This window comes from Glycine soja, chromosome 19, assembly GCF_004193775.1.
Source record: "Glycine soja cultivar W05 chromosome 19, ASM419377v2, whole genome shotgun sequence".
NCBI lineage: Eukaryota > Viridiplantae > Streptophyta > Magnoliopsida > Fabales > Fabaceae > Glycine > Glycine soja.
Genome location: NC_041020.1, coordinates 10,640,601 through 10,712,689, shown reverse-complemented (window position 1 = coordinate 10,712,689; position 72,089 = coordinate 10,640,601). Strand labels below are relative to the sequence as shown.

Below are 72,089 nucleotides of genomic sequence, written 5' to 3'. Positions count from 1 at the left end.
CCTAGCAACGTAACGTAAAGAGTAAAATCATTCGGTTCAGATTCTAAGATTACCTTTTAATCTCACTTAAAAACCAATTCCATGACACTAATGATCAACTAGAATCAAGCACTATGAGTAGAATGAAATTACCAATAATTAATAGAAAAGATTAATACATACATACTATCAAAAGGGGACCCATAAGGGTACAAAGATTACATTCAATCTGATGGAAGCTTGCTTGTGGAGCTTCTATGGAGGCTAGATCTTTGAGCTTCAATGAGGTCCTTCAACGGTGATTTTGCACCATGGAGATGCAGCGGAAGGCAAAGGAGAAGAGGAGAGGGGAGACACCATTCACTAGGGAATAAGCCAAGGAAGAAGGAGCTTCACCACCAAGATGAGCCTTGGATAAGAAGCTTGGAGAGGATGCTTCAATGGAGGAAAAGAAAGAGGGAGAGAAAGAGAGTGGGGGGAGCACGAAATTGAAGGAAGAAAAAGGGAGAGAAGTTGAACTTTGAATTGTGTCTCATAAGACTTTCATTCATCAAAGTTACAACAAGTGTTACACATGCTTCTATTTATAGACTAGGTAGCTTCCTTGAGAAAACTTCCTTGAGAAGCTTCTTTGAGAAAACTTCCTTGAGAAGCTAGAGCTTAACTGCACACACCCCTCTAATAACTAAGCTCACCTCCTTGAGAAGCTTCCTTGAGAAGATTCCTAAAGAAGCTAGAGCTTAGCTACACATACCCCCTATAATAGCTAAGCTCACCCCCATGCCAAAATACATGAAAATATAAAAAAAAAGTCCCTAATACAAAGACTACTCAAAATGCCCTGAAATACAAGGCTAAAACCCTATACTACTAGAATGGCCAAAATACAAGGCCTAAAAAAAGGAAAAATCTATTCTAATATTTACAAAGAAGAGAGGACCCAACCTTGGTCCATGGGCTCAGAAATCTACCCTGGGATTCATGAGAACCCCAAGGCCTTCTTTAGCAACTCTAGCCCAATCCTCTTGGAGTCTTCTATGCAATACCCTTGCGGGGTAGGATTGCATCACAATCCTTAAGAAAAACTAATAAATCGTTGCACAGGGAACAAGACTAACAAGAGAAATGGCAAAGGAAGTGATCCACGGTCACAATTTTGTAGTGCCTCGACTTCGCTTTTCTTTTTCCTCTTCTTCTTCTGCATTTTTTGTCTGTTTCTTAAGCTCCGAACCTCTCTTTTCCTCTTCCCCTGCATGGCTATTTATAGAAAATAACCATGGAGTGCAAGGAAACTCACCCAGGCGAGTGGCTTGCTTAGGGTTGAAGTTAACTCTTAGCCCAAGCGAGCTGGATGCTAGCCTGGGCGAATTTAGGATCATAAATCTTCATGAAAAGACCATTTTGCCCTTCCTTGTGGCTTTATTTCTGGATCTCACATACAACCATCAAAACCCTGAGCGACCCCTTGGCCTTGCGTTGTAACTGGTGCCAAACGCCGTAATTCAATTGGCAATGATAAAAACATTCTACCCGGATGATAAAAGCATTATACCCAGATGAAATTAAGGTCTGACACCCACCTTGTGTTCTCACTATCAAGCATTCAAAAAATAAGTTTTTGAACGAGATTTTACAACTCAAGACTTTTGTTTTCATTTCTTGAAGTTTTCATAGGCAAAAGTGAGTTGTAAACACTTTTGAGATCAAGAGAGGTTCATTCAATCAAGTCTTTTGTTCTTGCATTTGAATAAAAAGGTTTCATCTCTCCTTGACTTTGTTTCATATGGTTTTTACATATGTTTGCTGCATGTGCATGAGTTTTACAACATGCTAGAATAGGCGATTTTGGTTTGAAGCTAATGGTAGGTTTCTCTTAGGCTTAGATTCACAAAGGGGCTCAGATTCACAAATGACCCTAGGGTTGAGTGCCTAAGTTTCATTTTCTAGGTAGAATTTGAAATTTCTTGTAAGACTCACATCGCATAGTGAAAATCTAATTCAAGTTGAATTAGATAATTGGAGTAGTTTCTCTAGAAATAGAGAGTGAACCAAAATAAATCTTGTTGTCTATCTTCTTTAACTCCCATCTATCTCTCTATTGCATTCTTTATCAATTTGTTGAGTTTAAAGATATTTTAAATTGAAGCACTTTAACAAAAGGATATTGTGTACCAGTGATTGATTCAATATTGATTTTAAACAAAAAGTTTGTGATACAATCCTTGTGAAGCAAAAGTTTTTAAAACTGTATTTTTTTATTTGATCTTAAAGCCAATTCACTCCTTCTTCTATTTTTTCAATTTGATCTTAAAACCAATTCACCCCCTCCCCCATACACACACTTCTTGGTTTGGTGAGTCCCATAATCTTTTTCAATGACCCCTGAAGTTTAGGAAGATATTGTTGGCTTATCATCGAAAGACACAATGGCTAATGATAAAGCTCTAAAAGATCTTGGTGTGAAATTCAACAAGGTCCAAAAATACAAGGCCTTGATGAACTATCCCTCTACATTTCATTGCTACTATGTCCAGAGGCAAGGGCAAGGAAAGATTTGGTACAAGCCCTTTGTTGTTAGAACACGGACTTTTGGCTTATGTGATGGCCTGGACCATTACTCCTAGGGGGAGCAATCATACACAACTAACAGAGGAAGATCTTTTTGTCATCAGTCTTATGCAAGGGAGGATGAAGCTAGACTTGGTCAATGTTGTTATTGACAACATGTTCAAGACCAAGAGGATTGGATCCTTCAAGTGTCCTTATGCAATACTAATTTCTAGGATCCTTGATCACATCAAGGTGGATACCTGTGACACCCTCTACCCCGACATATATATAAATAAATAAAAGAAATAAGAGATCAAATTTAATTAAAAAAATTTAAAATGCATTTAAATACAAGCCTTTCAAAAGGGTAAAAGGCTCACATTCACTTTTCTAACCCATAATAAACTTGTTCAAATAATTAATAAATCATTTCGGCTCAAAACTAGGTTGTCCAAGACCTCATACAATTAATATAGCAACTTATACCCTAATGTCACATCCTATCAGAGCATTGTGTCCTGACGTCCTTCAGCACAAGGTTCCTTAAACAAATCCACCTAGTCATCTACTCCCCCGAACACAAAGTTCAAGATCATCACAGGATCCAAACACAAACAACACATAGGGAGTGAGTTATCACATTCCTAACTAATAGAGAAAAATAAGACAACATATAGGTATAAATATTAAATAACAAAATACAATTTACTTAAGCATAGCTCACGTTATTTCACCACACATCTCATTCATTTTCACGACATTCGCATACTCAATAGTCAAAACACAATACCATAAAATCAATCAATATAGAACAATACACAAGCGTTATGCAGTAGATACACTAAGACTCAATCCTATATGCAATGTGGTACTATGTTAGTGAAAAACCTCGTCGGGCGCCTAGGAGTACATGACAAGATAAACCACACACTAGCAAGTCAAGTCACTCTCACTAGGTAATATCATAGGGAGACCAGTCAGGGTCATAGTGTTTTGCGAGAATGCTCTAACCATGTGGGATCGGCACAGGCTTAAAGGAGCACTCAAATCGGGTGACCCCCAAGGCCTACACTCCTAAGAGCCCGTCAGGGCCTTTCCCTCCTAATTCAAGTCCAACCCAGAAAACATTTTAGCACATAGACTCTATCTATGAACTGTACAAAACACACAACTCCTTATTTTTAACTCATCGCCCTTTAAAGGTCTTAGCATTAACTCGTCGCCCTTAAAGGGTCTTAGCTTTAACTCCTCGCCCTTAAAGGGACTTAGCATTAACTTGTCGCCCTTAAAGGATCTTATAGTCGTGTGATTGTATAATCCACAATTTACAACTCAATGCACACAACATCTCAATCACGTGCATACTCAGTTTATCACATACACTCGATCTCAATTACAGTGGTATAATCTCAAAATAGCATGTTATCACACCTCGTGAATCATATTCACTTTACCTATGAACTACGCAACACACACAACTACTCAATTATTTTCAAAATCATTTTAATTGTGATTAAACTCCTCGGGTTCCCACAATGGATCCCATCACAATACTCGTCGCGCAAAACTAGTCGCCCTTAAAGGGTCTTGCTGTTGTGTGATTGCACAATTCATAACTCACAACACAATACACATGTCAATATACATGTATTCCATAATTCATCATATGTTCAATTCACCACATACTCACAATTTGAATCATCATTTCATATCCTCAATATAACAATTTATACAAAAGACTATCACAACCTGGAGACTAAAACCCCTCAAATAATATTACACAATTATATCAAAATCATAGGTCAAAATATACAAATATCATGAGCACAATTTATCAAGCAATTCTCATCAGAACATCAATATTTTATTTATAATCATAAAGGAAAATTTGAAATTTAATAAACATCCCAAAATAAAACCCCAATTTAATCCTCTAAGGATCCCTACACATGTTCTCACTAACCACCAATTGTGAATAACTCATCCCTTACCTCTAAGCGGACTCACGTGTCTTCTGATAGTGATAGCGGCATCTCTAGCGGTTCCCTGAGATTCCTCTAGTTTTTCCTCTGACTGCTCCGATAAAGTTCCCAAATGTTAGAGAGACGGAGAAGGGATTGAAGCCTCCATATGTATTGTCTTCGTGTGATTCCTTTTTCTCTCTCCATGAATATTATCTCGCAAATCCCAAGTTAACGTGTGCAGAATTGAATGTCAAACTACATATCAAAATTTCATGAAAATCCAACGGTTAACAAAACCGAAATAGTAGTTTTACTGAGACCATTTTGGGTTTCTGCGAGAAAAGAGAAAGCTACGGTGCGAAGGGTATTGCTCTTAGCTCCGATATTCTTTTGCAATTCCCAATGGTGAGAATGCGTGGAATTGGGTTGCAAACGTGATGCTCAAATTTCATGATGATCCAACGGTAAATGAGTCCAAAATCGTCAATTTTTTGAGACAGGTTTGGTGGGCTACGGGAAAAAGAAAGGGTTTTGGGGAAGAGGAGAGGGAAATGAAATTGAAAGGATGAACAGTCGTAAAAGCTACCGTCTGACCTAACATATTGTTATTTATACCTAGGATACTCACAACCTATTATTTTATTTATTTTTATTATTTTATAAAAACAAACTCTATTTTATTTGTTATCAAATGCATAAATAAAATACCTTTTTATTTTCTCTCAACTATTATTTTAATACACTTATTTCTCTTTATTTATTTAATTACAAAAACCTTATCATAAAACTCTATTTATTTACAAATAACAACTCCTTTCAAATTAGTCTACGAAAAATAGGATGTTACAATACCCATGATGAGATTTTTCATTTTTAGAGCTAGACTTTGAAGTAAAGTCCAAGGTTCTCAAATAGATGGGCTACATTGAAGCAGATGAAGAAGGAGGAGGTTGGATTGAGAAGCTTAAGGAAGGTGAAGGAACAACAGCAATTGAAGAAAAACCAATGAGTTTTTTTGAGCTGATGATGATGGCAAAGATGGATGAGCTCATGAGGATGCACAAAGAAGACTACAGGGATCTAAAAGAGTGCTTTGAAACAATTTCATAGAGAGGCTAGATGCTATAGGAGCACCCGATGTGGATGATCTCTCCTAGGACCACTTTAGAGTCTAGGATTGTTAGCATCCCAGCTCTCTAGAACATAGTCTAGTTTTTTTTTCAGTTGTGATATTTCATATGTTAGATTTTTTCCCTATTATTTGGTAACTTTGATTAATGATATGTAATGGTTGCTTTTGGCTTTTATGAATGACATTTTCCTTTCTCTACCTAGTGTGCTTCTTTCATTTGTGGTTTTATTATGTTGCACATATATTTTTGGCTTTGTAATGCCAAAACAGGGAGAAAGATATGATTGATTGTGTATGTACCTAACTTCTATGGTTTGAATAGATGCTACTAATAGTTTTATTAAGCATGATGTAGAACAAGTACAATATCAAAGAAAAACACCAATACACATCAATTGGTTTGGCATGATCAAAACCAAAAAGGGGGAGATTGTTGAATCGAAGAGTTTGACAATTTGAAGACTAGTTTTAGGATCTTTTGGTTTTAATAATTTTGCAATGCTAAACAAATTTCTAAATATGTGGCATTTGTGTTGCATGTTTTTAAACTAGGCATGTTGAGTGTTTTAGACTTAGTTTCCTTTATCCATGTTTAGTGGTTATCAAACATGAGAATATATATGTATTGATCTCAAGTTTCTAAGAACCAATAAGTTCAACACTATGCAATAGGTTACCAAGTTTAAGTAATCAATTACAAAGTGTTAGAACAAGTAACAAAACTTACTTCTCTTGAAATATTGGCAAGTTTCATCGAATTAATCAATTACCAAGAATGGTAATCGATTACCCAAGCTAGTTTTAAAAAAGAGTCTTTTGTAGCTCAAGATAACTGATTACCACATATTATAATCGATTAGATTACATCTAAAAACTTAGGAGCTTTGTGTGTGTTTCAAAATAATTGATTACCATATTTGATAATTGATTATTGCATAAACCATAGAAGCTTGAGAAACTCTCTGTGAAACGAGATAATCGACTACCACATTTTGTAATCAATTACCACGTTTCTAGAAATGCAGAACAAAGAGGGACTTGAATGAATTAATTGATTACCCCATTTGTTAATCGATTAAATCTGTTTTATTTGTTAAAACTATATATACCCTCACTTGTTCATTCTCATTAGTGACTCATGATTAGATCCTATCTTTTGAAAAAAAATACTTTCTGAGAGTCATCTAAGGGAACCACTTTGCATTTCAACAAAAGATTCGTGATGATTAAGATTCATCCATTCTTCATCATGGTTTGAGCAAGGAAAGAAAGGCTTGAAGATATTTTGATATGCACATACATTCAAGGTGTATTCAATCATATTTCAATTTCTTTCTACTTTTTGACCTTGATTAGGGTTATCAAGGGTTTATGTGAAGTTGATAGGGACTCAACTCCTAATCCTTCTCTTGTAGGGTTCAAGAAAAGAGTAGAACTTTATGGTATTTGCTTATGCATAGTGTTTGTACTTGATTCTCTATTAGTGGAAGTTCTAAAGGGTCTTAGAACAATTAGATGTATATCCTTCTGGGAATGAAACAATATAAATTTTGTGTGTGATTCTCTATTTCTATACACCTTTGCTTTGATAATCAATCTTAGTAATGGAATTGTTGTAAAAGGGCCATAGTACTTTGTTTTTCATAGAATTGTGTGTTCATTGTTTTCTTTGTTGAAAAAACTTTATTATCTAGTTTTTAAGAAAACCTTGATTACTATGAGGGGTTAGTTTTAATTGAATCTTAAAGAACAAATTTTGAAGAGATTCTATTTAAGCCCCCCCCCCCCCCCCCCTCTTCTAGATTCCCAATTATACCAACAAATACAACATTTAAGAATAAAAAAATAGGATTTTTTTTCCACTCAACTTATCCAAAGGTTGTGGAAGTCTCCCCAATCTTTATGTAACCCTTATTTTGTTACACTGCCACCTCTCTAGAATTGGCCTACGTTTTTCCACCATCGGACTCACACAATTCCTGGCTACATGGCCATATCAATCACACGAAGCACACAACATATGGAGACCCTTGTACTCCACATTGTACCATTCACCATTTAGATAGAAATGTCCCACTACAGGAACATTTAAGTCTATTTCAACACAAACTTGTGCAAAACACCCTCGAGCCATATTCAACATATGAAGGTCCACCTTTATAGGTCCCCCTATAGCCGAAGCTAGGGTCAAGAGGACACTTTCCTCATAAAATACTACACCTAAACTCATGAACCAAACCCAAACTAGGGTTTTATCAACCCTAGTGTTCGTGGTAGAGAAATTAGGAGTCCAAGGTCGGACTATTAGGTAGAGATAAAAAAAAACATCCAAGGCCTTCCATTGATGGCCTTATCTTGATCCTTTCCCATATCCAAATTAACTAGATAATAGCCATTGGTAATATCCATTAGATCAAATCCATCTTCCAACTTCCAGATCGCCTTCAACCTCTCCTTCATGGTGACAAAGGCCACATTCTTGTCAAGTAGTTTTACCAATAAACATTTTTCCAAAGCTAACAAAAGATCAAAAGCATGGGACTAAATAACAAATTTGGGGAAGAGATGATTCCCTCCCTCCTACAAAAGATTTTGCGGTGGACTAGGGTTAGACTATTTCCCTAGCGGTTTCTCCTTAAAATTGAGGCCTCCAACACCTCCATCTGGTGCTTCCAATTGTGAGTTTTCAGGAGAACCTGAGAGAGAATTTTTGTGTTCCATTCGCTAGGGTTTTTGTCCAGACTCAACTAGTATTTTATATTATATTATATTATATTTTATATATATATATATATATATATATATATATATATATATATATATATAAAAGTATACCCTAAACCCTGAAAATAAGAATATATCACAACATAAATTATTTATCATAAATTTAAAATATAATCATATTTTCAAAAATACTACTACATAGATAAAAGTCTAAAATAAAATGGGATATTAAAGGGGTTGAATAAAGAAAATATTGAGATTTTATATGGGATAAATAAAACAAATAATATAATTATATCAGTTTAATTTGATTTTGTTCAATTTTAATAATAGAAACTAAAAAAGTGTTGTTTTTTATTTTTTTATTTATCAATTCGATTAAATTTCAAAAAAAAATTCAATTCATATATAGTAATTTAAAATAGTTTGGTTTGTTTTTTAAGTAACACGTCTGATAAAAGAAATAGTACGATTGCCACAACCCAATTTTTAAAATTAATTTTGGCTTTTAGTTCTATTGTGGAATTTTTTAATAAGTGATAAATGCACAAAATAAATTTCCTACACTACAAAAACCCTATTAAGTTGTTACCCTTCTTATGGAATCAATTTCTGCATATTGAGAGTGTAGCATAGAAAAAATCTCTCTCCCTGCCGTCATTTTCTCTTCTCTAGGCACGATTTCAGTCTCTTGACAATTAAGGTGACTTTTACTTTCATTTTCATTTTTCATTTTCTTAATTTATGATTGGTGCAAAAAATAATACTTTGATATAACTTTTTTCTCAACTCTATTTCTCCGTTGTTACAGAAAAACCACACCCAGGGAATTTTATTTTTTTTTGGTGAAGTACCATGGGAATGTTACTTCCATCTGTTATACTACTTCTTACTATTTATGTTTGAACGCGTTAACTTTTAGATATGTTGAAGGTGTAGTCCCTGATTGAAATACATATACCAATATTTTAATTTATCATGATTTTTTATAAATAATTATATATGATGATTTATTTTGCACGGAACGATAATAATTGGGTGGATATCATGACAATTATTTCTTTGGCATGGAACAATTCAGGTTCAACAATATACGCAACTCAATAAGACCATTGCCTACTAACAAGGTTCCTAATTGACGTTTTTTCCTATTTTATATTTTATTTTTCAATTTATTTTTGAAAACATTTATTACTAAAATACATGATCCGGATGGAAGTGGGAGAACTCATGGAAGTAAGAATAGTAGTGATGCAGGTGGAATGGTGGTGGTGACACTGACAACAATGGTGGGATGAAATAGTGATAATAACGATGGTGGCGGTGGTGGTGAAATGATGATGGTAATGATAATAGCGATAGAATGGTGATGGCAGTATTTTAAAAACCAAATTGACTAACTAGTCAATCGTGATCCATAGGTTTGTCTGAGTTGAGTTGCCTATCGGATCGACCATGCAACTTGGTATGACCTAATCGAATTTGTGGTTGAACTACTAACCCACTTACCCGTGTTGGGTCATACCCAAGGGAGGAAACGTGTTGGGTCATGCAGGTCAATTAAGGTTGGGTATAAAATTTTAATCTTTTTAATAAAGACGAGGTCAGGCGGGTCAATTAGTGACACATTAGTTCAATCATTGATCCAGTGACCCAATGCCTTGATTGGGTCAATCACCGGTTCAATTTTAAAAATTATGGGTGATGGTGGGTGGATTAGTGGTAATGGTGGCGACAATGACAATGGAGGCAACAAAATGGTGGTGGTGATGGCAGTAATAGATGTGGGATAGTGGGGGAGATGGCAACAATGATGGTGGGGTGGAATAATGGTAGTGGTGACAACAACGATAATGGAGGAGATAGAATGGTGGTGGTGGTGGCTGTTCGGCTTCCGACAAGTGCACCGGATCGCACAAGTAGTATAAAATGGTAAGAATCGAGTATCGAACACTCGGGAAACTTGTGTTATTTGGTAAGCTATTTCAGCAAATAGGTGTCTGGTGTGTAAAAGTAAGTGTGAATATGAACAGGTGTATAAACTATCTGTGTAAAAAGAAAGAAAATCACGCAAGAGAAATGATGTGTAAAAACAAGTAGAGAACATGTTGGTCTTCCTAATTGGTGCCTGATGCTAAAAAGATATTCTCTATCTAACAATGCTTATGTGTTCTTATGGTGTCTCCTGAGATACTAAACCTCGATTGCTCATGATAGTTTAGCCTAATCCTGATCAAGCATCATCAACAGATTCCTCTTGTAAGACTAAACTCAACCATGATCACATCAAGACACACATACTCAACTAACTTATCGCACCCCGATTCCTTGTGAAAGCACAACAACTCAGTCCTGCACTATCAAGGACTTCAGAGTTAGACCAGTTTCCACTGTTGAATGACCCTAACAAAGCATGCATCTACGTGATCAAGGTAAAGGCATACTGGAATGCAAAGCAGATAGCACAGAGAACACACAGAACATCATTAAATAGATAGAAATATATTTACATCAGGTACCTACAGGAAAGATCCAACAGAGGATTTAGCTTTCCATACCAGGAAGCCTTCTTAACAACAAAGAGAAGAACAAGATGAAAGATTGCAAAAATACAAGGGGTGAGGATGTCTCCTTCACCTCTAGGATCTCACAATCACTCACAAACTCATCTCAAGCTCTCAAACCGGCTCCTGCTTCAAGCTCTAGTCTCTGCATATCTTCACACAACAAAATCTCTCAAAACTCTCTGAAACTTGGACCTTTCTCTCTCTAGAAACCCTAGACATGCAAAGCTCTGAATCCCAGTCCAAACTCTCTTCACAAAATCTGATTTCAGGCTTAAATAGGTGGCCTTGTTCATGCTCGTGCACTTAGCGCACTTATGGACCGCTTAGCGCACGCTAGTGATTTTTGGCTTAGCGCGCCTTTCTTGCTTAGCGGATGAACTGAAGCGATGCGCTTAGTGAGATGAAGTGGTGCGCTTAGCGAACCAGTACAGCTCATCTTCTTCTGGATTCTTCCTCGCGCTTAGCCCAGGAGTGTTGTGCTTAGCGAACGCTCGCTAAGCCAGCAGATTGGCTTAGCGAGAAGGTGAAAACAACACTTTCCAAAGCTTGCCTAATTAGCCTGAAATTGAGAGAAAATTATTATTAAACACACAAAATGAAAATACTAAGTATTTATTACCTATACTTAACAGAAAATACTTATAACACTACAAAATAACCATAAATTGGGAGATTTTGATACAATTTGTACAAGTTTTATACACAAAAGTTAGTCGTTTTCACCGACTAACAACTCCCCCAAATTTACAGTTTTGCTTGTCCTCAAGCAAAAAGAGAACAACTCACTTGTCCTCAAGTGACAATGACATGCAGTGACTATATACAAAGGTGTATGCTACAAAAGTTACTGATTGCATGATAAGAGAATGGAGTAAAATGCCCTCATCATTTGTCTTTCACAAGATATGCAGTTATCCAAAAAGAAGAATAAAATGTAACTTGAACAATTAGATGGAGCTAATCATAAGACAGATATCAAGAAAAGTAGCTTAAACCACAGTCTCACGGCTACTATTTCACTCAAGCACAAGTGTTTAAGTTATTCATTAATAACAACTAGCAAGAAGTCCAATCTTTGAATTTCATCTCATGCCATCAAGTCAGAAATGTATAAACAGAATCAAAAGGGCTTTCTCAGGCTTGTAGTGAGGCTTGGCTACTAAAATTCATTGGTTTTTCTAGGATTCAAAGGTTTAGATTCTTAGAGAGCACAAATCCCAGATTTATCCCAATGGTCTTTTCAATGCGCTTAGCTTGCTCACTAGCTTTTCACTTTCATTTGCTTTTGACCTTGTTACATCAGCACACTTTATTCTTTTCTTTTCTTCTCTTTTTTTTAACATACAACTTATTTGTTGTGTGTGTTGATGCTTAACCTTTTTCTTTTCATTCTAATTGACTTCCCTCCCCCAAATTTAGAGTAAATTTTCCTTGAACCATATGCTCTCCTAAAATCTAAACAAATTATCAGGAGATAATTACTTAAGTTCAGGGTTCAAATTTTTGACAATATCATTCAGCTCAAAACGGGAGCAAAGGATGCAATTATCATTCAAGGTAAGCTATTTGGTCAAAAGACTTGTGTATGTACAATCATGGCCTTCGTCATGTTCTCATTTATACATTTCATTCTAAAATTCAGAGATTCATGCAAAGATTATTACTCATAGCTAGTCGTTCACTCACAGTTTAAGGTCACACTCTCACCAGTTTTGGTTCAAGCTTTTCTTTCACAATCAATCTATCTACTGACTAACAATTCTAATTACAAATTCACATTCTTGTTCATTCTTTGTCTAACATACACACTTGCTCAAACTCATGATAAGAAACACAAACTTCATCACAATCATGCATTCAATTCAAAATAAAAGCATACAACCATTTTTCACAAAAAGATATAAGTGTTTCACTGCTATATCATTAAAGACCAAGTTAAACTATTCAAAATGCTTCAGGAAGAGCAAACCAACTATTTATAAATAAAACTAACATTGTATATAAATATAAAGGAAATATTGTACGAAAATCATAATTAAAATAATAATAAATCAAAAAGCAAAAAGTATCATCAGGAATCAAAATTCCTGTGACTGGTCATGTGTGTCCTGTGTCTAACCATCCTCCTCATCTGTTAGCTGAAGCACTGGAGTAGTTGGAGGAGAAGTGTCCACAACTAGGACTAGTGTAGTTGGGTCCTTTGGCATTTGTAGAAGAGGAGTGGAGGGGTCTGCTGCAGACTGAGGTGAGGGTAGGTTTACCACTGGTGCATAAGGCTTTGAAGTAGCCTCAAGGGATCGCTCAGGAGTGGTAGCAGCTACCTGTCTCACCTGTGTCTCCTCTGCCTCTTCTCCTATATCAAATGGCTCTGGGATGGTGGCCTCAGATGACTCATCCTCCATATGCTGAGGTACCTGGGCTGTGGGACCTTCGTCTTCCTTATGAAGAGAAGGTTGGGTTCCGGGCCAGGCTACCATCTCATTAAACTGCTCTACTGTAGGAATAGAGTCTGGAGGTTCCATCATCTATAAACTTTGTAGTAAAATTATCTGTCCCTAATGAATGCTTTGGAGCATGGCTTCAAAGTGCTAAGAATTTGTCTGAGTTGGGACAAAAGGGGCTGTTGAAGTGGATGCTGGAGTAGGAGCTGCAATAGTAGAAGGAAGCTCAGCTGGCCTTACCCTTGCCCTCCTAGCCCCTTGGATAGAGACTGTTAGATCCTCAGGGTTCCAACAATTCTTCCTGATATAGGCCAGGTTAATGACTGGGCTCAGGCGCTTGAAGGTAAGGCTGTCAGAGACAACCCCTCTAGCTCTGCATAATGCGGTGATTAGAGCAGGGAACCCAAGTCTAAAGGTGTTAGACTGGGCTATAGAGGTCATCTGGCCAGAGATCAGTACTCCTATGTTCATATCCAAGTGAGAGACTAGGCCAAAGATCAGCCTAGCTCTGTCCACTGTCAAATCATAGGTATGTGATGTGGGGGCCAAGTTGGAGTATAAGAGGACACTCCACACCTGAGCTAGTGTAGTCAGATCCTTCCTAAGAATCTTCCCAGGTTGGCCCTCAGAGTTCAAGATGAACCCTCGACCAAGTATGCATAAGGCAGCCTCTATCTCTCTGAAGTCTGTAGGCAACCTGCAGTATCTAGAGTAGGCGGGTAGAGTCTCTCCCTCAGCTAATACCACAGGTGTCTCCAGGAATGTGTTGTGACTGTCAGCATCAATCTTCACCAAATGACCTCTGACTCTGGACTGCTTTGGTGGATGATCCTCAGAACTGTATAAATTTGCATAGAACTCTTTCACCAAAGCCAGGTCTATGCTCCCATCGACTAAATTGGTGAGGCATTTATGGAAATTACGCCTCTCTAGTTCGGCCTTAAAGTCATTTAGCTCAGTGTGATATAGTTCTAGCTTCCTCTCAGGTAAAATGTTTCTCCCTATAACATTATCAGTGTATTTGGTCCAAGCATCTAATGAAGAGAATCTCTTTGTGTCATACTGAGATGTGGGCCTTGTACTAATGCTCTTTCTCTTTCTAGAAGCCATCTGTAGACAAAGGAACCAAAAAATTAATCAGGACACCAATTATTCAAAATCAAAAACTGGAAAATAAAACTGAAAGGGACACTGGCCGCTTAGCGGGACATGGTCCACTTAGCTGGCCTTTGAAAAAAAAAAACACTACCGCTTAGCGAAATGTGGAGTCGCTTAGCGGAAGTTGCAGAATTTTTAGATTCTGCAGAATTAGCTTAGTGGGAAAGCGCCCGCTAAGCTGAACACCTGCCGCAAGGATATGCGCTAAGCTCCTTAAAGGCTGCGCTTAGCGACACCAACTCTTCAAAAATTCCACTAAGTGTTGGGAGCTTAGCGAGTGAAGCTCACTTAGCTCAGCGGATGCCGCAACCAATTGCACTTGGCTCAGGAAAGCTCGGCTTAGTGCGCGGCTATCAACAAAAAAATTGATTGAGTTACCTGGGCTTAACGATTCAGCCTCGCTTAGCCACAGGTAGATCAGCAAGAGGATGAGTGTTCATCCTCAAAAGATGAACTCGCTTAGCGCGGTAAGCGCGCTTAGCGAGTTCTTTAGAGAAACGCTTACATACAATGAGTATTGATGAACTCACTTAGCGTAGCATGCTCGCTTAGCGAGTTCATCGCGTTTTCTAGAAAACACAGAAAACGTAGTTCGCTTTCTTGCACTTTTTAAGCCTCCAAAAGGCATATTAGACATGCAATGTGTGCCTCATACTCAATTCAGTATACAAGCATATATAGCCCTAATCTTAAACTAAATCTAACAAAACATAAAAACCCTATAAATCTAAAGCTACAGTTGAAGTCTTCTACCCTAAAGTTAAGACAAGAAAAATAGAAAAAGAATCAAGGAACTTACTTGGATAGTGTATGGTTGATGCTTCGAAGTTGAAAATGCACAAAGAAAGCACTGATGCAAAATGTGAAAATTTTTGGAGAGAGAGAATGCAGAGATGAAGTTTCCAGAATCTGGCAAATGTGAGTGTAACTGTTGTTACACTCACTTAAGCAGTTTTTCAATACTCTCGCTTAGTGGACCGCTGCGCTAAGCAAGCAAGAGAGACGTTTGGTTTCTCAACAAGGCTCGCTTAGCGGACCCGTGCGCTTAGCCGGCGTTTCAAATTCAAAATCAGTTTTTTTTTTAACAAAAACTTGGCTTAGCGCGAGGGTACATCCGCTTAGCGAGGTCTGCAGATTAGAAAAGCTACAACTCTCGCTAAGCCAAGCTCTGGCCAACTTAGCTAAAATGATGCATCTTAAGTACAGAGGAGCATGCGCTTAGCTGAGAAGGACTCGCTTAGCGCTCATATTGTCGCAATGAATCTTGCTTAGCTGCCATGACTGGCGCTTAGCTTCATCAACCTCAGTTATGGCTGTAAGGAATTGCGCTTGGCGACAATAGGTCACGCTTAGCCACGGATAAGCTGTCGCTTAGCGATCAGGCTAAAGCTTAGCTGAATTCAGATCAAATTGAAGTTAGCTTAGCTCAATCTTGGCCAGCTTAGCGGACCAAATCAGCCTCAGATGCAAGGGTTGGGCACTAAGCGCTTGAGACTCGCAACTTAGTGCATGAACAAAGATACGCTTAGCGCGAGGCTTGCGCTTAGCGAAAGGACTATTTTTCAGAAAATTTTTCTAAGTTATTTTTCAGTCCTTTTTCCAAGAAATCGAAACCCTTATGTTAAACATTCAAAGATTGGCTGATATACTCCTATCTACAGATTATATAGCAAGTTCCAAATGATTTAAATGCATGAAAAATAAAAATTAAAACTGGGTTGCCTCCCAGGAAGCGCTTCTTTTAACGTCATTAGCTTGACGCTTTTACCTCACTGGGTGATCTTATGTTTTGGTTCCTATTTTCAAAACCTCTTGACCTCCTTCTATTACCTATAAGCAAACATTGTGTTCTAGAGCAGGCTTGTCTTCAACAAACAAATCAAAATCAATTTTCTGATCTTCAAAACCTAGCTCCAACTTCCTCTTCCCCATATTAACTATGCAGCTTGCGGTCAACATGAATGGCCTTCCCAATATTACAAGGATGTCAGTATCTTCAGAGATATCCATTACCACAAAGTCTGCCGGGAAGATAAAATGTTTTACTCTGACCGACACATCTTCAATTACTCCATATGGTCAGGTAATGGAGCAGTCAGCTAATTGTAAAGTCATTCGAGTGGGCATTATTTCCAACTCTCCCAATCTTCTACACATGGAGAGTGGCATCAAATTGATACTGGCTCCCAGGTCAATAAGATCTTTTACCACATTGACTTCTCCAATTGAAAAAGCAATAGTTACACTCCCAGGATCTTTATGCTTGGGTGGAAGGATCTTCTGGATCACAGCACTGCAATTTCCTTCCACTATGATGTTTTCCTGATGAATATATTTATGCTTCCTTGTTAACATATCTTTCAAAAATTTAGAGTAGAGTGGCATCTGCTGCAAAGCCTCTCCGAAGGGCATGGTTATTTCCAGTTTCCTGAAAATATCTAAAAATCTCACCTGATGACGATCTTTTTCTTTCTTGGAAGGTACCACAGGATATGGTACTTCCACACCTTCATCCATAGCTTTTTCACTCCTACTCTTCTTTGCATTCTTATTATTTTTTTCTTCTTTTTCATTTTTTTCATTTTCTATTTCTTTTTCTACTTCTTTTTCTTTTTCTTGGTCCTTCAATTCTTTATTCTTGACCATTATTTGTTCCTCTTTTTCTTGATTACTTTCACCTCTCACCTCATTTTTCTTGCCATCAGTACTTTTTTTGTTAGCAGTTTTCTTCTTATGCACAACACTATCCTCATCCTCAACCTCCACAAACCTTTTACTCCTTTTCATCACAGCTTTGCATTCCTCCTTGGGATTTTGTTCTGTATTTGCCACAAAACTATTGAATGACTTGTCAGCTATTTGCTTGGCTAGTTGTCCCACCTGGACCTCAAGGTTCTTTAGTGCTGACTCAGTGCTTTTATGATTTGACATTGTTACCTGCATAAACTGAGTCAAGGTCTCCTCCAGCTTAGTAGTTCTTTGGAATATGTTAGGTCCTTGTTGGATTGGCTTGTTTGAAGGCCCACTCTGGTCTTTGTTGAACTGATTGTCAGGGTGTGTCCTCCACTGTCCTTGTTGATTATATGAACCCTGCTGGAAGCCTGAAAATCCTCCTTGAGTATACCCTTGTCGCTATTGATTTCCCATATAATGAATTTCTTGAGTTTTTTCTTCAGTGGGAATACATTGGCCTGTTTCATGAGCCTCACCACAGATGGTACAACCTGTAACCTGCAAAACAGAAGAGTGTGTAGGTTGACCCATAGACAACTTAGTTGGCACCTTACCAAGTGTTTCTGTTAAAATCTCAAGTTTCTTTGAAAGCAACTTGTTTTGTGCCAATAAAGCGTCATGTGATGATAACTCTATCATGCTTTTCTTCGTGGGTTGGTGGGTTCTGTCTTGTAGAATGGCATGATCGTTGGCTGACATGTTCTTAATTAGCTCAGTTGCTTCTTCGGGGGTCTTCAGTTCTATCTTTCCCCCTACAAAAGCATCTAACAGTTGCTTGGTTTGTGGTGTCAGCCCATCTATAAACATATTCAATTGGATTGGCTCGGAAAACCCATGAGTGGGAGTTCTTCTCAACAAGCCTCTGAATCTCTCCAATGCTTCACTCAGAGATTCATCAGGAAACTGATGAAATGAAGAGATTGCAGCTTTCCCTTCTGCAATCTTGGACTCCGAGAAGTATTTCTTTAGGAACTTTTCAACAACTTCTTCCCAGGTTTTCAGACTGTTGCCCTTGAATGAGTGGAGCCACCTCTTAGCTTCCCCTGCCAATGAGAATGAGAATAGGCTGAGCCTAATAGCTTCGTCTGGTACATCGACAATCTTAACAGTGTTACATATTTCAATGAATGTTGCCAAGTGTGCATAGGGGTCTTCATTAGGTAATCCTTGAAATAAGTTCCCCTGTATTAAATGAATTAAGGAATATGAATAGTTGATGTTGTTAGCTTGCACTTCAGGACGTGCAATGCTAGTGAAAAATTGTGGTACTGAACTACTTGAATAATCCTCAAGGGTAATCCTCTGGTCATGCTCTTCTGCCATGGTAATGGCTTTAGGTAATTGAGTGGTAGATTCCTTTGATGATGGTGAACCAGGTGATAATAAGTCTCCTCCTCAAGAATGGATGCAACTATTTATGTCTTGCAGAAGTTTCCTTCTCCTCTCGGCCCTGTTCCTTCGCAATGTAGTTTCAATTTCTAAGTCCAAAGGAACTAAATTTCCTATGGGAGATCTATGCATATACAATACTAACAGAACAACAGTTTTCCAATTAAACAAAAAAAGACAAAAAGGAATTAAGAACAAATATTCACGAAAACAATCAAAGAATATCAAATAAAGAATAGACACCTAAAAACGAGCTAACTTCCCAAATAAAAAAAAGTTCCCCAGCAACGGCGCCAAAAACTTGTTCGGCTTCCGGCAAGTGCACCGGATCACACAAGTAGTATAAAACGGTAAGAACCGAGCATCGAACACTCGGGGAACTTGTGTTATTTGGTAAGCTATTTCAGCAAATAGGTGTCTGGTGTGTAAAAGTAAGTGTGAATATGAACAGGTGTATAAATTATCTGTGCAAAAAGAAAGAAAATCACGCGAGAGAAATGATGTGTAAAAACAAGTAGAGAACATGTTGGTCTTCCTAATAGGTGCCTGATGCTAAAAAGATATTCTCTATCTAACAATGCTCATGTGTTCTTATGGTGTCTCCTAAGATACTAAACCCCGATTGCTCATGATAGTTTAGCCTAATCCTGATCAAGCATCGTCTGCATATTCCTCTTGTAAGACTAAACTCAACCAGGACTGCATTAAGACACACATACTCAACTAACTTATTCCACCCCGATTCCTTGTGAAAGCATGACAACTCAACCCTGCACTATCAAGGACTTTATAGTCAGACCAATTTCCATTGTTGAATGACCATAACAAAACATGCATCTACGTGATCAAGGTAAAGGCATATTGGAATGAAAAGCAGGTAGCACAGAGAACACACAAAACATCATTAAATAGATAGAAATATATTTACATTAGGTACCTACAGGGAAGAACCAACAGAGGATTTAGCTTTCCATACCAGGAAGCCTTCTTAACAACAAAGAGAAGAACAAGATGAAAGATTGCAAAAATACAAGTGGTGAGGATGTCTCATTCACCTCTAGGATCTCACAATCACTCACAAACTCATCTCAAGCTCTCAAACCGGCTCCTGCTTCAAGCTTTGGTCTCTGCAGATCTTCACACAGCAAAATCTCTCAAAACTCTCTGAAACTTGGACCTTTCTCTCTCGAGAAACCCTAGACATGCAAAGCTCTGAATCCCAGTCCAAACTCTCTTCACAAAATCTGATTTCAGGCTTAAATAGGTGGCCTTGTTCGTGCTCGTGCGCTTAGCGCACTTATGGACCGCTTAGCGCACATTAGTGAGTTTTGGCTTAGCGCGCCTTTCTTGCTTAGTGGATGAACTGAAGCGATGCGCTTAGTGAGATGAAGCGGTGCGCTTAGCAAACCAGTACAACTCATCTTCTTCTGGATTCTTCCTCTCGCTTAGCCCAGGAGTGTTGCGCTTAGCGGACGCTCGCTAAGCCAGCAGATTGGCTTAGCGAGAAGGTGAAAACAACACTTTACAAGGCTTGCCTAATTAGACTGAAATTGAGAGAAAATGATTATTAAACACACAAAATGAAAATACTAAGTATTTATTACCTATAGTTAACAGAAAATACTTATAACACTACAAAATAACCATAAATTGGGTGAGTTTGATACAATTTGTACAAGTTTTTTACACAAAAGTTAGTCGTTTTCACTGACTAACAGTGGCAAAGGCGAGGTGCAGTTGTGGTGAAATGGTGATGGTGGAGGTAGCAGCGAGCGACAACGGTGGTATGATGATGGTGGTTAGAATGTGTTTTTTTAAAACTAAAAACCAAATTCAGACAAAAAAAAATCTTTGCTTTGATAATAAGTGAAATTATTTTGAAATTGAGTTAAAAATCAATTCAGCTTCGTTTTTGCCCAATGCATTTTGTTTTGAAATTGCATTTAAAAACCAAAAATTAGAAACTCACAACCACCCCAAAAAAGACCTTTAATTTTAAGGATTTCACCTTGATCCATTAAAAGTTGTAAGATTTGTCCTTTTGTTAATTTATCACACTAACTAAATTGACTTGGTAATACATGACAAACTGAGAGATCTCACGCTAACTAAAATTGAAGTCATTAGTGCCAAAAGTTGATGGAGGGACCAATTTGATCTTACAAAGACATTATATAGGATCAAAGCAAAACTTTTAAACCAAACTAAATTGGATAAAAAAAATTTATAAATAAGACCAAAATTTTACTTTACCATTATAAAATTATAACTTTGATTTTGATTTTCTTCTTTTATTTATAATTTTAAATTTTCTATTTACTTCCAAATAAATCATTGATGTTGTCAAGAAGCAAATTTGGTGAAGCATTTTAAAAAGTAAGTGAGTAATTGTACTTAAAGGTTAAGTGAACATGAGAGACTAAAATAATTATGTTGTAATGCCAAATTTTTATTAAAAAAATTATTTATTTATTATTATTCTTTTAAGTTTTAAATTTAATTTTTTAAAATAATAAAAAATATTACTCCACACATAATTTATCATATGCATGCACTAGTTTAATATAAAAATATTATTTTATTAAGATAAATATTTATTTTCATTCCTGAACGTTTAGAGATTCATCTTCGAAAGATGAAAATTTAAATAACAAACATAATATTGATTATTAAATACTTAAAAAATTAAGAAAACAAACATAAGTCAGAATAAAGATAATAATAAGCATAATATTAATTAATAATTATAATTTTTCTATTGTTTAAAATTTTTAATATGACAACATTAGGTTGTAACAAAAAATTTTAGAGATGAATTTTAATTTTTGAGATTCAATCCATCCATCTAATTGCATACATAGTTAATGATTATTCATTACTTTTCAAAATTCAATATATCAAAATTAATCCAACTTATTTTTTTATTTATATCTAGATTAAAAAAATTTCTAATAATCAAAATCTGATCCAAAATCAAAATTTAAAATTTAAGCTTTAACATTTATAAAAAGAATATAATTTTTTTTTTTAAGTTTTAAATAAAATTTATAGAAAACAAAATATTTTCTGTTTGGCACTTCTGCAAAGCTCAAACTCTCGGACTCAAACAGACAGCACGACGAAACCTAGCAGCCTCACGCCCTCATCGCAGCAGGGACCTAGCCGTCGCCGGAGACGCACTGAGTCTGAGAGCAGCGGTGACTAAATCAGGTTTGTCAAAGAGGAAAAGGAGAGTTACGATTCAGGTTTGAAGCACTAAATCAATCAAAATTGTAGCAATGGGTGAGAGCAAGAAACGAAAGAGACACAGAAACAAACGTGGTGGTAAGGAGGAGCAACCGGTTCTTCCTTCTCCTTGTGCTAAGCGCACAAAGCTGAAGGAACCCTCTTCCTTTCTTCAAAAGGCACGCATACCCAAAAACCCAACCATTCATATATTTATTAAATTTTATTTTATTTTATTTTATTTTAAGGTTTGATGAGAATGGTGTTTGTTTGTCGCAGATGCGAGCAAGGTTGTCTGGTGGGCATTTCAGGATGATTAATGAAAAGCTCTACACTTGCACGTATGCTGTGTTGTGTTTTTTCTTTTCTTTTCTTTTTTTAGTTTGCTTCCTGCACTTTGAATGCTTTTAGACCCATAAATTTAGACCATTTATGCTTTTTAATCGTTATTGCTTCAACGCTTTGGGTTTTGTTACTTTTTTTTTTATATATAAATTTGTGTTTTTGTATCATTTTGATTGTTGAGTCTTGACAAAAGTTAAGGGTTCTTTTCAGTGGGGAGGAGGCGCTAGATTATTTCAAGGAAGAACCTTCGCTATTTGATGTGGTAAGGGCTGTTTTGATTGACATTCTTTAAAGATAAATTATTGTGTCATTGTTTCCGTGTCGTTGAACCAAGACTGGCTGCTCCTTTGTTAAGGCAAAATGTTCAAGCATATCACCTTGACAAGTACTTTTACACTTGCATACACTGAAAAGTTTTTTTTTTTTCCTTCTTATTTTGTTACTTTCATGTTGCATCTAAGGCCCTATTTCAAAATGTATAATACACTTGAATTAATGGAAGAACATTAAACTGAAAGTTTATAACAATTGTAGACTCCTGAAATTTTAATGACCCGCATTTGCAGTATAAAATACAAATAAAATGGGTGAATAACACTCACTTTCCTTGAGGATCATTGAAACTTTGCCTGGTGACATTACATTGACCTACTTCAGTCCTTTTGTTTTAGTAGGAACGGTATAGGGTGTTATGTTGTAAATAAATTACAAGAAGTGTGTGTAGGGTCAAAAAAAGGGAGGGGTATTGGGCTTGGAATTAACAAAAAAAAAGTTGGATTTAAAATTCACACACAAACATTTTTTCAGGCCATATTTGTTTGCGTTGATAGAATAGTGACTGAACTCGATATCCTCTTCTATATTAGTCTAATCCTTTAAGCTTGTTTCAGTTCTTCTGGCATATTAGTGCATTCACCAACTTAACATTGAGATGTAATGGTTTGAATATCTCATTTTTATTGGCTTGTCTCAATTTGTCTTTCATTTATCTGTCTAGTATCATACAGGATACAAAACACAAATGTCAAATTGGCCAGAACAGCCAGTTAATGTAATTATTAAGTGGCTGAAAAAACAGAGCCTTTCTTTTGTTGTTGCCGATTTTGGTTGTGGTGAGAAGTTACTCTGATCTTATTGTTAATTATAACTTTTACCTGATAGCCAAGTTCTTTTTGCTCATTGCTACTGCTTTCATGTTTCCATTTTAGGGGAAGCACTCATTGCTAAAAGTGTGAAGAATGAAGTATTCTCTCTAGATCTTGTCTCCAATGATCCAAATGTAATTGCTTGCAACATGGAAAATGTATGTTTTCTTATTGTAAGGTTAATAGTAGTGCACATTGAAGTAGACTTTCATAGCAATTGGACAGTAGTAATCTTATTTGTCATCCTTTCCTTTATAAATCACAATTTATGACTTATTGCTATAAGTGTGAAGAATGAAGTCTTCTCTCTAGATCTTGTCTCCAATTATCCAAATGTAATTGCTTGCAACATGGAAAATGTATGTTTTCTTATTGTAAGGCTAATAGTAGTGCACATTGAAGTAGACTTTCATAGCAATTGGACAGTAGTAATCTTGTTTGTCATCCTACAGTAGTAATCTTATTTGCCATCCTTTCCTTTATAAATCACAATTTATGTAGAAAGACAGTTTATGCCTTCTGTTGCTGTTTATTTCACATGAGTGTATAGTGTGTAGTTTCGTTTATTTGGAAAATAAAAGCGTTATCTGCTCATTATATTTATGAAATATAAAGATTATGATATGCTGTTATTACAGGTAACATGTTACAAAACTAATGCAACTGGTCATGCTTGAGATTTGTATCTTTCATTCCTCCTAGTCAAATAATAGGCTGACATATATTTCTTGTGAGTGGGATTGCATTTACAGTTTTACATAGGGTGTAAATGATCTGAGCCATTTGTGAAAATTCTGGCTTGGCTCTTCAAATGTTCGATCAAACTCATTTGTTTAAGATAGTAAACAAACTCAAGTTTGATATTGACTCAGTTATTTAATTGAGCCAGGCCCAAGCTGACTCCTTTATTATACACTAAACGGCAAGAACTATGTTGTTTCCTGCTATCCTAATTATAATTTTGGATACTTTCAAGCATGAAAATTTTTCGTAAATTGCTGATAGATATTGGTTCAACATATAACTGAAAGTTGGAAATTTTTGTTGAATATCCTCCTCCAACACTAGATCAATGGGTATCTGGGATCAAAAAGAGCAAGAATGATATACAATGGTGTCTTCCCCTAAGTAGTACTCAAGAACTTGGTCTCTCCCACAGTCCCACCCAAAACTAATTGCCTTCCCTTAAATTCTGTGCTTCTGTTTTTGGCAGGTTAACTGCTATCAGTTTTCCTTTAAGGCCTGCTTCTAACTAAAAATGCCTAACTAATGGGCTGGCTCACTTGATGTCTATTTAACAGTTGCCTTGTGTCAAATTCCATGTACATGAATTCCAAAATATGTGAAGTGCATCCCATAAGGAAGAACAGTCTTAAAGCTTTTTATTTTAACATTTCATGGTTATATTACTTACAAGTGTACATACTCCTGCTGTGAATTATTGGCAGACTCCCCTTGACTCCTCATCTGTTGACGTCGCCATCTTCTGTCTTTCATTGATGGGAACCAACTACCAAAGTTACCTCGAAGAATCGTACAGACTGCTCAAGCCAGGGTTTGTTTTCTTTCGTATGGATTTTAGCTGTTCAGGCTGGACATTGCTTCCCTACTCAGGATTTGACTTAGTATAGTTTTTGAACAGTGGCTGGCTTTTGATAGCAGAAGTAAAGAGCAGGTTTGATCCAAATACTGGAGGAGCAGACCCTAAAAAGTTCTCAAATGCTATTTCCGAGCTAGGTTTCAGCTCTGTAAAACAGGTGTGGATTTGTTCATTTCGTTACCACAACAAATAAACATGGAATTAGGTTGTGCTAACTGATATCTATTCCGTGCAGGACTTCTCAAATAAAATGTTTATTTTGTTTTTCTTCACAAAAAAGGTGTACTGCTTATTGCAGTGAATAATGTGATTTCATTTAGCTTTTGTTATTTAATATTAGCAGTGTATGGTCATCATTACTGATTCAGCTTACTCTTGTGCGTAGGAAAATCAAATTTCTAAGCGGAAGGAAATTGAATGGCCAATGCTTAAACCTTGTTTGTACAAGCGTAGATGAGATTATAATAATTTTTTCCTTTTTTGGTGTATTCAATGTCATCTGGATGAGAGTTAAACATTTTTTTTTTTTTTTTCTTTTAGATCAGCATGGTTAGTAAATCATCAAAGTTATTGTAGTAATTGGTTTCTCGGCCTCATTATTATTCTTTGATTTTAAGTGCGTATGGGGAGTTTGCTTGGTTTACAAATTTGCTACGACCGTTTATTGAATATCAGATAGGGTGACTTCACTTAAATATGTTTTTTCCTTTGGATTATGGACGGGTTTAAATGCTTTTCGTCTTGAATATATCACAATTTTTAGTCTTTATAAAAATTTATTTTTTATTTTTACATTTGATATGATAAAATAATGTTTTATTTTCTCGTGTTTATAAGTTTTTAGTGAGGGATTAAAACTACGTTTTCTTAAATACAAAGATTAAAAATGAATAGCTTTTTATAGGTAATAAAAAATTGTAAAATAATGTTAAAAAAAGAAAGATTAATCCTTGATGTTTTTATTGCATAAGGAAAAGTAATAAACCTAAACGTGTTTGGATAAGGGATTTTAAGTAGCAAACTCAGCGTCTTGGTTGCTTGTCGGCACGTGATAGGTGCTTTCAGTATTTTTTAAAAATGCCAAAACTGCCCCTCCGCGGTCTTCTCTTAAAAGCTTTTTTTTTTTATAAAAAAAAGGTTAGCACAATGCTTCTTCTTCGTTTTCTCTCAGGTGTGCAGTGCTTCGTCGTATTTTCTTCGTTTTCTTACGATTGGTTAGCTTCAGTGAAGGTGAAGATGTCGGTGTTCATTGTTGCGGTGGTTGGTTCGTCGTTGGCGACATACGAGGTTTGTGTTGGGTGTGCGTGAGAGGATGGTTCATAAATCGTATGAATCAAGTTGATCCGTAAGCCTTTTACGGATCAACTTGATTCGTATGTTGATATTAAGCATACGGATCAAGTTGTTCCGTAAATGGCTGACAGATCAACTTGATCCGTAAAAGGCTTACGAATCAACTTGATCCATAAGCTTATACGGATTTTGAAATTGTAACCTTTTTTTAAGATTAATTTTTTTTAATTATTACTTTGTTTGTATTGTCATTTTGCATTTTAATTGTTTATACGTGTAGAATGATATAGGGTTTTTGCATTTTACTAATGATGAGTTATTGTGACTGATAGTAAAAGATTAGGTGTATTATATGTATAGTGCAATTACTAATCATGAGTTATTATGTAGAGTTTTGTATTATATGTATAGTGCAGTTAGGTGTTGTATGTCTGTGTTGAAATTTATGATTTATTGTTAAGATGAACGAAGATCAATGGATGTATGACACTATAATGTCTGAAGAAGTTGATATGAATGATCAAAATGAACAAGAATGTGATGTGAATTGATTGTTCGGATGCATTCAATACTTCTCAGGTAATAATGTTCTTTATTGTGAGTGATTTAATAAAATGAATGTGTGGTAGAAAACTAAAATTGTCTGGATTGCATTGTAGGTGTTTGACAGCCGAGATGATGTATTGCATTGGGCTCGATCCGTTGCTCATGAAAACAGATTTGTGACGATCATTATAAGGTCTGACACAAACACTGGTTGTAGAGGAAGGACTTTGTTTGTGTTAATTGGCTGTGAAAGGAGTGACGAGTATAGGTGTAGGAAGAAAGAATTTGTTAGAAGAGATACTGGGACTAGGAAATGTGGGTGTCCCTTCAAGCTTCATGGCAAACCAATGGTTGGAGGATAAGGTTGGATGGTGAAGTTGATGTGTGACATTCATAATCATGAATTGGCCAAGTCATTAGTTGGACATCCATATGCTGGCCAATTGACTAAAGCTGAAAAAACACTTATTGTTGATATGACCAAGTCAATGGTGAAACCAAGAAACATCCTGCTAACTCTGAAGGAGCACAATGTCAATAGTTGTACAACCATCAAACAAATATAAAATGTAAGAAGTGCATATCGTTCTTCCATTAGAGGAAGTGATACTGAAATGCAACATCTAATGAAGTTTCTTGAACGGGATCAATATATTCATTGACATAGATTAAATGATGAAGGCATGGTACGTGATATCTTTTGGTGTCACCCTGATGCAGTGAAGTTAGACAATGCATATAATTTGGTGTTTTTGATAAACAGTACCTACAAAACAAACAGGTATAGACTTCCACTACTTGATTTTGTTGGGGTGACACCAACAGGGATGCCATTCTCTGCTGGTTTTGCATATCTGGAGGGTGAACGTCTTAATAATGTGATATGGGCTTTAGAACGGTTTCGAGATATATTTTTAAGACGTGATGCCCTCCCTGGACTTATTGTGACTGACAGAGACCTAGCATTGATGAATGTAATGAAAATTGTATTTCCTAAGTGTACAAATTTGTTGTGTAGCTTTCACATAAACAAGAATGTCAAGGTCAAATGTAAATCATTAATTGGTCAAAAAATGCTTGGGAGTATGTCATGGATACTTGGGGAAGTCTGGTTGATTGTCCTTCGGAGCAGCAGTTTGATGAATGCCTGAAGAAGTTTGAAATGGCTTGTTCACCTTGGCCAATGTTTGTTGACTATGTCAACGAAACATGAATAATCCCACACAAGGAAAAATTTGTTGCTGCCTGGACGAATAAGGCGATGCACTTAGGAAACACAACAACAAACAAGTATGAAAATGTTCAGTTATTTCTATTAACGTTGATGAATTGATGGAATGTTATTGTTATTTGTGTATTTGAAATGTAGGGTTGAATCTGCTCACTGGGCTTTAAAAAGAGTGTTACAGAATAGTCATGGAGACTTTATGCAGTGTCTGGGATGCCATGAACAACATGATGACGCTGCAGCACACTGAAATTAAAGTATCCTTTGAAACAAGTACACATGTCGTTGGACATGTCTTTAAAAAAACCTTATACAAGAGGCTTCTTGGAATGATTTCAAGGTATGCTTTAAATCAAATTGGTGCTAAGTTTGAGAGTGTACATTATGCTGGCAAGAATCCTTCGACTTGTGGTTGTGTCATGACAACCACGCACAGTCTTCCTTGTGCATGTGAGCTATCTAAATATGTTGTTGGTTGCATCCCACTAGATTCATTCCATATGTTCTGGAGGAGACTCAGTTTTTCAGACCAAAGGTTATCTGAGCCCGAAGTGAGCATCAAGGAAGAGATGGAAACCATATCCAAAAGATTTGAAGAACTTGATATTTGTGGTAAGTTTACTCTGAAGAGTAAAGTTCGGGAAATTGCATACCTTGATCAAAATTTGATGTGTCCTCCTCCAGCAAAGGTTAACACAAAAGGTGCACTAAAGAAACCAATGAACAGAAACCCAAGGTCAACAATGTGTGATTCATCTTACTGGGAGTATGTAGATGTTTTTCATTCAGTGCAAAATAGCAATTCGTCAGTGAGACGTAGTGCATCATCTTCTGAGCAGCCCAATCCAAGAAGGATCATGCCTATGTTGGATCATTTTCAGCCATTTATCCACGACTTCATTGATAATATTGTTGATGTCAAAGCTGATGGAAACTATGGATATCGGTCGGTTGCCGGTTTATTAGGTATGGGTGAAGACTCTTGGTCGTTGGTCCACAACCATCTGCTTAAAGAACTTGGCAAATTCTCAGATGACTATATCAAGCTTTTTGGTGACACGGACAAATTTGAGAAATTAAGGATGTCACTACTTGTTGATGGGTTAACCAAGGTATGTAATGTTAGTGCTTAGCTTTACTGAGTTTTAAAAGATTGGCTAAAATTTTGTTAAAACATAAGCACTTAGACAATGAAGGAAAGCTGGAGTTGCTGCACATGATGTCCAACGTTATGTCAAGGAATCAGATTGGGCTGCACAATGCACAAGGCAAGATAAAATGTCAAATGAAGAATTGAAGCTGCAGGATCCACGATGTCGGATACGATGTCCAGGACATCCTGCCCGAAAATACTGGACACATAAATCTGTTATATCTTTAACAGATTAATGTGCAGTTAGCAACAGATTTGGCGATCTATCTTTAGGAACGAATTAAAAGATAATTAAAGTTCGAATTACAAACTTGAATAGTTCGTTCAGGGATTAAAGATTAAAGATAAAAACTAAAAGATCAAACTTTATCTTTTAGATCTTTAAGTGCAGATTTTTCAGGAGAATGATAGATCTTATCCAGCGCAAGTTGTTGCAGCCCAGATACGCACACTGCTATATAAACATGAAGGCTGCACGAGTTTTCTACCAAGTCCGAGATTGAAGAGTTATTTTGTGAGTTTTGGGACTTGAGTGTTTTGTGAGCCACCTCGATGTTACCCTAACATCAAGTGTTGGACCTGAGTGTGTAGAGTTGATCTCTATTGTTCAGAGAGCAATCTCTGGTGTGTCTTTGATTTATTTGTAAACACGGGAGAGTGATTGAGAGGGAGTGAGAGGGGTTCTCATATCTAAGAGTGGCTCTTAGGTAGAGGTTGCACGGGTAGTGGTTAGGTGAGAAGGTTGTAAACAGTGGCTGTTAGATCTTCGAACTAACACTATTTTAGTGGATTTCCTCCCTGGCTTGGTAGCCCCCAGATGTAGGTGACGTTGCACCGAACTGGGTTAACAATTCTCTTGTGTTATTTACTTGTTTAATCTGTTCATACTGTCAAATATAATCTGCATGTTCTGAAGCGTGATGTCGTGACATCCAGTACGACATCTGTCATTGGTATCAGAATTTCAATTGGTATCAGAGCGGGCACTCTAAATCACTGAGTGAGATCTAGGGAGATAAATTCTGATGAACATGGAGAAAGAAGGAGGACCAGTGAACAGACCACCCATTCTGGATGGAACCAACTATGAATACTGGAAAGCAAGGATGGTGGCCTTCCTCAAATCACTGGATAGCAGAACCTGGAAAGCTGTCATCAAAGGCTGGGAACATCCCAAGATGCTGGACACAGAAGGAAAGCCCACTAATGAATTGAAGCCAGAAGAAGACTGGACAAAAGAAGAAGACGAATTGGCACTTGGAAACTCCAAAGCTTTGAATGCTCTATTCAATGGAGTTGACAAGAATATCTTCAGACTGATCAACACATGCACAGTGGCCAAGGATGCATGGGAGATCCTGAAAACCACTCATGAAGGAACCTCCAAAGTGAAGATGTCCAGATTGCAACTATTGGCTACAAAATTCGAAAATATGAAGATGAAGGAGGAAGAGTGTATTCATGACTTCCACATGAACATTCTTGAAATTGCCAATGCTTGCACTGCCTTGGGAGAAAGGATGACAGATGAAAAGCTGGTGAGAAAGATCCTCAGATCTTTGCCTAAGAGATTTGACATGAAAGTCACTGCAATAGAGGAGGCCCAAGACATTTGCAACATGAGAGTAGATGAACTCATTGGTTCCCTTCAAACCTTTGAGCTAGGACTCTCGGATAGGACTGAAAAGAAGAGCAAGAATCTGGCGTTCGTGTCCAATGATGAAGGAGAAGAAGATGAGTATGACCTGGATACTGATGAAGGGCTGACTAACGCAGTTGTGCTCCTTGGAAAACAGTTCAACAAAGTGCTGAACAGAATGGACAGGAGGCAGAAACCACATGTCCGGAACATCCCTTTCGACATCAGGAAAGGTAGTGAATACCAGAAAAGGTCAGATGAAAAGCCCAGTCACAGCAAAGGAATTCAATGCCGTGGGTGTGAAGGCTATGGACACATCAAAGCTGAATGTCCCACTCATCTCAAGAAGCAGAGGAAAGGACTTTCTGTATGTCGGTCTGATGATACAGAGAGTGAACAAGAAAGTGATTCTGACAGAGATGTGAATGCACTCACTGGGAGATTTGAATCTGCTGAAGATTCAAGTGATACAGATAGTGAAATCACTTTTGATGAGCTTGCTATATCCTATAGAGAACTATGCATCAAAAGTGAGAAGATTCTTCAGCAAGAAGCACAACTGAAGAAGGTCATTGCAAATCTGGAGGCTGAGAAGGAGGCACATGAAGAGGAGATCTCTGAGCTTAAAGGAGAAGTTGGTTTTCTGAACTCTAAACTGGAAAACATGACAAAATCAATAAAGATGCTGAATAAAGGCTCAGATTTGCTTGATGAGGTGCTACAGCTTGGGAAGAATGTTGGAAACCAGAGAGGACTTGGATTTAATCATAAATCTGCTGGCAGAACAACCATGACAGAATTTGTTCCTGCTAAAAACAGCACTGGAGCCACGATGTCACAACATCGGTCTCGACATCATGGAACGCAGCAGAAAAAGAGCAAAAGAAAGAAGTGGAGGTGTCACTACTGTGGCAAGTATGGTCACATAAAGCCCTTTTGCTATCATTTACATGGCCATCCACATCATGGAACTCAAAGCAGCAGCAGCGGAAGGAAGATGATGTGGGTTCCAAAACGCAAGACTGTTAGTCTTGTTGTTCATACTTCACTTAGAGCATCAGCTAAGGAAGATTGGTACCTAGATAGCGGCTGTTCCAGACACATGACAGGAGTTAAAGAATTCCTGGTGAACATTGAACCTTGCTCCACTAGCTATGTGACATTTGGAGATGGCTCTAAAGGAAAGATCACTGGAATGGGAAAGCTAGTCCATGATGGACTTCCTAGTCTAAACAAAGTACTGCTGGTGAAGGGACTGACTGCAAACTTGATCAGCATCAGTCAGTTGTGTGATGAAGGATTCAATGTAAACTTCACAAAGTCAGAATGCTTGGTGACAAATGAGAAGAGTGAAGTTCTAATGAAGGGCAGCAGATCAAAGGACAACTGTTACCTATGGACACCTCAAGAAACCAGTTACTCCTCCACATGTCTATCCTCCAAAGAAGATGAAGTCAAAATATGGCATCAAAGATTTGGACATCTGCACTTAAGAGGCATGAAGAAAATCATTGACAAAGGTGCTGTTAGAGGCATTCCCAATCTGAAAATAGAAGAAGGCAGAATCTGTGGTGAATGTCAGATTGGAAAGCAAGTCAAGATGTCCCACCAGAAGCTTCAACATCAGACCACTTCCAGGGTGCTGGAACTACTTCACATGGACTTGATGGGGCCTATGCAAGTTGAAAGCCTTGGAGGAAAGAGGTATGCCTATGTTGTTGTGGATGATTTCTCCAGATTTACCTGGGTCAACTTTATCAGAGAGAAATCAGACACCTTTGAAGTATTCAAGGAGTTGAGTCTAAGACTTCAAAGAGAAAAAGACTGTGTCATCAAGAGAATCAGGAGTGACCATGGCAGAGAGTTTGAAAACAGCAAGTTTACTAAATTCTGCACATCTGAAGGCATCACTCATGAGTTCTCTGCAGCCATTACACCACAACAAAATGGCATAGTTGAAAGGAAAAACAGGACTTTGCAAGAAGCTGCTAGGGTCATGCTTCATGCCAAAGAACTTCCCTATAATCTCTGGGCTGAAGCCATGAACACAGCATGCTACATCCACAACAGAGTCACACTTAGAAGAGGGACTCCAACCACACTGTATGAAATCTGGAAAGGGAGGAAGGCAACTGTCAAGCACTTCCACATCTTTGGAAGTCCATGTTACATTTTGGCAGATAGAGAGCAAAGGAGAAAGATGGATCCCAAGAGTGATGCAGGGATATTCTTGGGATACTCTACAAACAGCAGAGCATATAGAGTATTCAATTCCAGAACCAGAACTGTGATGGAATCCATCAATGTGGTTGTTGATGATCTAACTCCAGCAAGAAAGAAGGATGTCGAAGAAGATGTCAGAACATCGGGAGACAATGTAGCAGATACAGCTAAAAGTGCAGAAAATGCAGAAAACTCTGATTCTGCTACAGATGAACCAAACATCAATCAACCTGACAAGAGACCCTCCATTAGAATCCAGAAGATGCACCCCAAGGAGCTGATTATAGGAGATCCAAACAGAGGGGTCACTACAAGATCAAGGGAGATTGAGATTGTCTCCAATTCATGCTTTGTCTCCAAAATTGAGCCCAAGAATGTGAAAGAGGCACTGACTGATGAGTTCTGGATCAATGCTATGCAAGAAGAATTGGAGCAATTCAAAAGGAATAAAGTTTGGGAGCTAGTTCCTAGACCCGAGGGAACTAATGTGATTGGCACCAAGTGGATCTTCAAGAACAAAACCAATGAAGAAGGTGTTATAACCAGAAACAAGGCCAGACTTGTTGCTCAAGGCTACACTCAGATTGAAGGTGTAGACTTTGATGAAACTTTCGCCCCTGTTGCTAGACTTGAGTCCATCAGATTGTTACTTGGCGTAGCTTGCATCCTCAAATTCAAGCTGTACCAGATGGATGTGAAGAGCGCGTTTCTGAATGGATACCTGAATGAAGAAGCCTATGTGGAGCAGCCAAAGGGATTTGTAGATCCAACTCATCCAGATCATGTATACAGGCTCAAGAAGGCTCTCTATGGATTGAAGCAAGCTCCAAGAGCTTGGTATGAAAGGCTAACAGAGTTCCTTACTCAGCAAGGGTATAGGAAGGGAGGAATTGACAAGACCCTCTTTGTCAAACAAGATGCTGAAAACTTGATGATAGCACAGATATATGTTGATGACATTGTGTTTGGAGGGATGTCGAATGAGATGCTTCGACATTTTGTCCAACAGATGCAATCTGAATTTGAGATGAGTCTTGTTGGAGAGCTGACTTATTTTCTGGGACTCCAAGTGAAGCAGATGGAAGACTCCATATTCCTCTCACAAAGCAAGTATGCAAAGAACATTGTCAAGAAGTTTGGGATGGAAAATGCCAGCCATAAAAGAACACCTGCACCTACTCACTTGAAGCTGTCAAAAGATGAAGCTGGCACCAGTGTTGATCAAAATCTGTACAGAAGCATGATTGGGAGCTTACTATATTTAACAGCAAGCAGACCTGACATCACCTTTGCAGTAGGTGTTTGTGCAAGATATCAAGCCAATCCTAAGATAAGTCACTTGAATCAAGTAAAGAGAATTCTGAAATATGTAAATGGCACCAGTGACTATGGGATTATGTACTGTCATTGTTCAGATTCAATGCTGGTTGGGTATTGTGATGCTGATTGGGCTGGAAGTGCAGATGACAGAAAAAGCACTTCTGGTGGATGTTTCTATTTGGGAACCAATCTTATTTCATGGTTCAGCAAGAAGCAGAACTGTGTGTCCCTATCTACTGCTGAAGCAGAGTATATTGCAGCAGGAAGCAGCTGTTCACAACTAGTTTGGATGAAGCAGATGCTGAAGGAGTACAATGTCGAACAAGATGTCATGACATTGTACTGTGACAACATGAGTGCTATTAATATTTCTAAAATTCCTGTTCAACACAGCAGAACCAAGCACATTGACATTAGACATCACTATATTAGAGATCTTGTTGATGATAAAATTATCACACTGGAGCATGTTGACACTGAGGAACAAGTAGCAGATATTTTCACAAAGGCATTGGATGCAAATCAGTTTGAAAAACTGAGGGGCAAGCTGGGCATTTGTCTGCTAAAGGATTTATAGCAATTACTTCTATCCGAACGTGCTCAAACGTTAATAGCACGCTCACTACTGGGCCAAAACAAATTCGACCGTTGCTTCACACGTCCCTCTACATTCCTCATTCAAACTTACATTTTCGTGGTAATCTCGTTTTCATTCCCCAACACCTCTCAGATATTCACGACACCATTTCAAAAGCTCTGCTTCTCCATGGCTACCTCACCAAAAGAAACTTCATCTCCTGTTTCACCCTCTGTACCATCATCTCCATCATCCACCAAAGCACCATCAAACCAGGAACAACCTGAATTCAATATCCAACCTATACAAATGATTCCTGGTCCAGCCCCTGTTCCTGAGAAACTGGTCCCCAAAAGACAACAGGGAGTGAAGATCTCTGAAAACCCTAGCCTTGCAACAAGTCCTAGGGAAGTAGACACGGAGATGGATAAGAAGATCCGCAGTATTGTGAGTAGCATTCTGAAAAATGCTTCTGTCCCTGATGCTGATAAAGATGTTCCAACATCTTCCACCCCAAATGCTGAAGTCCTCCCTTCATCCAGCAAAGAGGAATCAACAGAGGAAGAGGATCAAGCCACAGAGGAAACCCCTGCACCGAGGGCACCAGAACCTGCTCCAGGTGACCTCATTGACCTAGAAGAAGTAGAATCTGATGAGGAACCCATTGCCAAACAGTTGGCACCTGGCATTGCAGAAAGATTACAAAGCAGAAAGGGAAAAATCCCCATTACTAGGTCTGGACGAATCAAAACTATTGCACAGAAGAAGAGCACACCAATCACTCCTACCACATCCAGATGGAGCAAAGTTGCAATCCCTTCCAAGAAGAGGAAAGAAATTTCCTCATCTGATTCTGATGATGATGTCGAACTAGATGTTCCCGACATCAAGAGAGTGAAGAAATCAGGAAAAAAGGTGCCTGGAAATGTCCCTGATGCCCCATTGGACAACATTTCATTCCACTCCATTGGCAATGTTGAAAGGTGGAAATTTGTATATCAACGCAGACTTGCCTTAGAAAGAGAACTGGGAAGAGATGCCTTGGATTGCAAGGAGATCATGGACCTCATCAAGGCTGCTGGACTGCTGAAAACTGTCACCAAGTTGGGAGATTGTTATGAAAGTCTAGTCAGGGAATTCATTGTCAACATTCCCTCTGACATAACAAACAGAAAGAGTGATGAGTATCAGACAGTGTTTGTCAGAGGAAAATGTATTAGATTCTCCCCTGCTGTAATCAACAAATACCTGGGCAGACCAACTGAAGGAGTGGTGGATATTGCTGTTTCTGAGCATCAAATTGCCAAGGAAATCACTGCCAAACAAGTCCAGCATTGGCCAAAGAAAGGGAAGCTTTCTGCAGGGAAGCTAAGTGTGAAGTATGCAATCCTGCATAGGATTGGCGCTGCAAACTGGGTACCCACCAATCATACTTCCACTGTTGCCACAGGTTTGGGTAAATTTCTGTATGCTGTTGGAACCAAGTCCAAATTTAATTTTGGAAACTATATTTTTGATCAAACTGTTAAGCATTCAGAATCTTTTGCTGTCAAATTACCCATTTCCTTCCCAACTGTATTGTGTGGCATTATGTTGAGTCAACATCCCAATATTTTAAACAACATTGACTCTGTGATGAAGAGAGAATCGGCTCTGTCCCTGCATTACAAACTGTTTGAGGGGACACATGTCCCAGACATTGTCTCGACATCAGGGAAAGCTGCTGCTTCAGGTGCTGTGTCCAAGGATGCTCTGATTGCTGAACTCAAGGACACATGCAAGGTGCTAGAAGCAACCATCAAAGCCACCACAGAGAAGAAAATGGAGCTGGAACGCCTGATCAAAAGACTCTCAGACAGTGGCATTGATGATGGTGAAGCAGCTGAGGAAGAAGAAGAAGCAGCTGAGGAAGAAGAAGAAGCCGCTGAGGAAGAAGAAGATGCAGCAGAGGATACAGAATCCGATGATGATGATTCTGATGCCACCCCATGACCATCAGACCTTTATTTTTGCTTTTTACTCTTCCTAACTATTGGGGCATTCTACTTTTGTCAAATTCTGTCTAAAAAGGGGGAGTAATAGTATTATGCATGATTTATGAGTTTGAGTAGTAGGATATTATGTATGCATGAGTTATGATTTTGAGGGGGAGTAGTATCTGCTGATGATGATTGATGTAAGCTACTAAAACTAGTAGCTGATAGAAGATGCTGCAGTGAACTGCTTCACAGCAGTAAGAGCATGGAGACAGGGGGAGCAGAAAGCTGATGTCACGTAAGATGTCTTGACATCCTGGAAAAGACTAGTAGCTGATAGAAGATGCTGCAGTGAACTGCCTCACAACAGTAGGAGCATGGAGACAGGGGGAGCAGAAAGCTGATGTCACGTGAGATGTCTTGACATCCTGGAAACGACTTGCAACTTGCAGAATTTTGCTGTCGCCACTACAGATACCGCTGTGCTTGATTACTCTGACAATGAAAGTTGCTGATCCCACTTGCATAACTGCTCGTACCTGCTCAGGAAGTGTCTAAGTATGTTTTAGACAAAATTTGCCAAAGGGGGAGATTGTTAGTGCTTAGCTTTACTGAGTTTTAAAAGATTGGCTAAAATTTTGTTAAAACATAAGCACTTAGACAATGAAGGAAAGCTGGAGTTGCTGCACATGATGTCCAACGTTATGTCAAGGAATCAGATTGGGCTGCACAATGCACAAGGCAAGATAAAATGTCAAATGAAGAATTGAAGCTGCAGGATCCACGATGTCGGATACGATGTCCAGGACATCCTGCCCGAAAATACTGGACACATAAATCTGTTATATCTTTAACAGATTAATGTGCAGTTAGCAACAGATTTGGCGATCTATCTTTAGGAACGAATTAAAAGATAATTAAAGTTCGAATTACAAACTTGAATAGTTCGTTCAGGGATTAAAGATTAAAGATAAAAACTAAAAGATCAAACTTTATCTTTTAGATCTTTAAGTGCAGATTTTTCAGGAGAATGATAGATCTTATCCAGCGCAAGTTGTTGCAGCCCAGATACGCACACTGCTATATAAACATGAAGGCTGCACGAGTTTTCTACCAAGTCCGAGATTGAAGAGTTATTTTGTGAGTTTTGGGACTTGAGTGTTTTGTGAGCCACCTTGATGTTACCCTAACATCAAGTGTTGGACCTGAGTGTGTAGAGTTGATCTCTATTGTTCAGAGGGCAATCTCTGGTGTGTCTTTGATTTATTTGTAAACACGGGAGAGTGATTGAGAGGGAGTGAGAGGGGTTCTCATATCTAAGAGTGGCTCTTAGGTAGAGGTTGCACGGGTAGTGGTTAGGTGAGAAGGTTGTAAACAGTGGTTGTTAGATCTTCGAACTAACACTATTTTAGTGGATTTCCTCCCTGGCTTGGTAGCCCCCAGATGTAGGTGACGTTGCACCGAACTGGGTTAACAATTCTCTTGTGTTATTTACTTGTTTAATCTGTTCATACTGTCAAATATAATCTGCATGTTCTGAAGCGTGATGTCGTGACATCCGGTACGACATCTGTCATTGGTATCAGAATTTCATGTAATTTATGTTTTTATTTTTAAGACTTAACTTCAAAATTAATTTTGACGTCTATATTTGTTTCATTCAAGTGACTATGGATAAGTGGATGGATATAACCGACATGGGATATGTCATTGCATCAAAGTATAATGTAATCTTTGTATCCTTGTCTCAACAACAAAGCATGACATTATTTCCTCTTAGAAGTCAACCACCAGCAGATTCTTTAGTGCATCGTATAATTTGTATCAGTCACGTGTATGACAATCATTTTGTGCAGGTACATTCTAGATATAAAGTGTTTTTTTTTATATTTATGCAATCAGTTGTGGACGATTGAGTTTTTTTTTTTTTTGCATGTACAACAGGTTTATTTAAAAGACCGTTGTCCTTTACCGCCTGTAGCATTGTTATGGCCTAGCAATTGTCATCCTCAGACGAAGCAGTGGCAAACTCCATATATTAGTAGAATGCAGCATTACAAAAGCTTCATGATGTTCAAAAGGGACTATGTTGACATAAATGATGATTGAACATGTACCTTTTAATGACTGATCGTTATGAATTTGAATTTGACATTAGAGTTATTTGTCTTTGTATATTTGTTGCGTTAACAAAAAAATTAATTGGTGCAACTAAAATAAAGTATGCATGTATGATAAATCGTTGTCTGAGTGGACAATATATTGTGAAATGCATGTGTGTTAACATAAAGCATGACAGGACATTGTAAGACTTGACTACACATTCTGATCAGATGCAAGATAAAGCATGTCATGTCATTGGTGTAGTTGACAACAAAAACAAAAACCATGTGCACACATATGTATTTATTTTAAAAAATTGAAGCAATGATACTGAACTCATCTATATATATGACACAGCTGAATACTGTAAAAAATCACATGTTCTCTCCTAACCCAATTCTTAGAACAAAGTATGACATTCTTGGGAGAAACAAGCAGTCATACAATTGTGAACTCGACATTAGATTTTATTTTTTCAAATGGATCCATTGTTCACAATGACAGTGGTGTTTATTTTCAAGCTTCCACTCTAGTACCCATTCGAGTACCTAACGCTTGTGATTTTCAAACGTTAAAAACCATAATATACAATACCCTTCAGCTAACCGACAAACAATATTTGGATGAAATTTACTACTGGCAGCCATTCACAGATACAGGTAACCAATTTCGCTTTCAATGTATGCAATTGAAAAATGATGATGATGCTAACACAATGTTAATGTGTAATCATCAATTTTCATGTGTTGGTCCGATTGAGTTATTATGCACCATTGGTAGAACACCAGATGGTATATTAAACTTACTTGAAGCTACTATGACCTCTACTCATGATGCCCTGCTATATTACAATGGGAGGTGGAACATGCCACGCCAAAATGAGTTTGTTGGTTACTCGTTCATAGGAAAAAATCCCAAAAAGTTTGACATTCCTTCCGGATGTACCATGGATGAACTGAAAGATTTGATCAAGCCAGTTGCACCTCTTGGGATTCCCCCTTATTGTATTCATGAAACACAAACGGTAAAGCGATTGTTTTTTCGACAGCCAAACCACCATGAGTATTCAGATAAAATTATCAAATTCAAAATTATTGAACTGAAAACCATCGATGATGTGTTAAAGGTGTTAGTGCAGTCTAACTATCGGAAAAAATTTGTGCCAATAGAAATTTTAGCTATTTTTAGTAAGCATGCAATAGAAATGGAAGACGAAGTGCCGTTGTCGCAAAATTAGCATTACTTAGTTGTAGTATTTCATGCAAATTTTATTTCTTTTCACTATGTTGAAGTTAATGTAATGTTTGAATTCGTGTCTATTACGGAATGAAACCGTATGCTGATTATTTTATGTTCATGATTTACCTAAATCAAGAAATTGGTTAAATTAAAATGATAACAGTGGGACCAAAACTTAAATTTGTTGGTAAATAAAAAAGTATGCAAAGATAAAAAACAAAGAGAGTAAATATAAAATAAAAAAAATAACTCCCCATCTATCAACAAAATAAAAACAAAGACCGTAAATTAAAAATAAAAAACAAAGAGACTAAATAATAAATAAAAAAAATATGTGATCATACTACTTCTATGAGTAATAATAAATAAATAAATAATCTGTGCTCATACTACTTCAACATCATTTTTTTAACAAAAAAATCAAACTAATTGTTTTATGTAAACTAATTTATCTTATAACTTTGTAAATGAGTAATAAAAGTTGTCAAATAATGTAAAGCAAATAATTGTATATACATATTTTCAAATTTCATAGTCTTACTAAAAATGTAATTACAAATATTATCATAAAATTTTTTAATTAATATTTTTAAATATAAGATAAATTTTAAGTGTGACATCCATATTATATTATTTCAAATTAATTTTTAGTTGTTTGCTTCAATTTGGAACCACATTCATACTATTTCGACGAATTTCGAATGAATTTGGAATCAAGTAATTTAAAAATAAGATTTAAACGTTAACACTAATATTATAAACCAAAATAACTTAAAATATACAAAATGTTCAGTCAAAAACAAAAATGTTTTCAAATACAAGAAAAGTATATACATCGTCCAAATATGATAATATCAAATGTGTAAAGAAACTATAATTGATCCGTGCGCCACCTACATCGAGACCTCACATACACAATGCGGTCTTCTGTGACACCCCTGACAATCCTGAGGCATTGTTCCATGACCTCATGTGTCTCTGTGCCTGGCGTGACTATCCTTAGGTTGAAATGACGCTCCAACCTTTCAGGAATCGCATGGCAAGCCTCCTGTTAAATAGAAAACAAACAAATTAGACAAATTAGTAATAACTTATGAAATAAATGACATTTGATACAACTAAGCAAATAGTAACACTTACCACTGCATGTCTAGGCTCGTCCACATTAGAACGGGCATGAATCGATGTTGCTACTAGCTCTGGGACCTGAGGGATATATGGCTCTATAAATGAGGCATCATGCGTCGCAGGTGGATCTTGCGGCAGATCTAATGGTTGTGTCGTGATCATGAGTGGATGAGAAATGACGAAGAACCAATCCATGTACTCGGGCGCACACTGACTTGGCACAAGACATATCTCACCTGCTGGCGCAAGATGGTCTGAGTAGTGCATCCTTCCATCGTCTATTTCTTCAAATGACACCCATGAATCAACAGGCCTTGCAGGAATACTCTGGACGTATCCGAACTGGCGCATGACCCTCTCTAGTCGGTGTCTGACGGCAACGGGCCCCCAACAGAGCTGACCGGAAAAGCATGAAATCATATCAAACTCCCGAATGACTCGATGCTCCCTAAAAGGCATCCAACAAGAATCTTGAGTCGATCCAGACGCTGCCTGTACGTCGCTGTAGATATGAACTTCACAGTTGCCTTCGTAGCAATCCATCGACATGCACGTGGTGACAACTCATCGTAGTTCGGATCAACGATGCACTCCGCAACTGACGGAAAGTGCTCATATATCCAACACTACAAAGATTACATGAAAATCATACAAATTTCAAATGAACGTCTAAAATACCCTATTTAAAACATTGTTGTAATTAACTTATGAAAAACATATTAATTACCTGTAAGAGAGTGATGTAACCAGCAAGCTGTCAACTGGTGCTGATACAAGCATCATTCAAATGGTCGTACATATGCACTAGGGCAGCAGCGCCCCATGCATAGCTCCCACTCCGACTTAGGCCACGCAGAGCGTTTAAGAAGACAACATGAACTTGGGTTGCACTCTTGTTAGCAAAAAGAGTGCAATCTAGAAGATGAAGAAGATAGGCACGAGCTGTAGTTGTCCAATGTCTGGCCTGACATCTGCTCTGATATATATCTCATAGCCAAGATAGGCGTACGTATGGTCCATGACAATGTGTTGTCTCGGCCCTGGTTGCCTCTTCAGAGACCTCTAATAACCCAACCAACATCAACACCGCCTCCTCGACGTGCAGAGGCTGGAAGGTAAGGCCAACTATGGGAAGATGAAGTAGAGACGCCACATCATCCAGGGTGATGCTAACCTCCCCCACGGGAAGATGGAAACTACTAGTCTGCTTATGCCACCTCTCCACAAACGAGGATATAAGTCCCCGATCACCAGTGTCTACCGAACACGCGATCAAAGGACTTAGTCCTGTGGCAGCAAATAGCCCCTCAATTTGAGGAGCAGGCCTACCTAATTTCTGCACCTTCCTCCCATAGGAGAATAACTTCAATTCTGGACGTTCCTGAATTGAAGTATAAAGGAACATACAATTTATTAACATAATAATTTAAAGGAACAAACATTTCAATAATAACATATACTTAACAATTAAGTTAACTTGAAAATCATAAATACCTCTCTATTCCATACGCTGATTGCAACATGGACAGCATACTCCGTAAGCACTAATGGGTCACGCGGCCCACCTGGAAATCCCTCAGGCTCATCTACACCAACGTCTACACCAGTATCTGCACTAGGTGGGTGTATGTCCACACCAGCGTCCGCACCATCATCCCTGTTGCCTGCGTGCCGATGCAGTAGGCCTTTACCGCTGGGGAGCATCATCTGAATCATGACGATCCTCTCTCCCTAGAGCTCTGCCAACTACCTAAGGCACGGCCTAAGCCTCTAGTCCTAACCCTGATCTACAAATGTCTACCACAAATTCCATCACTAAAGCACACAAATTCATCACAATATGAACTTGTTCAGTTTCTTCTCCTACATTTTTCATAATGCTATATTTATTTATTTATTATTTAAAAAAATGTGAAAGACCATGTTTGGTATTTGGTATCTTAAAAGTTCACCTTAAGGTTGAATTGAAGTGCTCCCGATTTGGTAGTTCAGTTTATTGGCCAACATTAGATGTAAGGGATGGGAAGAATTCTTCAAAGTAGTAGCATTTGTCAACTACTCAACTCAGTCGAAACATGGCAAAAGGATATTGGTTCTTGAAAGATGATGTGTCACTTCAAGTTTATGATGTTTAAGTGTGATTGGTTTGAGGGTGAAGAAGACAAATATGGGCTTATTTGTGTTTACTTCAATAAATAATGTTACACAAATGATCCTTTTGTGTTGGCTTCTCAAGTTCACCAAATATTGGCTTATTTATGTTTTGAAGACAATTCCAAGAGATTTATTTAATATGGGTTGATGAATAAGAACAATCAATTAGTAGAGAAGTAAATGCTTCTAACAATGATGATGAATTGAACTGGTCTAGGGAAGATATGCTTGTAACAATAACTTAGAAACCACCTCAAGATTTGGAGAAAACTGTTTCTGAACATGATTTTGATTTTCATGACACTTTGCTTGAATTCATGGACTAAGGAGGAGTAACTTTGTGTATATTTCCTATCAAGATTATTGGGCTTTTGTTTGGGTTTTTTGTCTTTGGGATGGTAAAAAAAGTTTAGATATGTTGTGTTTTGTAGCTTTTAATTGTCTAAGTTGAGAGGATCTGTTGCAACCTACCCTTCGGCGGGAGGGCGACGCGTGACTCGCGGGATGCGTGTTCCACGAAAGGAATACGCGCGGAGTCGCCACTAACGTTTATTTGAGGAAAACGTCGGAAAAACCGGAAAAGACGCGATCTACGAACTTTTAAGTGAAAGGTTTGGGAATTGTATTTACGCACGGGGAAGGTATTAGCACCCCATACGTCCGTCCCAAGGGACGGCAGCCTTTAATCGAATGTGCAAACGTGACTTGGGTTTTTATGTTCCCTTTTATGTCCTTATATCCTTTATACCCTTTTTATATTTTTTTTCTTTTTTGTGGTCGACAAGGGTGTTTCCCTTTGCTCCTACGTATTCCTCAATTGCGATGAGGAAATCAGACCTACGTAGTTCTTTCTTATCAAATGATTCTTTTTTACTTTAAGAGGTGATCATTTTAAGGCGTTGGACCTTAAAAACGATCCATTTTACTTAGTAAGAAATTGAAATGACAAACTTCAAAAACCTATTTTTGTGGACGAGCTTGACTAGGCGAGTTGATTTTAGCCTTAGTTTCACCTTAGTTATTAGTCAATTCGATTAAGAATGAGAAATCCCAAAGAGAAAATGTCTGGTTGATTTTCCGCTTTATTTTACTAAAAGGTATATTTTTGTTATTATATTATTATTTTATTTCTTTTTTTTTTTATTTCCAACGTGGTTACGGCACGACCGAACGGTCGGAATTTATCTTAACCAAAGTTTACGGATCATACAATTCAAACGTTAGGTGGAAATTTATTTTATTTTTAAGTTAAGTGAGAAATGACTTAAGTAAAATGGCTTAAGCACGTCAACAGGGGGTATAAAAAGTAAATGAAATGAGAATAAAGATACACGAAACACAATGTGGACCACCATGGGTACATAGAATGAATCGAAAAGCTTGGTTCGAGGTACTTACCCGTTGAAGATCGAAGAACGATGAAGAACGAATGAAGAATCGTCGAAGAACGGTTGAAACCTTTGCGAAATTCTTCACGGAAACGTTTCGGAAGCGCCTCGGCTTAGATTTTCTTCACGGAAACAATTTTTCCAAGCAAATTCGAAAGAGAGAGAAGTGCCTAAGGGGCTGAACCCTTTTCTTCTTCACTTCCTCCCCTATTTATAGCAAAATAGGGGAGATGCTTGCCGCCCAGCTCGCCCAGGCGAGCCAGGTTGCTTCCTCCAGAAGCAACAGCCTTCTGGAGGAATCTTCTGGAGGGCCCAAGTGGGCCTGGTTTCTATTTGCACCCCCATTTTTACTAAGTACACCCCCTCTGCTTTTTTTGGTGATTCTTTTTTCGTAAAGTTACGGAAACTTATGAATTTCGTAACGATACTTGTTTTCTTTCTGTAATGTTACGGAACCTTGCGGATTACATAATCATCCCCTTTTTGACTTACGGAATGTTACGGAACCTCACTAATTATGCAACGATGCTTCCATTTGATTTCCGGTGTGTCACGGAACCTTACAGATTGTGCATCAATATTCTTTTAGGTTTTCCGGCATGTCCTGGAATTTCACAAATTGCCTAATGATGGGTGCCAAGCACCTCACAAGGACCAAAGAAAGGTCGTATGTCATCAAGCAAAGGTCCCCAGACGAAATTAGGGTATGACAGTTGCCCCTCTTTACTTGTCTTTTATTGGAAATAAAAGGAAAGTAAAGATAAGACACTAATTTCGTTCCTCTCGGTTGACGAGAGTCGCGGGTGACCATAAAATCTCCACATGCAAATGACTTGTTGTTCCCGAGGGAACAAAAGGTGCAGAAGACGATGTCAGTCTCTGCATGCTATCAAGCGTTCTGTCTTACAGATAGCAAAAGAATTTTTATACGGATAACCACTCGGGTATTTCCGCCCGTCAGCGTGACTCAAAAGCCAGTATGACAGATCTTGTGAGTGCGGAAGATGATGTAAATCTCCGCGTGTCAACGGGCTTGTCGGCCGCAATTGACGAAGGGTGCAAAATGACCAAATTTTGTCTCTGCGCGCCATCGGACACGGCTGTGTCTGAATGGCAAAGGGGTGCGGAATGACCAAATTTTGTCTCCGCATGTCATCGGGCCCGCCGCCTCTGGATGACAAAGGGTGCAGAATGACCAATTTTTGTCTCTGCGCGCCATCGGACACGGTTGTGTCTGAATGGCAAAGGGGTGCGGAATGACCAAATTTTGTCTCCGCATGTCATCGGGCCCGCCGCCTCTGGATGACAAAGGGTGCAAAATGACCAATTTTTGTCTCTGCGCGCCATCGGATACGGCTGTGTCTGAATGGCAAATGGGTGCGGAATGACCAAATTTTGTCTCCGCATGTCATCGGGCCCACCGCCTCTAGATGACAAAGGGTGCAGAATGACCAAATTTTGTCTTTGCGCGCCATCGGACACGACTGTGTCTGAATGGCAAAGGGGTGCGGAATGACCAAACTTTGTCTCCACATGTCATCGGGCCCGCCGCCTCTGGATGACAAAGGGTGCAGAATGACCAATTTTTGTCTCTGCGCGCCATCGGACACGACTGTGTCTGAATGGCAAAGGGGTGCGGAATGACCAAATTTTGTCTCCGCATGTCATCGGGCCCGCCGCCTCTGGATGACAAAAGGTGCAGAATGACCAATTTTTGTCTCTGCGCGCCATCGGACACGGCTGTGTCTGAATGGCAAAGGGGTGCGGAATGACCAAATTTTGTCTCCGCATGTCATCGGGCCCGCCGCCTCTGGATGACAAAGGGTGCAGAATGACCAAATTTTGTCTCTGCGCGCCATCGGACACGACTGTGTCTGAATGGAAAAGGGGTGCGGAATGACCAAATTTTGTCTCCGCATGTCATCAGGCCCGCTGCCTCTGGATGACAAAGGGTGCAAAATGACCAATTTTTGTCTCTGCGCGCCATCGGACACGGCTGTGTCTGAATGGCAAAGGGGTGCGGAATGACCAAATTTTGTCTCCGCATGTCATCGGGCCCGCCGCCTCTGGATGACAAAAGGTGCAGAATGATCAATTTTTGTCTCTGCGCGCCATCGGACACGGCTGTGTCTGAATGGCAAAGGGGTGCGGAATGACCAAATTTTGTCTCCGCATGTCATCGGGCCCGCCGCCTCTGGATGACAAAAGGGTGCATGTCACATGACCTCAGGGTCAGTATGACAAAGATTATGGGGCGGCCGACAAAAGCAAGGCTCTTGCTCCTACGTATCCTCCAATGAGGAACTCAGACCTAGGTAGTTCTAGACGACTTGTGAGACTTGAAAAAGTCTCCATTGGAAGATGCTAACATCTCCGGAAAGGGCGCAGATGACCACACTGGCCTTTGCTCATCAATCACACTTGGGGTCACTGAATGACGAGGTGCGGACAACCGTAAGGTGTCTCCGCGGGCTACCAGCTCTTGGGTCATGGTAACAAAAAGCGGTGCGGTCGACAAAAGCGAGGCTCTTGCTCCTACATATCCTCCAATGAGGAACTCAGACCTACGTAGTTCTGGATAACTTGTGAGACTTGAAAAAGTCTTGGTGTTTTCTTCACTAAAAATGCAAACATGCTTTAGTAAAGAGACAAATATTCCAACTGATTAGAGCAGCATATGCTTTTTTTGAGTGAAAAACAATGCGCCTACCAGGGAAGGAGAGTCCGCAGATGAAATCCCCCCCAAAGCCTTAACTGAGATTTTGGATGTTAGCATTTCGTTTCTAAATGACCATTTAGAGGAAACACTGGGTTCGACAAAAATAGAAGAAATCCACTCAAAGTGTATCAATCTCGCACAGGTAAGTGTTTTATCCTAATTCCGAACCATAGATATGTCATGACTTGATTTTACAAATCATTTCCTATCAAATCAAAGATTACATGCGTGATCATGGATCAATAGGACTTCCCTTGGAAATGGGTTCTTTTGGTGGGTTTTTCGGCTTTTGTGTGTTTTTGGCTTTTGATTTTTTTGTTGGCTTTTTTCCTTTTCTGTTTTTGTTTAGTGCGGGGCGAAAAAGTCGCCGACGCACAGGATTTTGGTTGGTAATCAAAGGGAGAAGACCACTTTAGGTCATGGTTTCCTTTCCTTCCTTTTTGTTCATTTGGTGACAATTCTGTATTGCTCAAATATTGTCTGGTCAAAAAGACCTTTCTGCACATTTCTTCTGCTTTCTTTCGATCCTTGATCAGGAGCTTTCTTTCCTTCTTCTTTTTTTACTTTCTCTCATTCTTTGATTGGGAATTTTCTTTCTTTTCTTTTTGCTTTCTCCCACTCTTTGATTGGGAATTTTCCTTCTTTTCCTTTTTTCCTTTGATTGGAAATTTTCCTTCTCTTTTCCTTTGATTGGAAATTTTCCTTCTCTTCTTTTTTGCTTCCGAGGGTAAGGATTAACATTCTCACCCTGGGTCAAGGTTTATGGTGAGTCAGGATTTTGGCTCAAGACTTGTAGAATGGCTAGGCATGATACATGTCAGGGTTTGGTTTGGTTCAAGGATAAAAAGGGATGCCCCACATTATTTCCATGACACAAATGCAAAAATGATGATTTGGAAACTTTATGCAAAACTGGTCATGCATGCACCTATGTGGACACTTAAGTGTCAAATTTTTATGGTCATGTGATGCTAGGGCTCAGGATTCATTTCCTCTATTTTAGTCAACCCAATGTTTCCAAAATATGTTCTCTTATCCATTTGTGCATTCATCCGAGTCCATTTCGGGCGTCCGGGGAAATTTCACAGCATTCACCCTTCAGGTGTAGCCACATTTTCCAAAAATTGGTTATGATCAATGAATTTTTTTCAAAGAAAAGTTGGAAATCATCTCTTTTCAAAAGCATGTCGGTTTTTCAGCTAGACAACTTATTTTTCTTTTTCCCATCTTTTTCTTACTTGCTTTCTTTTTCCTTATTTGCTCTCTTTTTTCTTTTTTCATTTTTATTTTTATCATGATTTTTTTGTTTGTTTTACATATATTTTTTTTGGACAATGTTCCTAAACGAAGAACTCTACACGGTTCCAGAATTTCAAACATCATTGATAGTAATGATATATAAACACTAACGCAACAATCCAAACAAAAATGTATGCGCTGTACAAATGACAATCGAAACAACAAAAACAAACATTAGTCTCTCAAGTCAAAATAATAACATAACATAAAAATGATAAAAGAAATACGAAAGAAAAACATGAATCTTGGGGATCTCCCAGTCATGTATCTCCACTCCCTCCCAAGAAGTCAAGCAAATCGGCCATCTCCTCGTCCTCGTGGGCCTCTTCTCCATCGTCGGGAGCTTCTGGGGGTGCCTCTCCTGCTTGGGCCTCGGGCCAATCTCCGGGCCATGCAACCTCTGCCCTGAACTGGTCTGGAGTAGGGCATGAAAAAGAAGCGAAGCCCTGGCTCTGCATGCTAAGGCTCATCTGGTACAGACAATCATGGGTCTGTATATGTGCTCGGTGGTTGGCCGCCTGCTGGCGAACCAAATGCCGTAAATACTGCTCCATGTCAAATGCCCCAGCCTGGCCAGCCTGATGAGGTGGTGGTGGCGCGCCTGCGGTCTGTGGAGCATCACCCTGAGCCTGTCTCTGGGTACAGTACTTCTCAATAAAAGCCCGGGTGATAGGCGGCCGAATCACCTTGGTAGGTGCAACGGGGACTCCGAATGATTGGCAGAGTCCTGTGATCAGTGCGGGAAATCTCAGGGCCCTGTTGGACTTATCTGGGTCCAAAGGGTGCCTAGTAGGCGCCATACCTGCAAAAATATAGATGGCATCAGCGATCAACGGAGCCACATGGATGCTCATCCGTGTCAGGATGGTGTACACCAGCTGACACTTCGGCATGGGGTGGTCGGAATTATGATCGGTGGGCAGGATGTTGCTGAGCAGCAACGTCATCCATATCTGGGTCAGGGTGGTCATGTTGGTGCGCATGATTCGCACTTGCCTCCCTGCAGCAGTTCGGGCAAAATCCTGCCTCGGTATACATAGCAGCTGGGCGATGGCCTCCTCATCGAACCCATCAGACCGGTTCCTCCTCTGGCCATACTCGCATTCCTGGCCCTCTTCCAACACCAACGGATATCCCAGGAGCTGGCTGATAGCGTCGGCATCAAACGGGATCCACTGACCCCTTACCCAGGATCTCATGTCACGCACGCCCTCCTCTGTTGGCCAAGCATTGGCATAAAACTCAAGGACTATTTCTGGATCGAACTTGGCCATGGGAGTAACCAGTGATGTCCACCGCCGACGCCCTATTTCCTCCTGGAAATCAGTATACTCGTCGTCCCTGAGCTGGACGCGTCGCTCCTGGAGAAACGACCATCCCTTGATGGCCTCGAAGCGCTGCTGGTGTACAGCGCTCCTAAAGCGGTGACTGTCATACTCAGGAGCGAAACTAGTTCCTTCGGCCGCCTTGTCCTTCCTGGACCTCTTTGAGGCAAGCTTCCTCGGGGCCATTTCCTGCGAAGGCAAACATTTGGAAAGTTAGTTTTACCAAGAAATGCTACCCTTAAAACAAAAACGGCATACAACCTCCTCTAATAAATACAAACATCAATGTAAATTTAGAGCAAGCTTATGCGCATACTTCTTTACGAGCGTTCACTTGCACAAGACATTCTTATAACTAAGAAAAATGCACCCATATACAATCAAGGCACCTTCGTTACCTAGATTATTTATATGTACTTCCAAGGTGTATTTGTTACCTACATCACACGCATTTCCTTTGCTAAATTTACATACATGCATACTCAAAGCACTTTGGCTATCAAAAATTGCATACGTGCACATTCTGGTATTTCTAATACCTATACATACACAAACTTCATGATGAATCTTGACTATCTACACAATAAGGTGCTACATTTCATGCTTTTTTCAAGTGTTTTTACTACCTAAAGCCGCATGCAAATTCAAGTATATTTTCTTTTGCCGACTAAAATTGTATTCAAATTAAAAGGTATTTTTGTAAGGTATTTTCTTTACATAACATGCAACATATATATATATATATATTTTTTTGTGAGACATTTTGACTATCAAAAATTACATATACATACATCCTAGTATCTTGCTACCACACCCAAAGTGTAAATTGCCAAAGGTATTTTGCTACCTATTCTAAACCTAAACATTTATGATGAGCAAAATTCCTAAACATCTAGGCGTAGGGAAATTATTGTAGCGTGGCTCATAGCTGATTGCTGGCCAAAAAGAGTAACTTTACCCAACATGCACCTCCTCTTGTGTTCTTTTGCATAAAAACTTTGGTTCCTAGGCCTAGGATATATGTGGGGCAATTACTCTAGCCTTTTCCGGGAATGAATGCATGTCCCAAAAAATAGAGAATATGTGCAAACCAAAATGCCCCATGGGTTGTTTCCTTACAAAAGTCACGCGCTAATGCCATTGAGGCATTTCACCGAACACTTGGTGGGCGCGCGTTTAGGTATCAATAGCAAGAGAACGGGGACAATGTGGCATGTCCCATTGTTTCAAAATGCATTATAGGCCTTGGGCCATCCCATACAAACCCCCAATCCAACCCAATCAAGCAAGAAAACAAACCAAAATTGCCCCACATATTTGAGCACATTCCCACATTTTAGAGTACCAAAAGGAGATCAAAATACACCAATGAAAAGCTAGAAAGTTTAGGGATAGAATACTTACTTGTTGGTGATGAACAAAAGTGCGAAACGGAATCAAAAAAATGCGAAAAATGATGACCCTAGGGCTGCAAACTCGTAAATCCCGTGGGTATGGCTTTTGAAAGGGGGCAAAAGAGGTTTTTGAATGCAAAAATGTCCCCCCTTTCGTCATTCTTATAATTTGATGCAGGGATGGCTCGCCCAGGCGAGCTAACCTGCATTTTTTTTTTTTTTGAGAGGAACATTAACCATGTCCCCTCCTTCCTTATGGTTTAGCGTCTTGCTTAACTTGAACTTACTTAAGTTAGAGTTAGGCGTTGATTACTTATTTTTAAAACAAACAAATAGTAAGACAACTGCGAATACAAAGGATACGGGGCTGCCTTGCAGCGACGTTCTCTGCTTGTCTAGCGCAGAGAAAGGGCAACGATCAGTCGGTCGTGACCCCATCCCCACTTGCATCCGTTCCTAAGTACCTGCAAGTAATAAACAACCAGGTTCGGCCAATCTTGACCGCGTCATTGTCTTACCTTGATTGGTTTCTGCTGTCCACATTTGGTCCTCACCCCGGAAGGTAGCTCAAGATGATCCTGCCCCTGTCTTACCACAACAATATGCATGCGTATGCGTATGCATGAATGTTTTCAAACGCAGCGAATCTTTAGCAAAAGTTGGTTTAGGTTCAATTTTAATTAAGCGCTTGGGGCATCCCACGAACTGAGCAGAAGGGCTCAGGTGATCACAAATCAAATGCAAGGTTTGAAACCAACGTGAGGACTAAAGCCTCGAATCCACGTTCATTTCTTTGAAAGATTGTAACGAGAGATACAGCAGACGGGAAATTCCTGGGGGAAATCCAGAAAACGCATAAAGATAATGAACATGCAGCGACATCCTTAATTGCCCCAGCTTCTAAGCATAATATCGCTTGACGACATCAGAATTCACGGGTGAAGGTAACTCTTCACCATCCATGTTGATAAGCACCAGGGCTCCTTCGGAGAAAGCCCTCTTCACAACAAAAGGCCCTTCGTAGTTCGGGGCCCATTTCCCTCGATTGTCCTTGACAGCATGGGACATTTTCTTTAGCACAAGGTCTCCCTCATGGAACTTGCGCAAACGTACTTTCTTGTCGAATGCATTCTTCATTCTTTGCTGGTATAAGCGCCCATGACTCATGGCCGTTAAGCGCTTACCCTCAATGAGGTTGAGCTGGTCATAGCGCGTTTGAGCCCACTCTGATTCCTTTAATCCGGATTCTGCCAAGATCCTTAATGACGGGACTTCCACCTCAAACGGTAACACAGCCTCCATCCCATATACCAATGAGAACGGCGTTGCCCCAGTTGACGTTCGCACTGAAGTTCGGTAACCGTGTAACGCGAATGGGAGCATTTCGTGCCAATCCTTGTATGACACGGTCATCTTTTGGATAATCTTTTTGATATTCTTATTGGCCGCTTCCACGGCTCCATTCATCTTTGGCCGGTAGGGTGTGGAATTGTGATGCTGGATTTTAAACTCCTCGCACATTTCCCCCATCATCTTGTTATTCAGGTTGGTGCCGTTGTCCGTGATAATCTTCCTTGGCAAACCATATCGGCAGATGATCTCTTTCTTAATGAACCTGACCACCACACTCCTCGTGACATTGGTATAGGAGGCCGCCTCGACCCACTTGGTGAAATAATCTATCGCTACGAGGATGAAGCGATGACCATTCGAGGCCTTGGGCTCAATCGCCCTGATGACATCTATTCCCCACATGGAGAAAGGCCAAGGGGCGGACATGACATTCAGAGGATGTGGTGGGGCATTGACATTATCTGCGAACGCTTGACATTTGTGGCATTTCCTCACATGGACACAACAATCACTTTCCATGGTAAGCCAGTAATAACCTGCTCTTAGGATCTTCCTGGCCATAGCATGCCCGTTGGCGTGCGTTCCAAACGAGCCCTCATGGACTTCCTCGATCATGTGATTTGCCTCCCTGGCATCCACACACCGCAGGAGTGTCATGTCGTGATTTCTCTTATACAGTATGCTTCTGCTCATGAAGAAACCGACTGCCAACCTTCTCAATGTCCTCTTATCATTGTCGGCAATCTCGGGCGGGTATTCTTTGCTTACGACATATCGCTTGATGTCGAAATACCAAGGCTTTCCGTCCCGTTCCTCTTCTACTTGGCAACAATGCGCAGGTTTGCCACGACACCAAAATTCAATGTAGGGTAGATCCCCGTGCGGTGTTAGCTGGAACATAGACGCCAAAGTAGCAAGTGCATCCGCCATTTGATTTTCCTCGCGGGGAACATGATGGAAGGAGATCTCACCAAAGGTCTTAGCCAATTCCTTGATATAGGCTTTGTAGGGTATCAGCTTGGGATCTCTAGTTTCCCATTCCCCTCTCAGCTGATGGATTACCAATGCCGAGTCGCCGTACACCTTGAGTAGTTTGACATTGGAGTCAATCGCTGCCTGGACGGCTAGGGCACATGCTTCATATTCGGCCATGTTGTTGGTGCAGTCAAATCCTAGCCTGGCTGTGAAGGGTACACATTGATTGTCCGGAGAGACCAATACTGCCCCAACGCCATGACCTAGAATGTTTGACGCTCTGTCAAACCATACGGTCCATTTGTCCCGATCTTTGTCCAATTTTTCCTCAAACAAGGCCATGATGTCCTCATCCGGGAATTCAGGATGCATGGGCTGATAGTCATTAAGAGGCTGTTGAGCCAAATAATCTGCTAAGGCGCTTCCTTTTATCGCCTTTTGGGTGACGTAGACTATATCAAACTCGGATAGCAGGACTTGCCACCGGGCGATTCGTCCCGTGAGAGCTGGCTTTTCAAAGATGTACTTAACCGGGTCCATCTTGGATATCAACCAGGTAGTATGGCTCAGCATGTACTGCCTTAGGCGATGGGATGCCCATACTAAAGCACAACACGTTCTTTCGAGCAAGGAGTAATTCATCTCACAGGTCGTGAACTTCTTACTTAGGTAGTAAACAGCGCGCTCTTTCTTTCCGGATTCGTCGTGTTGATCGAGCATACACCCTATTGACTCGTCTAAGATTGTCATGTACAAGATGAGAGGCCTTCCAGGTACTGGTGGCATAAGCACGGGAGGATTCATAAGGCACTTCTTGATCCTTCCAAAAGCCTTTTGGCAATCCTCATTCCAGCGATCAGTTTGGTCTTTGCGTAAGAGCTTGAACAATGGCTCACAAATGGCGGTGAGCTGCGATATGAATATGGCAATATAATTCAAGCATCCCAGGAAACCTCGGACTTGCCTCTCTGTACGGGGTTCTGGCATCTCAAGGATAGCCTTCACCTTTTCGGGGTCTACCTCTATCCCTTTCTGGCTTACAATGAAACCAAGCAATTTCCCTGATTTGACCCCAAAGGTACACTTAGCGGGGTTCAACCTTAATTGATATTTCTTAAGCCTTTCGAACAACTTCCGCAGGTTGACAAGGTGTTCTTCCTCGGATTTAGATTTAGCAATTATGTCGTCCACGTAGACCTCGATCTCTTGATGCATCATATCATGGAACAAAGCTACCATGGCCCGTTGATAAGTTGCCCCAGCATTCTTGAGTCCAAAGGACATCACCTTGTAACAGAACGTCCCCCACAGGGTGACGAAAGTAGTCTTTTCCATATCCTCGGGCGTCATCTTTATCTGATTGTAACCAGAGAAACCGTCCATGAAGGAAAATAAAGTGAAATTGGCCGTGTTATCTACGAGGATATCGATGTGTGGTAAAGGAAAATTGTCCTTGGGACTGGCCCGATTCAGGTCCCGATAATCCACACACATTCGTACTTTCCCATCTTTCTTAGGGAGCGGTACGATGTTGGAAACCCACTCTGGATACCGAGCGACGGCCAGAAATCCAGCGTCAAATTGCTTCTTCACTTCTTCTTTTATCTTCAAGGATGTTTCGGGCTTCATCCTTCTCAGTTTCTGTTTTACCGGGGAACACTCGGGATTTAGAGGTAATCGGTGCTGTACAATGTCAGAACTCAAACCGGGCATATCTTGGTATGACCAAGCAAAGATGTCTTGGTAGTCCTTTAGCAGGATTATTAATTCCTCACGGATAGGTGCGGTAATACCTGTACCTATCTTTACTTCCCTTTTTCCACTGCCAATTCCTAAGTCTACCAACTCTGTTTCTTCTTGATGAGGTCCCATTTCTTGGTCCTCATGGGCGACCATTCTTTCTAATTCCGGGGGAAGTCCCTCATCCTCGTTCCCTTCATCTTCCATTTGATTCGTTTCTTGCTCGAAGTTGATAGGCGGGTCCCAGGTATTAGTACCTTCGAGGGACTCGTCATCGGATATTATGCTCGTTGCGTAAATGCCGGGGCGTTCCTCCACTCGCCAATTTCCCAGCTGGAACTCAGGAGGGCATGGTCGTACCAAATCCAATGTACTCGGAACATCATCTTCGCATATCGCGACCACTTGACCTTTGTCTCCCAGACCCGCGCTTATAAAGCTTCTACTTATGTGGCAGGGCGGGCTTCCCTCACTTTCTTGTCTCCAATGCGAGCTTTGACCACTGCTCTTCCTTCCCGCGATGCTTCTTTTCATATCCGCCTGAGTGGGCTTATAGCCTAAACCATACTTCCCACGATTTCCTTTGGCATTTATCAGGCTAGTTATGCCGCCGTTGTCCTTGCCTAAACCCATTCCGGGTTCGTAACCGTTCCCTAACATAACTCGGGCCATCATTACTGCTGCATCGGACAGGCAAGGCTGCCCAGAGAAGGAGTCCACGGAGGAAATGCTGACCACCTCAAAATACTGGAAAGCGGTTTCTAACGATTCTTCTGCGGCTTCCACATAAGGCATAGAGGATGGGCAGCTCACCAAGATGTCTTCCTCGCTTGACACGATGACCAAATGCCCCTCCACTACGAATTTTAACTTTTGGTGGAGTGTAGAGGGCACAACTCCTACTGAGTGGATCCACGGGCGCCCCAACAGACAGCTGTAGGGGGGGTTAATATCCATTATTTGGAAGGTGACTTGACAGGTGTGAGGGCCTATTTGTACTGGGAGATCAATCTCGCCCCTAACCTCTCGGCGAGTGCCGTCGAAGGCACGAACCACCATTGAACTCGGCTTTAAGTGGGAAGCATTGAATGGTAATTTCTCCAAAGTGCTTTTAGGCATCACGTTTAAACTGGAACCATTATCGATGAGCACCTTGGCTACGATATGGTCCATACACTTGACTGATACGTGTAAAGCCTTATTATGCCCTCTCCCCTCGGCGGGGATTTCTTCTTCAGCGAAGGAAAGATAGTTGTTGGCAGTGATATTATTGACCAGCCCTCCGAAACCTTCTATCGAGATGTCTTGGGCCACATGGGCCTCGTTCAGAACCTTTACTAGCAGAGCCCGATGAGGTTCGGAACTCATGAGTAACTCCAACAGCGAGACCCTGGCCGGAGTTTTGTTGAGTTGTTCGATAACCTTGAATTCGCTCTGCTGAATTATACGGAGGAACTCGCTGGCTTCCTCTAGCGACACCTCCTTTTTCTCCGGAAGGCCTTTTGCCGGAATATCTTTATTCGAAGCGTGGGGTGCTTCGCCATCTTGTTCCTCCACCACTTTTCCTTTTCCCTTGACGTCCGCGGGTTGGACTGGTAGGTCCGGAGGCGCGAACACACGACCACTACGGGTCACACCACTCAGTCCCGTGATATTTGTTACCTTAGCCGACAACGAGCTGACGTCGGTGGGTTCTTCTTCCTTCTCCCTCGGAGGTGTATATCTCCATGGGACTGCGTGGCTATTTTGGTACGGGAAAGGAACAGGTTTGGCTACTAAGGGGTGTCCGGGCTTTTGCGAAGTTGTGCTTTTAGTGAAGTATATCACCAAGGGTTTGGGCTTCGCAACACTGCTCCGATCCGTGGACTGCATGCATATGTGCTGCTCTTCTCTTCCTTCACTGCCAACTTCCAGTCGACCTTGATCTATCATTTGCTGTAACAATTCCTCTACTCCCAAACACGTTTCCATGTCATGCAGCTCGCCGGAATGCAGCAAATAGGAATCCTCCTTACACCCACTATGGGGAATCACACCTCCCTTTTGCAGGGCCTCAAAGATAAACCTCCTAGGGGTTGCCACATCCCTTAAAGGTTTAGACTTGCACGGTCTATCGGACTCAATGGCGTTAATTGCTCCCCCTCCATGATTGGCGAGCGGGTTGGTTCTCACATTGGGCCGATCCTCTTGGAAGGTCAGCCATCCAGCATCCATTAAATGTTGGACCTTGTATTTAAGGGCCAAGCATTTTTCAACGGAATGCCCCGGGACACCCCCATGGTACTTGCAAGTTGCGTTAGGGTCATACCACTTTGGGAAAGGGGGTTGGAGGACCCTTCCGGGAGTTATCACGGCCAAATGATTGGCGATGAGGGATGGCAAGAGGTCTTCGTACGTCATCGGGAGTGGGGTGAATTCTTGAAAGGGCCTCGGAGGGAAGTTCCTTGTTGCGTTGGAATTACCGGCCGGGCGAGTCGTGTTCGGAGTTGGAACTTGGGGAGCTTCCCTCTGGGTGGGTGCCTTAGGCTGCATGGGTGTTGAACTAGAGGCGTTCCCGGTATGAGCCGAGAAGCTCGGGTGATGTTGCGCGTACTGATGGGTACCATGAGGTGTTTGCGGGGGTTTGACCCACGCGGGTGTTGAAGAGACGGCATGGGCATCTCCTTCCTTCCTTTTTGCCCCTGTTGCCCCGATTCTTTTGGCATTCGCACTCGTGGAGGAAACGTAATCAAACTTTCCTCTTTTCAATCCTACCTCGATTCTTTCCCCGGCGAATACTAGATCCGCAAAGCTGGACGGCATGTAACCTACTAGCTTCTCATAGTAGAACACTGGCAGAGTGTCTACCATCATGGTGATCATCTCTCTCTCAACCATGGGAGGAGCTACTTGTGCCGCCAAATCTCTCCACCGCTGCGCGTATTCTTTAAAGGTTTCACCCTCTTTCTTGAACATATTCTGCAGTTGAGTGCGGTCGGGAGCCATATCGGAATTGTACTGATATTGCCTTAGGAAGGCAGTAATCAGATCCTTCCAAGTACGGATACGGGAAGCTTCCAAATTAGTGTACCACACTACCGCGGCTCCGGCCAAGCTATCTTGAAAGAAGTGTATTAATAGCTTCTCATCCTTAGAGTGTGAGCCCATCTTGCGGCAGTACATCTTGAGATGGTTTTTGGGACAAGTCGTCCCTTTATACTTGTCGAAGTCTGGCACTTTGAACTTCGGGGGAATAACAACATCGGGTACTAAGCAAAGATCCGTCATGTCTGCGAACGGATAGTCCCCAAATCCTTCCACGGCCCTCAATCTTTCCTCAAGGAGATCGAGCTTCCTCCTTTCTTCAGTTGCCGGGGACGGTCCTTCCGTGGACAAAACTATTGGTTGTGTCGCGATGTTGGGTTGAGGCAACGTACTGGGTGCCGGCCCTTCGGGGATCGGGGGATAGAACTCGACATCCCTCCAAGCGTAGTCTTGAGGGTCTTTGTGGCCTTCTTCGGGCTGTTGAGGAGGCTCTCTTTCAAGGACGGGAGAAGCAATATGGCCCGCATCATCTTGCAAGACGGGTGGTGAGTAGTTGGGCGGCAATCCATAAGGGTAAGCCGCTCGGTTGTATCCCAGGTGAGGGCTGCCATCGTGCCCCAGTGTGTCCCTTCCCCATCCTACTATGTTTGAGGGAGGATGGTGCGCAGTTGCCAAGAGAGTTGGGTCTGCTTCGGCAGCCGAACTGACAGCGGCAGCGGTGGCCGCGTTCTTCTCCATGAGCTGCCTCATACCTAACATGGCCTCCATCATGGAGGCCATTTGTTCTTTCGGAGCCGACATGTCGGCTTTCATCTGTTCCTGTGTCTCCTCTTGATCACCCATCGTTCTAGATTTGGATCTGGTGTGATAGGGATGCCTTGTGGCGCGTTTAGTTATGGTGTTTTTCCCTAAAAAACCAAACGTGAGGAGTGGGTAAAGAAAGAAAGAAAATGCATGCTAGAGATGAAATGTAGGAGTGATTTGATTTGCACAAGCTTTTTGGAGTAGAAACATGGGACCAACTCGTTTTATTTCAAAAAGAAAGTCGTATCTAGTCAAGGTCTGAGAGACCATACAAGTTTCCTAACGATTTCTAATTATGTGGGCCATTAAGTCTATCATATGCTGACAATAGCCGAGAAGCCCATGAATCTCTTCGGGGGCGGAGTAGGTGTTCGTCATCGCCTTGGCCTTGGCTAACAAGCGGGGAAGTTCTTGACTCCCATTCAAGGTAAGAGCAAACCGATCCATCCACATGGTTGCCTCTTGGTGTAAAGAGTCGATCACCCTTCCTCTAGCCTCTTTTTCTGCGTATACTTGAGCATACTCGTCCGCGATCCTATGCTCGTGGGCCGTGGCTAGACCTAACTCTTCTTGGTACTTGGCGATGATAGCTAGCATGTTGGTCTCCGTCTCGCATAAACGCTGAGACAAGCTTCTTTTGGACCTTGAACAGGCAACTAACTCCTCTTTCAAAACCATGCTATGTGCTCGCGACTGGTCCCTTTCTTCCCTTCGCAGCTTGAGTTCACTATTGCTACCCCATAGAGCTCCGCGAAATTTATTCCGGCCATACTCTTCCTTGCGAGCCCTCTTGGTCTCTTGTTCAAGGGCCCTTGTGGTAGTTGCATTCTCTTCCCGTAACCCGGCACACTTCTTCCGAATGTGTGTAGCGCCCAACTTGAACTTCTCCTTGGCAAGTTTCGCCTTTCCTAACTCGCTTTTGAGAGCTTGGACTTCTTCGTCCTCTTCCGGTGCCTCAAAACTCTCTTCGCTGACGACTTTTAACTTGGCGAGCCAATCTAAACCTCGTATATGAACTTTCAGCCATTCATGGTAGCCACCAATGATGCCATTACAAATGCCTCTAAGTTCTTGATCTTTCCTTAACGGGGTTTCCCATGCCTTATGGATTCTTTGTATAGCCTTGAAATTTTGTGCGCCGAAATCCCTTACAAGGAAAGGAGACATGCTTTCTTCCGTCGGTGCTCCCCTCATGGGGTACCCTAGTTGTCTTATAGCGAGCGCGGGATTGTAGTTAATACAACCCCTCGTTCCTACCAGCGGAATGTTTGGGTATCCTCCACATGAGAAAAGGACTCCTTCTTTTCATTCCTTCCATCGGGGGAACCAATTGATTGTTCTACCTCCTATCCCAGCCAAGAGTTGGTCCCAATCTATTCTCCTCTTTTCAGTACACGAGCGATGGCTCAGGAGCGGACATGGATGTCTTGTGTCTTGTTGGAACAAGTGTGAAACCAACCAAACACAGAGGGCGGGCAAGCAACAGATGATCCGTGCGCTACTCTTTTCGCACCTTCGGTCAAACGTGTCAAATAAATCTGCCAAGATAGCTACCACCGGACTTTCCTTGCTATGGTGGTATGCAAGGAAAGCGTCGATTGCTGCTAGGTCCACCAAACCATACACGTTTGGAAAGAGGACGACCCCAAAAATTAGCAAAGCTAGCACATCCATAAATGGGACCCAATCTCCTTGATTGGCCATACCCCTCGCCTTGTCTTCTAGGTACCCCCGTGGTAGGCCCGCTATGCCGTTCCGAGTCTATTTTATGCGGTCCAAACCTCTTGCTGAATCCTTGACCACAGTTGCAATTCTGCTCAAAGAGGGGAGACACCCGGAGGAAAGATATGGTTTTCTTCCCCCGAGAGGACATCCTAGAATTTCCTCAAATTCTTCAATGGTTGGTACTAATTGGAAGTCTCCGAATGTGAAGCACCTCAAAGGCTGGTCGTAGTATTGGGTGAGTGATGCAATGGCTTCTATGGACACCTCTGCTATGGTCAACTCTAAGATCTTTCTGTAAGTCTTGCGGAAGGCTTGCATTTGGAGAGGTTCCATCAACCGCCCTAATTCCTTGATGCTGGTGGTATCTAGGCTTTTAACCTTGACTTGGTAGAACCTCTTACCGGTTTGATTTGTTCCCATGCTTACTAAAGTGAGACAAAAGCTGGTGCAAATCAAAACTCCGATATCTCATGGGTGGGATGGATGAATGCATGAAGGAATGCATATGACACAGATGCAATCTAGGAATGCGGGGGCCTGAGGAATTGTCTCCTTCTTAGATACAACGTCTAGGGGTAGCAAAGTGCCCCAACATACGTTTTTAAGAAGGCGACACGGACCCTCCGTTGGTTTGTTTACAGAGGGGATCAAGACAGAACCCATATGCGATGCATATGCAAAAGACGCAATACGAGAATGTACATAGTATGACAATATTCACTGAACATAAGCAAAAGGGTATATGATACTTATGCATGGCAGTGTGAAAAATGGCACGCAGCGTGTTTGCTCCGTGCCCCTATTTAAGGGACCTATAAGGGAGAGAACTAACTAGGCATTTAGTGATAACCCCCAAGGTAGTCATATCTCTTTCGATAGTTTCTAGAGGTATCATTCTCTTCGAAGAACATATTGCAGCAGTAGGGACTACTAGCAACAATAAGTTTTCAAAGAGAAAAGCTCTAGATGAGGGTTCACTGTAATCAAGCAAGTCGGAGACCTAGCATGATCACAGATTCACCTCCGCTCCTTATGTCCCCATGAACCCGGGTATAGGGCCCTTTTTCACTCACAGTGTGTGCAAATAGTGTTGGTGTTTGTGTGCATCAAATGAATAAATATTTACCTCATGCATACATTTTAAAACGCACTAAAAGCAACAAAGAGTTTATATACACAAGAACATAATGAAGGGAAACCAACAAAGGGATAAGTCATGGTAAAACATTGCACAAGATTAAATGGCCTAATTCTCTAAAAAACACTCCCCAGTGGAGTCGCCAACTGTCGCAACCTACCCTTCGGCGGGAGGGCGATGCGTGACTCGCGGGATGCGTGTTCCACGAAAGGAATACGCGCGGAGTCGCCACCAACGTTTATTTGAGGAAAACGTCGGAAAAACCGGAAAAGACGCGATCTACGAACTTTTAAGTGAAAGGTTCGGGAGTTGTATTTACGCACGGGGAAGGTATTAGCACCCCATACGTCCGTCCCAAGGGACGGCAGCCTTTAATCGAATGTGCAAACGTGACTTTGGTTTTTATGTTCCCTTTTATGTCCTTATATCCTTTATACCCTTTTTATATTTTTTTTCTTTTTTGTGGTCGACAAGGGTGTTTCCCTTTGCTCCTACGTATTCCTCAATTACGATGAGGAAATCAGACCTACGTAGTTCTTTCTTATCAAATGATTCTTTTTTACTTTAAGAGGTGATCATTTTAAGGCGTTGGACCTTAAAAACGATCCATTTTACTTAGTAAGAAATTGAAATGACAAACTTCAAAAACCTATTTTTGTGGACGAGCTTGACTAGGCGAATTGATTTTAGCCTTAGTTTCACCTTAGTTATTAGTCAATTCGATTAAGAATGAGAAATCCCAAAGAGAAAATGTCCGGTTGATTTTCCGCTTTATTTTACTAAAAGGTATATTTTTTATTTTCCGCTTTATTTTACTAAAAGGTATATTTTTGTTATTATATTATTATTTTATTTCTTTTTTTTTATTTCCAACGTGGTTACGGCACGACCGAACGGTCGGAATTTATCTTAACCAAAGTTTATGGATCATACAATTCAAACGTTCGGTGGAAATTTATTTTATTTTTAAGTTAAGCGAGAAATGACTTAAGTAAAATGGCTTAAGCACGTCAACAGGGGGTATAAAAAGTAAATGAAATGAGAATAAAGATACACGAAACACAATGTGGACCATCATGGGTACATAGAATGAATCGAAAAGCTTGGTTCGAGGTACTTACCCGTTGAAGATCGAAGAACGATGAAGAACGAATGAAGAATCGTCGAAGAACGGTTGAAACCTTTGCGAAATTCTTCACGGAAAACGTTACGGAAACGTTTCGGAAGCGCCTCGGCTTAGATTTTCTTCACGGAAACAATTTTTCCAAGCAAATTCGAAAGAGAGAGAAGTGCCTAAGGGGCTGAACCCTTTTCTTCTTCACTTCCTCCCCTATTTATAGCAAAATAGGGGAGATGTTTGCCGCCCAGCTCGCCCAGGCGAGCCAGGTTGCTTCCTCCAGAAGCAACAACCTTCTAGAGGAATCTTCTGGAGGGCCCAAGTGGGCCTGGTTGCTATTTGCACCCCCATTTTTACTAAGTACACCCCCTCTGCTTTTTTGGTGATTCTTTTTTCGTAAAGTTACGGAAACTTACGAATTTCGTAACGATACTTGTTTTCTTTCCGTAATGTTACGGAACCTTGCGGATTACATAATCATCCCCTTTTTGACTTACGGAATGTTACGGAACCTCACTAATTATGCAACAATGCTTCCATTTGATTTCCGGTGTGTCACAGAACCTTACGGATTGTGCATCAATATTTTTTTTGGTTTTCCAGCATGTCCTGGAATTTCAAAAATTGCCTAATGATGGGTGCCAAGCACCTCACAAGGACCAAAGAAAGGTCATATGTCATCAAGCAAAGGTCCCCGGACGAAATTAGGGTATGACAGGATCCACCACCTTTAAAGCTAGAGCCAAACTACTAAAATTTTTACTTATCATTCATTTTAATCTTATATAGTATTAGTATCTTACTCAACATGACAAAACTTAAACCTTAAGGAACTTTGGATTTCCAGAGGGAGTCATCAGGATTTGTTTTTATTTGAAGATTGGTAGGAAAATGGAACAATTTTTTACATTAATACACACCTAAAGAATGAGGGATGCTGATGGGCCTATGGAAGTTAACTAAAGTCTGCGAGAGAGAATGGGGTTAAGGCCATAATTGGGAAGGAGAATTTTGTTAGTTCATATCAGTAAACTCCTTTTTAACCACATTAAGAGATAAATGCAAGGGTAAGACTGTGTACAATGATCCTATCTCATACCTTGCCATAAGAAGGAGCCTTTCGGCACTTGGGTATCTTAAAACTAACACAAACTATTAAAAGAGGTTCAGGTAGATTGCAACTTTGGGATAAACCATCAAAACATTCGTTGCCCTAAATTTTTTTATTGAGGTTTTCCACTGAAGTCAAAACTAATGCAAGCTAAACAAATTTCAAACCAATATCAACATGTTCATGTTCAAACAGTACAATACAAACCAAACAATGTCAATAGTCAAATGTAGCACAATCAAATTTCAAAGCAATATCAACACCAACAAATTACAACAAAATATGAAACTTATTTCATTATTCATTCGAATTCTACTTCAGCCTAAAACCCTCAAAACTAACCCTAAACCCTAATAAAAATCATATTTCCTCAATTTAAACCTGTTTTTCATTTTTTAAAATTAAAATAGGATCATACGGATTAAGTTGATCCGCAAGAAGCTTGCAGATCAACTTGATCCATATGCTTCTTACGGATCAAGTTGATCCGTATTAATGCATACGGATATGCGGATCATCTACGTCCTACCCTATCACTATTGCGGATTAGATAAATGCATACGCGGATCAAGCAAATGCCTAAGCACTACACAGCACCACCAACAATGGAAACGCAAACGACGGGGAGGGAGAAGAGGGCTTACCTCGACAATGCCGACGAGCTGAAGAAGAAGACACCACGGGACGCGCCGCGCACAACGAACAGAGCTGCAATGCGACTAAAGAACAACGTCGCAAGGGCTCACCAAGGACGCTGCAATGCTGAAGAACGAAAAGGAAGCAGAAGAAGAAGGGAGCTGCGATGCTGAAGAAGAAGGTGAGGCATGAAAAAAGGAGGCTGGGTACACAAAAGGTTTTTAAAAAATGCCAGGGTTATTTTTGTCTTTTCCATTAAAGTGCTGGGTGCACCAGCAATAATGCTGGGTGCACCTAGCATCAGCCTTGCTTGTTTCAGCTATGTTACGGATTCTGAGGATTGTGGACGATCCTGTTGGGAAAAGGGATGAAATAATGCCATTGTATATTGGGGGTTTGCTTTTGGTACCTTTTTTTCACCTCTAATTTTGTTAACTTTTATTCTGATAATAGTTTTGAAGATGAGTTTTATTTTTCTGTTCTGAAAAAAAAAATGATTTCTAGATTTTAAATTTTGTAACTATGTAAAAAAAATTGACTTAGAATTTAATTTTCAAAAGTCATTTTTTTTCTTCCTAGTTAAGGAATTTATCTTAAAGTCCCTTTGCGATCAACATGGTGATATGGCGAATATTCTAAGGGATACTTGCCACACTCCATGGATAAGTTTAACATCTTGACGTCATTTCGGGTGGCTATTCCTCCTCCTCCTATTGTTAAACAAGTTGATTGGCGTCCTCTAATGCAACACGAGAGATCGGCAAGAGGTTCTCCGGTCATGCTGGTTGTGGTGATATTTATCAAGATAGTAGTGATGCGATTCATCGTTGCTTGCTTATATCATCTAAACCAATTAAAAATCACTAAAAGAAAAACTAAAAATCAATTAATATTTTCAATTGGATTAATTTATGGCTTAATCGAGTGGTTGGTATCTATAGAACCGAACCAAACTGTAGCTATTTATATTATAATATTTATCGTTGCATTTAATAATATATATTTATGCAGTATATATATATATATATATTATTTTGATAATAAAATTAGAATGGCGATACCAGCTAGGAATATATTTATCGATATATTAAATGTGTATACAATAATACATCATACTAATAATATTTACCTACTACTAATTTAATGTTAAGAAAATATAAGTTATATCACCAGTGACAAGCTAAATTTTTTTTATCTATTTCATGACATTTTTATAGTGATGCTTTTATAGTTATTAAATTAAAAACAAAATATTTATTCAAACTAAATAAATCTTAATTAAATTCTATTAAGATTGAGCACTACAAAATACCATACATGATATTCATAAGCTTTTGATTTCTTTATTATAATATGAAAAATGCTAACCAAGTGTCCTAAGGGTATTGATTAAGACACTTAAAGTAAAAATATTTTTTTTATTGGAAAGTAAAAAATTACGTTACCCATGATATTTTTTATGCTCTATTTACACAATAAATATTTTTCCCTTTTAATTCTTTAATCTAATTAATGTCTAGATTTAAATTTACAAGAATTGAAGTGTGAACAGGAAAAAGAGTGCATTGTTTAACAATTTTGTTGTACGATCTGGGTTCAAACTGGTTTAGTTTTATGTAACATTGTCGACAATTTTGTATTGAAAAATGAAATTCTAAATTTATTAAAATAGCTATAAAAAAAAGCTGAGTTTTTTCCCGGCATTTTAAATTCTCTAAAATTTTAAATTGAGCCATTGAAATAGCCTTTTTGTGCTTTAGATAGGACACAAATCCCAGACAATATATTTTTTTTTCAACGAATTTGACATGTCACAGTAACAATATTAAGAATTAGACAAAAACAAATAAGTATAAAAGATAAGAAAAGTAATAGGAGGTAACTTTTATCTATCCATAACAAAAGCCAGTCCGAAAGAGGTCCAGATGGAAATTATAACTTAAAATCCAACTCTGATAAAGACTGTACAGGTCAACAAAGAAATGTACAAAGTGAGCCCAGCAAAGGCTATAAATGATAGTGCATTATTTATTCAGTGCCTTCATCATCCTCATCATCTTCAACATTCCCAACATCATCTCCAACGCCTTCAAGCAGTTTATCAACATCCTCTCCTAACTCGAGCAATCTAGCACTAAGTCTATCCACCTTGCTCTGTTCTTGCCCTAGGCATACAAGCAGATCATTCAGTTCACCTTCACTCTCCTTCTGAGCTTCCTCCCTTGCTTCAGCTTTTATTGCCTCCAAATCTAGGAATGTGGAGGGTGCTCCACTTTTCAATGCTTTCACCTGCTTCTCCTGTTCTATGTTAGATTGCTCAAGACTATTGTAGGCACCAGAAAGACTCCTTAGATCAGCTTCCATCTTTTCAGCTAAAGTCCGGTTCTTTCTTGCCTCAGATTCAACTTCTGCTTTTTCCGCCTTCAGCATCTCCAATCTTTTAGACGTTTCTTGGAGATCTCTACTGAGTGCGTTTATCTGGACTTTATCTGAGCTCCCACTCACTCTTTGCTCAGATTGTGAATTACTACCCCCACCTGTCCTAGCCAGGTCTTCAGCCAAAGAAGCATTCCTAGAAAGGAGGTCCTGAAATGATGAAAGGAAAGAAGAATAAAATATGTGCTGACATTTGTCAAACTTGGGATTCAACAGTGATATTCGTACAGTTCAGACTCCTTAACATATTCTTATTCTTGTGTCAGGTTCTTTGTCACATTCATGGCATTTGCAAGCCCAAGGAGGCAAATGAAAATTCACCATGGATTTATACTGAAGCATGGTGACTAACTTTTTTTGTTTAATGTTATACTAAAAGGACCCGGAGAATACAAATTAAAAACCTAATAATGTATATCAAGTGCATTAAACATTAGAACACTCGCATCAAATAAAACTCACCAAAAGTATATCAACTCAAATGAAAAGAAAGTAGGGAAAACAAAGTAAATAACAGAGTTTCAAAAGGGGATGCACACAACAGCTGAGATTTGTTTGAGGGTGGGTTGATTACAAATTTATAAACACATGAATCAGTGAGCTACCTATGAGAGACAAGGACAAAACTATGAAACGGTGGTAAAGCGTGATGGGCAGAAGAAAGCCAGAAATAGAGAGAGGAGATACAAGAAATGCTAGAGAGAAAGATAGATACAAGAAAAACAGGAGAAGCAAAGCAGCCAATAAAGATGAATTTGCAGCGTGGTCTAATGAGGTTTATCTTTTCAATATTTTAAAAGTCCTGCCAGACATACTAAAAATACTTGAGGTATAGTAAAGACATGGGATGAAGAGGGCAGATTAGAAAAATCTCTTTAGCATTTTAACTTTAGGCCAGCAGCAAAGCCCATCTTCCATGCTTAATGCTATGGCAGTCACCATGGTGCCACACAGATCAAACTATCCGGCTTTCAACTGTTGTATAATAAATGCCAAATAATAATGTACTATTAATCAATAATAGGTTAAAGTTTTTTCATAATGGATTAAGGAGCCATGAGAAACAAACCTGGCTTGCTATAACAACCTGACAGATATTGACAATGCATATCCCACTCCTAGCAAACACTTAAAAAGATTGTTCCTTTTATCTTTATGCATATACCATTCAAAACCCAACTCCAGAATTTCACTTCAAGCAAATGATAATACCAGTTAAAAAAACACAATCAAATTATCATATGAATTTTGAAGGTGGACTTTAGTACTTTCAACCTGCAACTTCCTAATTACAGTGCGGTAGGTTTCCTGAAAGAAAGATTCAAGACTTATCCCCATAAAGATACTTTAAGAGGAACAAATATAATACCTGTATTTCAGAGCATTGCTTCTCAAGAAAAGCTTTCAGCCGCCTTATGTACTCCCCATCACTTTCCCCCATCTTCTGCTCTAATTCTGCTGGCACCACTGCCACCTGGACTTTTGGATGACTAAAGGCCTCCACAATTTGTTCCCTGATATCTGCCTCCAGTCCTTTGACAAGATTCACAAAATAAGAATCCAATATTGAAGACAGAATAGGATGATCCATATTTTTCTGTTCAGACAGGTCATTGTTGTCTGAATCTGCAATATCTTCCATGCTAGCTGCTGAAGATCTAGTGAATGATTTAAGGTTCAGAGATGACTCTATATTAGCAAAAGCAAAACTTTTCTGCATCTCATCAAACATCAAAAAGTATGAACTAAGCCCGATTTTCTGACTCATCATATCAACAATGGCAAATGCATCCTTTGCACTATCAGTGGATTTATTATAGATCACACATTCACCCAAGACAACTGCTGCCAAATCCCTTACGCACACTGTTTCTGACAAATTTGACACCAGCTCAAGAAGATAAGTAAGGTGGGGGCGAGCATCTAGGAAACAATGCACTGCAGCCGGGCAATCAGCTAGCCAGGTAACCAGTAATTTTAAGATATATTCTTGAATATATGAGTTTTCTGACGATCTAGACTTTCCATCTTTGCTTTTCATGGAAGAGGCAAGGGCCAAATATTTGACCATTCGATGCATTAGTGGCTCTGGAGCTCCTAGGGATGGGACAGGTGCCTCAATTCGAATTCTTAAAACCTGCAACTTTTCTCATAAGATTTCTCTAAACACAACCAAATTTGTTGTTTATCTTTTTTTTAATACCACTAAAAATACTACCATTACTTATCTATGTTGAATGACTGTATACAATTTGTACAAATGATCAGAGTAGTTTGAGATAAGACTAACAGCACAAAAACAAAATGTAAGCAGTATATATGAACACATTAGACTATATTAAACATATAAAGTTTGCTTACCAAAAAAAATACTGAGTAATTAGACTTAAATATGTTCATTGTCTCTGTAAATATGATTAAAATAGATTTTAGTCCTCCATTTTTTTTATTTTGACCCTCATAAATTTTAAAATTTGTGAAAATCATCCCCATCACCACTTAATTATATGACATGCAATTATCTATGGCACATCAACGACTATTCCAAGGACGAAGGCAGGATTATTTGACTGGGGGGCCAATTTTAAAAATTGAAATTTATTTAACAAATATACAAAATATAAGTATTACTTTTTATATATAATATTTATAATTATGTAACTTTTAAAGCAGTTCAACAAATGGAAAATATATTTACTCAGAAAATAAATTAAACATAAACATTAATTCAGTTTGACATATCATCAATAATCACCATGAATTTATAATGAAAATTGGTATATATATCAATCATAAGTTTTTACAAAAAGGTCGATATTGGGTTTGTTTTCCCAAAGTTGACACAGTAATTTGCCTAGACTCACGCACTCAAAGCCAGAAACATGTAAGAGCCTGAAACATAATGACAAGAACAAGATGAGGGAGAAAAATAATATACGAAGAATAGTGATAGAAAAATCATATTTATTGGCGTCTAAAAGTTTAATTTGTCACTCCCTTATATATAAAGTTAGTATGTTTGTCCCATTTGCAAATATTAAATAGTCTTTAACTCCTAAATAATAATAATGAAATCAATATAAAGGAAAAACTATTGATTACAAATGCAATTATTTATAACATTTAAAATGGCAACAATAAATTATAAAAGAAAATAAATGATACTTAAATATCTTGTCTAAATAGAGAGGGAATACAATTATCTCCACATGGAAGACTAAAAATGTAAATAAAATATTTGTTTAAAAAATTGTTATTATCTTCACAATAAATATTATAAAAGAGAATAAAATATTTTATAATAAAAATATAGAAAAGATAAATAAAACTTAAATGTCATTATCTCCACAATTAAACTCTTATAAATAATCCTAGTTATTCTACTATTAAAATATAATAATACACACACTTTTAAAAAAATAATGCATATATTAAGAAAATATTATACACGTTACAAATTTTAAAATTACAAAAAAGTTAGGGGTCCTTGAAGCCCAAAGTAAATACGTCCCTGTCACTATTCTGAGGTGGTATGTGACATGAAATATTTAGATGTATGGCACATCATTAGCAAATGATGATACAGATCATTTTCAAAAAACAAAATTAAGTTACGAGGACCGAAACCAACAAAAAAATTTGGACTAAAACTAAATTTAGTCATATTTACAAGGACTAAACACATCTAACCTGAATAATTATGTTAGAAACCATTGAAAAATATCATCTGCTGTGTTTAGGCCAATTCCGTTTAACAAATGAAAAAGAATACATAAAATTTTATATAATGTAGAAGAAAAATATGATGGAAAACACGCCGGCATGATTTATGCCTCATAAAACATTCATACATATCAAGCAAATCAATACACATTCGTCAAGTAACACCAGTACCCAATGGCACTCAAGCTTCACTTTGAGAAATTTTCATACTAAATTATTCACTGCATCAAATGAAAACTTCTTACAGATTTTGCGTGTCCCAACTTATTTTATTTCACTTCCACTAAATCTTTCTAATTTACTTAATATATTAATCAACAGTTATCCTGTAGACACAAGAAATTTTAGAGTTGGATTTGTCGTAAGGAATGAATACTAAGAATAGTAATAGTATTCCCGAGGGAACAGCAATCAACAGCAAAAGCAAAACCAAATTTGATATATAGAGGAGGTAAATTCAAACCACACATTAAAGAAAAAGACTAGGCTCCATACTTCACAAAACCAAAATGCTAAAGGCATTGAAAAAATACAAAGAACAAAACAGGGAAAAACCTACTGCATGCCAAAAATATCATGATGCTTTTCTTCTCTATTATTTAGGGTTATTAGTATATACTTTTAAAAAACGTTGTCCTATATTGTTCACTA

At 39.5% G+C, this 72,089-nt stretch overlaps 3 protein-coding genes across 6 annotated transcripts in view; 1 reads left to right on the top strand and 2 right to left on the bottom strand.

The window, feature by feature from the left end:
- Window positions 1–21,700: 21,700 nt before the first annotated feature.
- LOC114399044 (ribosomal RNA-processing protein 8-like) lies at window positions 21,701–25,626 on the top strand. Of its 2 annotated transcripts, XM_028361141.1 has the most exons (9): window positions 21,701–22,041; window positions 22,142–22,203; window positions 22,418–22,469; window positions 23,205–23,319; window positions 23,416–23,510; window positions 24,801–24,907; window positions 24,995–25,109; window positions 25,188–25,232; window positions 25,338–25,626. In XM_028361141.1, the coding sequence occupies exons 1-9, from the start codon at window positions 21,916–21,918 to the stop codon at window positions 25,407–25,409; spliced, it is 789 nt and encodes a 262-aa protein (XP_028216942.1). In that variant the 5' UTR covers window positions 21,701–21,915; the 3' UTR covers window positions 25,410–25,626. The 2 variants fall into 2 exon arrangements, with proteins under 2 accessions (XP_028216942.1, XP_028216943.1); XM_028361142.1 differs by lacking the exon at window positions 25,188–25,232.
- A 16,167-nt stretch (window positions 25,627–41,793) lies between these two features.
- Window positions 41,794–43,093, bottom strand: LOC114398592 (protein MAIN-LIKE 2-like). Its single transcript, XM_028360771.1, has 3 exons — window positions 42,872–43,093; window positions 42,387–42,758; window positions 41,794–42,003 (listed from the first exon to the last, which is right to left on the bottom strand). The coding sequence occupies exons 1-3, from the start codon at window positions 43,091–43,093 to the stop codon at window positions 41,794–41,796; spliced, it is 804 nt and encodes a 267-aa protein (XP_028216572.1).
- Window positions 43,094–67,088: 23,995 nt separating this feature from the next.
- Window positions 67,089–72,089, bottom strand: part of LOC114400163 (golgin candidate 6-like) — a 17,647-nt gene continuing 12,646 nt past the window's right edge. For all 3 annotated transcript variants that reach the window (XM_028362475.1, XM_028362476.1, XM_028362477.1), the window contains 2 exons: window positions 69,085–69,852; window positions 67,089–67,865 (listed from right to left, as the gene is read on the bottom strand). In XM_028362475.1, the coding sequence (XP_028218276.1) occupies window positions 67,308–67,865; window positions 69,085–69,852 (1,326 nt within the window). In that variant the 3' untranslated portion in view covers window positions 67,089–67,307. The remainder of the gene's footprint in view (window positions 67,866–69,084; window positions 69,853–72,089) is intronic.

Bases quoted from the DNA above. Each gene is read 5' to 3' on its own strand.
- LOC114398592 (XM_028360771.1), bottom strand. From the start codon at position 43,093: ATGATTCAGATGATGCTCCCCAGCGGTAAAGGCCTACTGCATCGGCAC. The intron at 42,759-42,871 runs GTATTTATGATT...ACTTCAATTCAG, and splicing joins TCAGCGTATGGAATAGAGAG to GAACGTCCAGAATTGAAGTT. The intron at 42,004-42,386 runs GTACGCCTATCT...TAATCTTTGTAG, and splicing joins CACATTGTCATGGACCATAC to TGTTGGATATATGAGCACTT.
- LOC114399044 (XM_028361141.1), top strand. From the start codon at position 21,916: ATGGGTGAGAGCAAGAAACGAAAGAGACACAGAAACAAACGTGGTGGT. The intron at 22,470-23,204 runs GTAAGGGCTGTT...TTATCTGTCTAG, and splicing joins AACCTTCGCTATTTGATGTG to TATCATACAGGATACAAAAC. The intron at 25,233-25,337 runs GTGTACTGCTTA...TCTTGTGCGTAG, and splicing joins TGTTTTTCTTCACAAAAAAG to GAAAATCAAATTTCTAAGCG.